The 72089-nt window shown below is 43.6% G+C and overlaps 2 protein-coding genes and 1 long non-coding RNA gene across 3 annotated transcripts in view; 2 read left to right on the plus strand and 1 right to left on the minus strand.

Annotated features, from left to right (window-relative positions):
• The window catches only part of LOC121726173, a 2469-nt gene extending 599 nt beyond the window's left edge, over positions 1-1870 (minus strand). The window contains exons 1-2 of the mRNA XM_042113406.1: positions 1807-1870; positions 1220-1410 (exon numbers count right to left, since the gene is read on the minus strand). Coding sequence (XP_041969340.1) covers positions 1220-1410; positions 1807-1870 — 255 coding nt within the window. The remainder of the gene's footprint in view (positions 1-1219; positions 1411-1806) is intronic.
• A 1093-nt stretch (positions 1871-2963) lies between these two features.
• LOC121726174 lies at positions 2964-3857 on the plus strand. Its single transcript, XM_042113407.1, has one exon. It carries the CDS (start codon positions 2964-2966, stop codon positions 3855-3857), a length of 894 nt encoding a protein of 297 aa, XP_041969341.1.
• A 22157-nt stretch (positions 3858-26014) lies between these two features.
• LOC121726187 lies at positions 26015-47173 on the plus strand. Its single transcript, XR_006035500.1, has 3 exons — positions 26015-26028; positions 36916-36923; positions 46970-47173. It is a non-coding gene; the product is annotated as an uncharacterized LOC121726187 (long non-coding RNA).
• Positions 47174-72089: the final 24916 nt, after the last annotated feature.

Consider the following 72089-nt stretch of genomic DNA (forward strand, 5'->3'; position numbering starts at 1 on the left):
GCGGGCGGACGCGGGGTGCGGGGCGAGGGGCGGGACGATCACTTCCAACTAATTTTATTACATTCGACACGCTTCAAATTGACTACCGATTGTAATTGAACCGCGGCATATCATGTACAGTTGTATCGGCTATGTACAGTTCGTTGTGGGAACAGCATCACAACGAATGAATCTGGAGGAATGGGAGTTAATAATTATTGTTCGGGTTTAATTTGTTGCAGCAACTCAAACAAAGTGGAGAACTGTGCCGGCGATCTAATTCTAGCGAACCTGCTCGTAAATTCCGGCTATCGATTTAATTTGTAAACCGTAACTAGTCGCCGCCAAACTTCGATCGACTGATAATAGGTGATGTATGGAGCGCTCAGTACCGAGGCGGCGGTAATTAATATTGTTGTTGCTTGTAATAATTGGTGGGACAGACTGGGGGATGGACGACGTCGTAAGTGGCACTAATGCTAGGACCGAACTGCGTCGTAGGCCCTACTACGTCGTAGTACTCCTAAATTACAAGAATATACGATTCAGAGTGGCGCCTATAAAGTACAAGCCGTGCAACAAGCAATGTCTCTATATCGTGGCGGTCCGCGTCTAATGAACGTTTTTCTCCACCCTTTATGGTATCGCAGAGGCCCGAGGCACATAAGTAAAGCATGTGATTAAATAACTTAGCGCCGTAATGTACGCCGGCCCGCGGCGGGGCGAGTTTTTGCAGCATTATGTTAATGGCCGCAGCTCGTCACCACTCGCGGCATCCCCGCGTGTCGCGGCACTTCCCGCGAGCTGCTCCGCCGCTCATTAGCGCGAGACGTCTTCATTACCGAGCTAATGAACCCTGCTCGAGGTGCCCGCGGGTGACGTATTTTATGCAGGACTAAGGTTGTACAACCTATATATAGCTAAGTTTGTTGTCGATCTAGCTTCCCTGCCGTACGTCATATTCAGGTATCGAGAGCAAAATGTTTACAAGGTGTGAGATTATCCCAAAATATGAGAGGTCCAGTCAGGAAGCCATGACAAAATGTACATGCTCAGACTTCCGGACCGTCTTGAGACCTGAAGAAACAATCCTTGCTACTACCGAATACTAACCAACTTTATTTAAAAAAATAAGGATCGAGAAGCCCGGAGGCTAGAACCTAACATATTCTTATAGCCGTAAACGTGATTTATACCTAGATCAAATACAACCATCTGTGAATGAAAATCAAAGTGGTACTCCCGAGGCGGCAGGCAGGCTGGAGCTCGACAGTCCTGCCGCGTGGCCCACAGCCGGCGGCAGGGGCGGATCTACCAGGTGCTGCCCCCGGGGCGCCACCTGCTCCGCGCCAGCCGCCGCCCCGTGCTGCCCCGCGGCGCCCGCCGGCTCCCGCGCTTGTTTATTTGCCCACGTTATCGGTAATCGCGGCACTTTATTTCCATTACCAGGTTGATAATGTCATAATATTGCGGTAGTCGTATCAGTTTTCTTGTGGCGTGTGAAGTAAATAAATATGTAGGTATTCGCAGTTTGTTTTTCATTTGCGCTTACGAAATTTGAGCTACTCTACATGGGCCTGTTGTGCTTCGGCAGAAGGGACCGCCGCGCCGCACCGTGGCCACGTATTCGCACCGCTGTGGTAATCACTACGTCGAGCGCGGAGATAACGATCTGTCGGTGCGGCTAAATTATATTTCGAGCTGTCCAGTGCGCCGATTGTCTAACGAAATTATTGGCCCATATTTTACAATTACGGTGACGTGTGGGGGTCACCCGTCACCGTCGGGCGACGGGCGGTGGTCGGGGTGGTCGGCGTGGTGCCCCACGGTTGGGCAAGCCGGTTCCCACGTCGTCGGCGGGTATGATGGATGCCGCGCCCCGGGCGACCATTACTGCCAATATTGTTTACGGCGTGATCGGTGAGCTTGCGCAAAATGTATTGTGTCCGGCGACAGTGTCCCTCGCGTCACCCGAAACTCCGCCGCCCGCCGACGCATACCTCATAAAATAAAATCCTCGTAGATCGATAATATGATAATAATATTATGATTACGAGTACGTCGGTTAGTTCGAGGCGTTCCGCGCCTATCGGGCGATCCGGGAGCAGGACGAAAGTATTTTTATGGCCTTTCGGGCCATCATTAGCGGGATAATTAAAGGTAAAGCGAGCGGCGCGGCGTGGGCGCGGAAGGACTGCAGACATTCCCGGAGTGGTCGTTTGCCCACAGCTGGGCCGGCGACGAGCACGATTACCGTCCCCTGTCAGCCGCCCACGCGCCGCGCTCGGCGCTAATGCTCACATTACTATTCAATATAGTCGTCTGCGAGCATCTGTCACCGTGCGAGTGTCGTCGGCCACACAATGGTATATTACCGCTGCTAATGTTCCCTATTATTGTCTGATGTGTGTGTACGTCGACGATATATTTAGTGCTGTCGTGAGAATAATGTTGTTTGTTTACAGGCGTCGATGGGACGGGTATTGTGATGAACGCGCGAGACTGTGTGTGTTGAGTGATGTATGTAGTCGCTACTCGCTACTCGCTAGGTATACACGGCGGAGTGTAACGGATCGGCAAATCTCTGTGTAATTGGCTCGCGCTTTGAGCCGCGCCGCTGCGGAGTGAGGCCGCCGATAGCCGCATAACACTACTCATAAACCGTCTAGAAACCCTCGTCGGTCAGATAATAAAAGAAGTAAAAATAAAGCCTAGACTTGCGATATCGGTTTGCCCACTGGCTGGTTTTTTAATACTTTACTATTGAAAGGAGTCAGACTAGTTTCTGAAAAGGCATTGTAGGGGTATTATATGTATATTGTATGAGTATTGTTCATGTATGTAAACGGCAGTACGGCCAGTCATCGGGTGTAAGTGCGCGCGATTAGTTGCGCCCAATAAATATTCAATATATTATCTCTGATTATCATTCCCGTTAGGGGTCTCCTAAATTGGTGACCCCGACGTGATCTTTGTGCAAAACAATGATGCACCCCGCTGTGGCTGGACAGTTTCCGCCGAACCCGGCACCCGCCAATCCGACGACTCAGGCAGTAATCAAGACAGAGGAATCCAATTTAGCCACAATTTCGGTGTCGACAAGAATTCCCGAATTTTGGGTGGAGCTACCAAGATTATGGTTCGCTCAGTTCGAGGCCACGATGAATCCTCAAAAACAAGGTGACGACTGCAAGTTCCAGTTGGTGATATCGAAACTCGGACGCGACGCACTCCAACAAGTGTCGGACATCGTGTACAAGCCGCCAGACAGTAATAAATACCAGGCACTGAAGGACAGGCTGCTTCAGGTATTTGAGGAATCACCAGAGAGACAGTTTCAAAGGCTTGTGAGTGAATTAGACCTCGGCTCGCAGAAGCCCTCGCAGCTCCTCAGAAAAATGCGAGAGCTCGCTCGAAATTGTCAAGCTAGTGAAGAGACGGTACAGAGCTTGTGGTTCTCGCGTCTACCTCCAGCGGTCAGAGCTGTATTAGCCGCTAGTGCAGACCAAAAACTGGACAACTTGTCGCCGATTGCGGATAAAGTGATGGAGAGTATGCACCAGACTTCCTTAACGGGCGAGCTGGCCAGTATGGGATGCCATTCCGCCCAGGTGTCTGTTGATAAGGAATTATGTACGCAGATGAACAACTTGATGCTGGAAGTAGCTGCTTTACGGAACGAGGTTCGAAGAAAACCGCGATTTAACTTCAGGGGACGCTCAAGATCAAGAAGCAGATCGAGGTATGGGTCTAACTCTGTGGCTAGGACCCCCGAGAGTCCTGACTGGTTGTGTCACTATCATTTCCGGTTTGGAGCCAGATCCAGAAGGTGCGAAGAGCCGTGCAATTTTAACAAGAGACCGTCAGCGGAAAACTAAATGAGGCGACCTCCGAGGAGACGGGAGATACATCCGCCGGTATGAAAAATTATCGTCTCAGTATTTATGACTGTAAAAATTCATTGAGTTTCCTTATTGATACAGGAGCTAATATTTCAGTTGTACCTGTGACTAAAGTTAGTAGATATTTTAAACGTAGAAATTTTCCATATAAATTGTACGCCGCTAATGGGTCAGAAATTCAAACTTTTGGTGTAATAAACTTAGAATTAAATTTAAACTTAAGAAGAGCCTATAAGTGGTCTTTTGTAATAGCTAACGTGAGTCAGCCCATTATCGGAGCTGATTTTTTGAATTATTACAAGTTGTTAGTCGATATTAGTTCAAAAAAACTTCTCGATAAAATTACTAATTTACATGTAACAGGGCCCTTGATCAATGGTACCGATTCCTTTTTAGTGAGCACTTTTAGTTTAGCTGACTCTTGTTCCGATATTTTATCAAAATATCCTAATATAACGAAACCTTATAATTTTAAAGAAATACCTAAACATAATGTCTATCACTACATAGAGACTACGGGGCCTCCGGTTCACGCCAAGGCCCGGCCGCTTCCGGCCCAGCGTTACGACAAGGTAAAGAGTGAATTTCAGCACATGCAGGAGGTTGGCATCTGTAGACCATCGATGAGCGAGTGGGCCAGCCCCCTTCATGTGGTGCCCAAGAAGAACGGAGACATCAGGCCGTGTGGTGACTACAGGCAGCTGAACTCCATCACCAAGCCCGACAGGTACCCGATTCCGCGGGTGCAGGACTTCACGTACGGACTGGCAGGTAAGTCTATATTTTCTAGGATAGATGTAAATAGGGCCTTTCATAATATTGCTATTAATCCCAGTGACATCCCTAAGACAGCGATCATCACCCCGTTCGGGCTGTTTGAGTTTGCTCGTATGACCTTTGGCCTATGTAACGCGGCCCAAACGTATCAGCGATTTATGGACAATGTGGTTATAAAAGGAATCGAGCAAATTTTATGCACCTCGGAAAACGGTAATAAAAGTAAAAAATCGCAACTCTTTTGTTATATCGATGACGTCATTGTGGCTAGTGACTCAGTCGAATTAAATAAAAAACATTTAGAATTATTGTTTGAACGTTTCGAAAAATTTGGTTTAACTATTAATGTATCAAAATGTGAATTTGCTAAGGATAGGATCGAATATTTAGGTTACGAGGTTTCAGCGAAGGGCATAAAACCTCTGAGTGAAAAAGTAAAGGCTATTATTGAAATGCCACGCCCTAAGACTATAGAACAGCTGAGAAGGTTTTTAGGAATGATAAATTTTTACAGGCTTCATATACCCCAGGCAGTTAAACATCAGAAGGAACTAAATAAATATTTAATTAATTGTAAGAAAAAAGATAAAACTGAAATTGTGTGGTCCACCTCCGCGATAGAATCGTTCGAAAATTGTAAAGTCAGCCTAAAAAATGCCGTTACCCTAGAGTACCCACTAGCGAGCGCACCCTTAGGTCTCATGACGGATGCATCGGATACTTGTGTAGGAGCAGTATTGCAGCAATGGAACGGAAAAGCGTGGGCTCCGCTAGGATTCTTTTCTAAAAAATTATCCGACACTCAGGTTAAGTACAGTACCTATGATAGGGAGCTACTCGCTATGTATATGGCCGTCCATTATTTCAGAAATCAGATCGAAGGTCGTGTGCTTTCAATATTTACGGACCATAAACCTTTAACTTTTGCATTTACTAGGGCTACGAGCGATAAAGAAACTCCGAGGAGAGTTAGACAACTATCGTACATAAGTGAATATACTACAGATATTAAACATATAACCGGTAGTCAAAACATCGTTGCAGATACATTATCACGTATAGAGAGTATAGGCAGCCCTACGACATTCGATTTCGACGAACTCGCCGATGCACAGAAACATGATACTCAGTTGACGTCCCTGCTATCGCGGTCAGATTGCAACGCGCACTTCAAACTGCAGTTATGCAACATTCCTAATTCTAATAATAAAATTTACTGTGAAACTTCATCCAATTGTAGACCGTACATTCCCGAACGTTTTCGAAAACTAGCCTTTGACTCTATTCATAATATAAGTCACCCGGGAATTCGCTTATCTCGAAAACTATTATCTGAAAAATATTTTTGGCCCGGCATAAATAAAGATGTAGGGGTGTGGGCTAAATCGTGTCTAGGGTGCCAACGTTCGAAAGTATCCCGTCACTCAAACTCTGAGCTAGGCGAGTTTCAAATTAGTGAAAAATTCGATCATATCCATATCGACATAGTAGGTCCCCTGCCTACAACTCGAGAAGGATTCAGGTATCTCATCACAGTCATAGATAGATTTACTAAATGGCCCGAGGCTTTTCCGGTAACGACTATCACGGCCGAGGTAGTCGCTAAAGTGTTATATGAGGGGTGGATTTGTCGCTTTGGTAGTCCTAAAAGGATAACAAGCGACCAAGGGCGGCAGTTTGAAAGTGATCTTTTTAATTCATTAATGAAATTTTTGGGCATTAAAAAATGTAGGACCACGCCGTACCACCCACAGAGTAACGGGATGATCGAACGGTGGCATCGTAGTTTAAAAGCGTCGATAATGACGCGGCTGAGTTCTGAATCATGGAGTGACGAGTTATCCACGGTTCTGTTAGGATTGCGGGCGGCAATACGAAGCGATACTAACATAAGCGCAGCACAGCTGGTCTACGGCCAAGGTATTAGATTGCCAGGAGAATTTTACACTGAGACGCCGCAGACAAACCAAGGTGTACATGTATACCTCGATAAGTTACGACACACGTTGAGTTCATTGAAACCTAAGGCGAGTCTACACTCGAGCGCAAAATCGTTTTTTGTCCATCCTGACTTAAAGACATGTACTCATGTCTTTATAAGAAATGACGCGGTACGGCAACCGCTGGTACCACCGTATGATGGTCCATACAGGGTATTACAAAAAAGTGGTAAAGTATACACCGTGCAGCTACCCCAAAGACAGACTCGAGTTTCAATAGATAGACTCAAACCAGCGTACCTGATGACACATCCGGTACCTGATCGCACTCCGAATGAGCAGGTAAGTTTAGCTAAGCAATTTACAAATAACGAGGGTCAAACTCCTAGTTCTGATTTTGCAAGTAAGTCATGTACGATGCAGCCCAAAATTTCCCGGCACGGTAGATTGATCAAACGGCCTGTTAGGTTTGACTTTGAGTAGGAATAAAAATAATTGTTATGATAGTGTGTACCTGCCCTTATGGTTTCTAAGGAGGCTAAACGTAAACGCTGATTCTAGTTCTAAAATTAATTAGCAAGTATTGTATTGTTGCGCAATAGAGTATATTGTCCAATTAATATAGTGTTATTTCAGAAATTGTTTCACATTTGTAATCTGTACTTTACGAGTTAAACATTGCTATATTCGCGAGCATAATGGGAAAGAACCAAAGTAAAGAGCAAGAGATCATAATTGCTCAAAACGGAGCGAACAGTGCATCCGCTCAACAAATTGCAATGGATAGTAAGATAAACCACGTGTACGTGATGTTGTTTTGTGTAATAGCAGCGGTGGTCATGCTGTACATCTATGTGCTGTACCAGCACTACAAGAAGCATACCATTAAGCTTTTTAATAAGCAAGTCGGATTATCGTCTCTTTCGTTTGGGCTGAGCCAAGGGGGAAATGCAAATCAGCGCCCATATACTGTGCAGCAAGTATAGTGAAAATACTGTGTTATATTGTGTCGCGCGTTTAGTGCTAGATAAGTATTAAATTGTAACTTGTACGTGTATAACATTTTATGTTGTGTCTCCTAGCAGTTGTAAACTGATCCCAAGACTTCGGTCGTAGGGCTAGGTAGTATGCATATGTGCATGATAATTTGATAAACGAACTTGCATTCCATTGTAATGCACACTTTGTAATCAGTTATTATGATATAAGTAATATGATATTTGTTTTGTTATAACTTTAAACGTATACTGCACTATAATATGCATGTAAGCTGTGTCTAAGTACACAATCATGTCATAATATATATATTTTTTTTCTTTCACTTGACTTTGTATGTATCTAATTTTTTTTTTTTTAAAAGGGGGGGAATATTGTAGGGGTATTATATGTATATTGTATGAGTATTGTTCATGTATGTAAACGGCAGTACGGCCAGTCATCGGGTGTAAGTGCGCGCGATTAGTTGCGCCCAATAAATATTCAATATATTATCTCTGATTATCATTCCCGTTAGGGGTCTCCTAAAGCATCGACAAATTGAGGTGTCTTGATAGGTCTTCACGTAACATGATGTACCCATCATGTACTGTGATGAGATTATACCGTGGATCACAAATTGGCTCTGAAACACGTGTTTCTACGTGGGAGAGCCATGCTTCGGCACGAATGGGCTGGCTCGACCGGATAAATACCACGTTCTCACAGAAAACCAGCGTGAAACTATGTAGCGCTGTGTTTCGCCGAGTGAGTGAGTTTACCGGAGGCCCAATCTCCTAACCTCTACCCTATTCCCTTACCTACCCTCAACTATTCCCTTCCCTTCCCTTCCCTTCCCTTCCCTTCCCTTCCCTACCCTCCCCTATTACCCTATTCCCTCTTAAAAGGCCGGCAACGCACTTGCAGCTCTTCTGATGCTGCGAGTGTCCATGGGCGACGGAAGTTGCTTTCCATCAGGTGACCCGTATGCTCGTTTGCCCCCTTATTTCATAAAAAAAAAAACAAGAGTAACTTTAAAGCGCGACGGGACTCGGCAGCGCTTTTAAAATGCAACACTGAAAGGTCACTTACTAGGTTACTAGTAAAAATATTTACACAAAAGATGCATTATAATTAACTGTTTTGTTATAATATGAAAAAGCCGATTGATAGGATCCTATTGTATAACTTTTTGTTAATTAGGTTTTAAATGTATAATTTCATTCGCACGCGTGAAAAAGCTCTCGCCTCGGTTTTCGGTCCGCCCGCCCACCGCGGGGTCCCGCGGGCGGTCGCCGATCGACAACACGTAATTCAATTTGTCACCGCCGACGGCCGTGACGGGCCGGCTCCGCGTGACGGACTACCGACCACGCCGACGACACAATTAGACACACAACCTGACTACTCATGTTTCGCGTCGACACTACTTGTATACTAGCCGCTAACACAAAAATAGACTACTGTGCTAGCCACAGTACTCCCACTCAGACACACCTATTAAATATAGGTTTTGACATTTATGTTACGATTTTAGTTGTATGTCGTCAGTCGGCACGAAGGCAGAGCGAGTATTACAAGGTACGTGACATTTTACTACGGTGCTACTGTGGTGCTACGGAGCGCGCGTTGTAGTCTTTTGTCCGGGCTACGCGCTGGGGTGCGGTGAGTGGCCGGTCGTAGCTGTTTTCACAGGGAGGATACCAAATAATTTGGGATTCTATGTATATTATATACTTATACTCTGCGTGTTAATTCAGAATTACTGATAGTATATTCTAATTAACATGATCATACAAAAATACAATAAGTGTACTACCTGCAGTGTTTTAATAACTGTGTGCTGCCCATTTTTTAAAGTTAGAATAATAATTATCTATGAAAGCATAGTATTATTATAATTATTATATCTCAAATTAAAATTTCACATCCTCTACTAGTCTGTTAATGTGATTGGTAACGTAATAACAACCTACAAGTGCCCTACGTCAGTCCGCAGCGACTGGCGAGCAACACGACTGCAGGCATTGGAGCGTGTGGGTCTAACAACAACAACAACAACAACATAACGACAACAACAGGCAACAACACAGCGACAACAACAGGCAACAACACTCGACACACAGACGTTGTGTGCGCCATGCACCGACCACTCGTACTGCATTAGTGTCTCAAAGTTGACGTTAAATAAACTTATGCTCACTTATTATATTATTATGTTATAATAATATTGTACTGGTATAGTTAATGTTATGGAATATAATAATATTTCATTCGCTTCAAATGCTATGAGTCATCAATGCATATGACAAAATGGCTGTTTTATTAGTTCATTTTAGGTACTGGATTTAGGTTGAGGCTGCATCTGAGTGTAAACATTATATATAGACAATGTAAGGTAACATACAGTAGGACAATGTCGATAGACAGTGTCGCTACAAGGCATTTTTTTTAATGAAATAAGGGGGCAAACGAGCAAAGGGTCACCTGATGGAAAGCAACTTCCGTCACCCATGGACACTCGCAGCATCAGAAGAGCTGCAGGTGCGTTGCCGGCCTTTTAAGAGCGAATTAATTGGTGGTGGCGGCCGATCGACACATAGCTCCTGTCCATCAATTAATATAATTGACAATCGGTATGTGTGTCTGTGTGTGTAAATCGTGCTCGTGAACGTGTAGCTAATAGGTACAGGAGAGCTTTAACAAGTCTGTTCCAGATGCTTTGTATAATATTCAGTTTTAATTCAATTGAATTATTGTACTCTATATTACATCCACACTAATACGAAAGCGTATCAGTTTGTCTGTCTTTCTGTCTATCTGTTACCTCTTCACGCCCAAACCGCTGAATCGATTTTCCTGAAATGTCCAAAGACCATACCAATGGACTATGGACATACTTTGAAGCTTGGAAAAGGACATAGGATACTTTTCTTCTTAGAAAAATTAGTTCCCGAATTTTGGCGTAGTGGAGTTGTCGCATCTAGTATTGAAATATTTTTTTAGTCACGATCATGTTGGTTAGATCGCAACAATTAAGCATAGTATTCTGAAAAAAAGTCCAACAACTGATTTTGGGAGTTTTGAATAATCTTGACTTTGGTTTATTTCGTAGTTTAATAGAAAACGGACTAGATCGACGAGGAACGAAGCTGTATTAATATTGCATCAAAATAATAAAACATGCTGCTAACGTCTAGTTAAATATTTCTTTGCTAATCTCTACCTAGAAACTGTAGGAGATCCTTTCGCCTAGCAAATGAAACATTGCTCGGACGCAGTTATAAGTCACGCGAATGCTAACGTTCGTCCCGGATGTGTAGACTGTAGAGGCCCGCCGTGGACCGCGCCGGGCTGACCGCGTACGATATCTATAATTAAATCAGCACCGGCCGGCACCAGAGCCTTGTACAGACATAATAGCTGGTAGGCACGAACATTCGACCTACTAGAATCGGGCCCAGAATAGTACAATTACCACAATTCAAAGTTATTTCTATTATAATCAGGTTCAGACAGGCAAGCAGGATCATTCCATAGCCGCGTAATCGTAAAGTTATTGATAGCGATTTGCGTGAAAATTACACGCCTTGTCGTTTGAAAAGGTTAATTCGTCCGAAGTACGTAGCTGCCAAATATTGCTGCTCACATCTCACAATTTGTATACGCAATTTATATGTTCAATTTAACCTCTACTGTGATACAACACATATTGTGGTCGTGATTTCAACCGGTAGGCCGATGCCGGCTAGCAGCAAACTAATAATATTTAATTGATAACTATTTGGAACATAAAATACGACTTCGACGGCGCGGTAAACCCGGGTTTAATGACGAATATATTTCCACAAACTCGTTCGGCGGCTCGTTATAATTGTTCCGTCCCAGTCGCGATTTCGCGGTGATATTTACGAGGTGCTCCGGCCGCGCCACTCCCCGCCAGCCCGCCAGCCCGCCGGCCCGCCGGCCCGCCGGCCCGTCGTCCTCCGGGACGCCGCCTCATTTATGTCCGACAGACACATCAAACTATTTTACGAGGGTGCTTGATGGCTACACGGGAGAGCAAAATTATTAGCCCACTGCCTAACCGTTTGTTACATAATATTGAAAAGTTGAATACAGACGAAGAGGAAGATAATTGATTTGTACTCTACACCAGCAAATAACAGGAGGAAGGTCAAAAAAAGGACACGAGTCACAAGAAAGAACATGGGGAACACTGAAGAATTACTGAAAGTAAAATTGTGTGTCCAGACCTCCTATATTATAGTCAGAGAGACTGTCAGTCTTCCGTAGTGTCTCTGGCTGTCTTCAAAATTCGTTGAAAACTAGTAAACTATGTATCTATGTATTAGTAGTAACTATGTATCGTCAAAACTAGTAAAACTATTAATAAAGATACATTCGGGGTATATACTATTATACACTCTACAGTCTACACTCCCTAGTCCTCAAGCGATCGAGGAGGTAAGTGTCCGTCCGTAATCCGTATGTAACTGTACACCCGGCGCCGGCGGCCGGCGGTACCGGCTCGTATCATTCGTATCGCGTTATTGTATACTTTATCTCCATATTGTGTAGTTTATCGCGGCGCATTCTTCACTCCGACTCGATTATAGTTTATCAAGTTTGGGATTTTGTTGTGGTCGAGCTGGCCGTAAATGTTATCTCGTATACGAGTTATTAATCAGTTCGGGTGTCATCGACGGGAACCATTTAGGAGTCTACCCTCAAAAGTTTAAACTATGGTTATTGCTAGCGTCGATCCTATCTACGGACTATAACACATCTCATAGGAATGTGAAAGTTTGTGAGGATTAACTGGATAATATGAAGGCTTGTAAAGTTCATTCGCGTAAAATCTTTTTAATTTTTTATTTGTATTGTATTTGTACGAAAAATGGGGAAACATAGGTGAATGAAATTTTTCACAGTTATAGTTTATATGATGAAGGAGTGCATCGAGCTAATATTATTTTGTAATTATGCTTTTATCATACATTTTTTTAACAAATAAAACCAACACACACACTAGGAAAAAGACAGATTGTTGAGTGACAAGCCTATACATACGAATTACACTGTTTTATTTATGGTTGAAGTCTGTTGACAACAAGGTGACAAATTGAAAATGGATTATAGTTTTTTTTATTGAATCTTAGCTACTATTAGACAACGCTTACACGGCCAGTCTGAGATCAGCTGAGTCCCAGTAACAAGAGTTGAAAATAATATGATAAAGTCATTTTTTTTTTTACAAAATATAGGTAGTAGTCCTAATGTCGTTGAAACTAAGGTTGAATTTCGACGGTTGATTGGGCTCTAGTAAATATTATTACTTCTACCATAGACAAAGAAAATATACTAGTATTTCTTTGTCTATGCTTCTATACAGAAATTAAGACGCTCCGTAGTTCCGTACAAAACACTCTTGCTTAAAGAGATCCAAACTGCTCCTTCACAATGAATATAATAATGATCGCCTTAAAGTACTAATAATACAATATGCCCATAGCTGTTGCTGATCATCAAGACTGACGACCAACCGACGAGCCTTTAGAGTTTAGACTCTAAACTCTAAAGTTTTCAAAAACACACTTACCGTGGAAGAGCCATGTTTCGGCACGAATGGGTCGGCTCGACCGGAGAAATACCACGGGCTCACAGAAAACCTGCGTGAAACAGCGCTTGCGCTGTGTTTCGCCGAGTGAGTGAGTTTACCGGAGGCCCAGTCCCGGGAATAAAGTAATAAGGGAGAAGGGGAGGCCGGGGATGCCTTCCCCTCCTCCCTTATTAAAAAGGCCAGCAACGCACCTGCAACTCCTCTGATGTTGCGAGTGTCCATGGGCGACGGATGTTGCTTTCCATCAGATGACCCGTTTGCTCGTTTGGCCCCTTTTTATAATAAAACTCAATTCTATTATGTTAATTACAACCTACACTGAACTCGATCCTCCTCCTAGTATAGTGAGGTAAACAAGTATTTCTTTTAATATTTTAGTCTCTACGACGTGTTCGTGGACGTTCTTTGCCAGAGGTAAAATACTTCGTTATCTTAATTCTTCACTACTTTCCATAATGGCCATCGACTATAAAATTAATAAGACGATAATACGGCGGTCCGCCGAAGTTACTAATGATAAGATTCAGATTTGGGCACATAATTACAAGTATTACAATGTTAAACGATGTTTTGGTATTTTGATTAGCCGCAGGGGCCGGTGCCGCTAATGCCGCCGATTGACATTCATCATTAATTAATACTTTACGGATCATAAGCATAATATGACACCAGATACCACTCTCCGTATCGCAAAAAATAGTTGGCCGACGGCGGCTGTGGGAACGGCGCGTTATCAGTTATTGACTTACAGTAGATGCCACCTAGTTAAATATACCTATTACTATCGAACTAGCATATTATTAAAATTGTAGACCTAAATTGACAAAAATGCCAATAGAAGTCGCTAACTGACCAAATTCTGTTTGGCATCTCTATTTCTTTATTAACTTAAGTTCAAACTATTTTATGAGTGTTGTTTCTCAATGATCCTCCCAAATTATAACGACTTGAAATTATTAAAACTATCCTTCGAGACTTCTATATGATGCAATTACAAGCCATTTTTGTTAGTTAATACTTACAAAAATGGCTTATAGTGGAAATTTACTTACTGTGACAATTAAACTTACCAGTGGTATATTTTTTAAAACTTAAATAAGTTACATCAATCAACGGAACAGTAAGACATCAGAGAGTCCACCTTAATACCACACTAAATACCAATTATTGTGAAATACCCCTACTCCCTACTCCCCAGCCTACGTAACTCCGCAAGTGATTGTGCCACAAATTGACAGTGTTTATGTGTTATTTACGGTCCGCTGTTGACGGCCGTGGCGACGTGTCACATGACAACATGCAGATTTACTCAAACGCAGGGAAATAGCTCCCGCTATCTGAGATCTCGGCTGTCCGTCAGCGGCCGGGGTTATAAAACACTCGTATTGCGCGGAACTGTCGCACCGTTACCAGTAAGGTAGAGCTTTGTGCGATTGGACGTTTGTGCAGCGACACCTGCAGCCTGCACCGAGCACCGACCGCATTTCAACAAGTTTATGAGACAAGCTGCCGGATTGTTTTGGTTAAATATAATTTGCGCTGAATACTACACGATAGCAGTGTTTCGTTTTCATTAATACGTGCACTGACTTTGGCTTGTACTACCATGTTTAAGCTTCCGGTGACTTTCCGGTACTTAAGATAGATGTTTTTGTCCAGGAACAACAGGTCTGGCTTTTCTGTAACCTTTGTCTACGTAATGCGATAATAAACACCGGTGGGTATGTGCGGCATGTGCCGGGCGACGGGCTGCAGGTGGCGGGCGGCGGGCTGGAGGTAAGGCACAGCCGCCAGCGACCACTCATTGGCGGCAGTCGCCGGTGTCCAATCGAGTATGCGGCAGAACGCACCGCCGCCAGCCACCTGTCGCGCATTCCCTGCATTGTTGTGTGATTGTCGCGTACGTCGTGACATGTTCACATATCAGCGCCGACATACGACGTCTATATCACTGGCAAAGGGCCCGGACAGCCAGCGACTAACGTTACAACAATTTTCTAAAACAGTTCCAACCATTATTTAAGTAACATTTTCCAATCAAGCTAAGTCTGTCGGTGCGCTAAACTGTGGTGTACTAAACACCGGAGATGTATTACCACATGCCGCAGTCCCAGCCACGTTGTGCCGCACCGAGCTGACACGCACTATGCGGAACCGCGCCGCGGCCGCCGCGCCGTCGCGACCATACCGCGGATTCTGCGCAGGCGCATACGGATTACGGTATGTTGCGCAGTAATGCGTGCTATTCATTTACAATGTAAATCGGTCGCAGGTTGGGGATTAATTTGTCGCGCGCCGCGCCCATTGTCTCGGTGTCGTTAATCTGAGGTATCCGATAAGCGATCGCAATTTTCTCACGACCTCCGTTCTGTGCGTGAAATTCTTGGATAATTCTCATGTTTATGTGATCAGTATCGACAGATATGCGGAAACCGGTAACACCTATTCTGTTATTAAGCTTTGAATCTCAATTCTAATACTTTCAAATTTAAAAATGATACGTACCTTAACCTTGACATCATAACGACCAAACGACGTAGGCCTGTCAACTGCCTAGGAATCGATTTCTTCGGGTATACATCGGCTTTGCAAGCTTGGCTAGAAAAAATGTCTACCTAGTCTACCTGGGTCACGAAGTGTTACTACAAACCTAATAACGAATTAATCTGGCCTGACCTTATGGCCTTATGGCCACACACAAAAGTTTAACAAAGTTAATGTAGTTTAAAAACTACACTAACAGAGTTTAGATTAAATTGACCCACAGTATCGCAATAAACGGGAAGTGATCTCAGCTAATGAGTGCGGCGAGAGCGCGTTACCGCGTAATTGGCCAGCAGTATACACTATACAGCGCGGCCGGCGCGCGGCGGTGTCACACGACAGGTAGTGTCACCGCGACATGCGCCCGGACACCCGACCCTTCACCCCGACGCGACGTACACGGGTCACGGGCCTTTGGTCCCAGCTAGCGCAGTGTAATGAGACAAATTAAGGCTCTGATTTCTGAAACTACTGAACCTACCTTGATGAACGGCCCCAATATACATAATATTAGGTTGGGGAAAAACTTTCAAAAAACACCACAAATTTTTTTCGCGACTTGTGTTGCACTTTTACCTGTTTTGTAATAAAATTTAAAAATTTATCGAATTTCTTCATTAGGGTGAATTTCAACAAATTATGACCTTTTTTATCATATCGGTGAACTTTTTTATTTATATATATATTTTATATACTTTTCAGGATTTATGTATTCTTTAGGACATAAAATGTTCCCAAATTTAATATCATTAACGTATCATTTAAGACTAAGGAGAAAATTCAGTTTGAATTCTGGTTTCCACCGATATGATAAGTTGTACCGAAATGACATACTAATCTAGCGATATGATAATAATATATTCATAATATTATATTTATGTAATTTTTTGACGTGAAAAAATCAATCACCGATATTATAAAATAATTGTCCGAGAGCATATTTAATGGCATACTTATGTTATTGGCTGGAATATGCATCGCTTTGACACAAATCTGTCTTGACTGCGTGGAAGCACTCACTAAGGAGTAAATTAAAACTCGGGTGGGGAGACTGTCAGACTCGTCGATGAAAAGTAATGCTTAATTTTCTTTTATCCAGCGATATGAGAAAAATTCTCAGGACAAGTACATTTGTGCCTCTAAGTAACTATAATCGTTAATTATATAATAAAATATGATATATAATAATAGATAAACTAATATTCTATGAAATAATATAAGTTATACCCTTAAATTATTCATATTAGCTAGTATGTAAGCGTTTTTGTTTGTAAAAAAGTAGAGGGACAGCACCGATTTGATAAAAATAGATCTTCAAGTTATTTATTTCTACCTTTGTAATAGTCCTAGGCATATTATATTTTTGCCAAAATCCTATAGCTTACCATGGAATACTAGAATAATTTACAACAATATTCCCTTTTTTTAATAGTAATTTCAACGAAGACAAAAAAAAGCCGTTTGGGAAATTCACCCATTAGAATCACTCATTTTAACAATAAGAAAAACAACTGAAAATCTCACATTTACCTAAGTTGAATTTAGAATTGTCTTAACTGTAAAATTAAAACTTTTTAATGATACTAAAATCTGCCAGATACAATTTGGTATAGCCCAAGATATTTTATGACAAGTAATACCTACATACTATAGTACGAAAAGACTTTTTCCCCAACCTATTATAATTAATAATACGTACCTGAATTAATTTATATAAAATTTGGTACGATAATAATATTAATAATAGATGAGAATATTGGCCACTTTTCATCCAGAACAAAAAAGTCTTTTCGTTAGTGTAAAAATGTGCACAGATGTCAGATGATGAATTTGTTTGAAGGAAGGGCTCGGGCTCTCACGCAGTCGTAGCTCGTACTAAGTTTCGAGTTGAAATTGGCGGATTGTTAGAAACCCTGACGGCTCATCGAAAATTGACGTTTTTGAGTACAGGTCTTTGAGTACTGAGCCAGTACATTTGCGATCGATCGAAACGATCTTAGCCGCGTGAAGGAGCTAAATCAAACGCGCGTGAAACGTTTATACACCTGCTCGAACTCACACGGCCGCGGCACACCTTTACAGCGTTTACGACAATGTACTCAAACTCATCGAGATAGGGCTGATATCCCTACGGCGGGCGCAGACCTAGATGGAGGCAGTGACAAGCAATTGATGGGAGGTGTTAGGCGGGCGCTCGCGGTAAATCCGCGCTGCCGGAACACTCGTGCTGGTAGCGGAGATTTACGCGGCCTCGCGCGGCGTACATCGGGCCGCGCCCGCCGCACATCGCCCTGCGCCCGCCAGGCGGAGGCGCGATTTAGTTTAATGGTGATAAACGGCCCTCGTGCTCCCCGCGGACGGCGGAGCGGCGAACGGCCGAGCGGAGCGGCCCCAGGAGCAGATAGATGGCGGAACTCGCGCCGCGCGACCGGGGCCGCCCCGCCGTGGTGTCGCTTTCTGCGTTCTTCATCTATAATACTCTTTGACCTGAAGTCGGCTAGAAGTAATCGCATAACAACGCAATATTGAAGTTATGAAGCAGTTCCCATTATCTAACCGCAGACGCCGACCGCCGCGCGCCGACGCGACGCGATCGCTCGCTAACTGAACCGTTTTATTGGGGCTGCGGTCGTTAGCGACGGTTTAATGTTATTCAGACCGCATTTTAAACTTAAACTGTGTTATTATTTACAAAAAATGCAGATCGGCGCGGCCGCTGCGGTCGCGGGTTCCCAGCGTCGCCGCTCGCGCTCCTCCCCGCTCTCGTAACGTTTAACTTTTGTTTAGTCATGGTTTTGTTAGAGCACTGCGGCCGCGCCGAGCGCTCGCGCCCGTAATGAAATGCCATTTACTGGTCGCAGCTAACCGCACTCACAAATTGCCGCCGCTCCGGCTGCTCTCGAAACCTGTCGCGGTGACGCTCTTAATATTACAGGACGTGTGATGGCCTACGCCATGCCACAATACGCAGACGCTGTTTTTCTCGAAACAACAATATGCCGTAGAACAGAATAAGAGCTAAAGATATTTACTATTTTTCTCTGTACAAAGTAAAATAATTTCGCATGTAGCTTTCAGCCGTGTCATGAGTGTGGAGCGATGTACGAGCCCATCCAGTCGCAAACACGACTCGGTACTTCTTCGAGCATGTCATGTATGAACATCGCGGCTTGTAATATTCCGCTATAAAGTTGTAGCTCTCGGAGCTAACTTGTAGTATTTAGCTTTACGGTCGTGTATGCGGCCGTTCGATGCCGGCGGGGCAGGGGGCTGCAGCTCGGGATGGGACCGTGGGGAAGTTCCGCTGTGAATTAGTCGACAAATCCCACGTAGGTACGGTGCTACTTCTGACCTCGGTCAGTTCCCGGAGCGAGGTCGGCTAATCTACTAATGAGCGTGTTAATTTCCTGTGAAACAGTTTTCGGGCGTCGCTGTAATGTCATTACGAGCTATTAAGCCGCGATATAGATCTCGGCAGTCGGCATGACGAGCCCTGTCACAACAAATGTTAGCGCAGTCACACGCACCGCCGCACACTCACACACCACACCACACGTACACACTACACGCTACAGACGGCTCGCGTCATAGCAACTGGGTCAGGTCATGTCACGTGGGCGGGCGGCATTATTCTAGACTAGATCTCGTTGCAATATCTCGGAGTCAGTTCTGTCATACAATTGTAAAGTGTAATCCTGTATGATGACGTATCTTCTATCCGCACGAGTCTCCTCCTACCACTCGGTGTATCAGTGTGAGCTGGCCGGCGTACCCGGGTCACCGGTGGCACGAGGCGTCAGGCGAATCAAACGTTAATCCTTCTATCGTGGATTCTTGGAAATCTCTTGTTATTCTATTGTGTCTCGCTCACCGGTGAGCTTATGGGGCTCGATGGGTTAATCAGTGTCTTCCTCGAGTATCGACTGTGATCATAAAAGTTAAAACAAATTACGAGCGAAACAGTAAAAGATACGCGAGTATAATATTAAAGTCTTTAACGACTCCGGTACGGACGGGACAAATTATTATGCAATAAAGATTAAATAAATGTAAACACATTACATTTTATGTGGCCATAAACGAGCTACATAATATTATGACGAACACGTGTGACGTGAAGCTCCGGCTATCGCGGACGCACCGGCGGGCGCGGGCGGCCGGCGCGGCCGACAGCTTTCCCAATAAATATAATTATCAGCCCAATTTGTCATCGTCCTGCATATCGCCATAAAATTGACGTTACTTCCGTTACTTACAAGATAAAAACTTTTAACTATCGTTAAAAAACTTACACTTCATATTAGTAAACCGTAATCTCACTTGAGTTATGACTCATGAATCATGAACTCATGAATGTTGACGTTGCTGCAACTTCGTTTGCGAAATAGGTATAGTATACCTGAGGAAATTGATTCCTAGGCAGTTGACGGAACTACGTCGTTTGGTTGGCTTATGTTAATTCAATGTTAGCTGTGATCGGTCGGATGAGTTCGACAACGCGACCAAATTACTTAGGTCCGCCATCTGCATAATATGAATCAACTTCTCTGATAGTACATTTCGCCGCAATTTAAACAATCTTCTTCCAATAGTTTACTGGTAGTCAAACTTCTAAGTATTTCTGAACCACATCCATAATCGGTTCAGCTCAGCACGAGGGTCGAGGAGGCAGCGAACAGACAAACGGACCCACTTCTCGATCGAATGTTCGTATTTATTAATTATTTATCATGTTGCTCTTTGTCGTTGAATGCGGAGTATAGGTAATAATTGTTATAAAGTCGGTGACGGCGAGTTTCGGCCTCTCCCTGGAATCTGGATGGACGTCGGGCGGCCGGATGTTGACGCTGTTATTACGAGCATCGGGTGCCGAGGCGATGCGCACGGGGGGCGTGGTTGAAGCAATCAATTTGATTATAACAGTGGGATGGTGGCGGTGCGAGGTCGGGGTGCGGGGCTGTGCGGGGCGGGGGGAGGCGCGCGGCGGTTCCCACGCGCGGGCAGCGGGCACGTGCTGCGTCATGCGCGCTAATGGGCACCGGGAGCGCCGGGAGCCCACGCGCGACCCGCCCGCCCTCGCCCGCCCGGCACGGTGACGGGCCCATTGTGCTCGACAAATTGCTGCACACCTAGTAGCCCATCGTGGAGCTCATTATAATCGGAGGTTTTCGACTCAACGTTTTTCCCGGCTCGGCCGCGGCCACCTCCGAACTCAATATTAATTGGACGATTTCGAAACCCCCAGTCATCGTGGTTGCGCATGAATTAACAAATGAAATCGAATTATAAGAGGTGCTATTATATTATCCCGTCGGGGCTGGCGGCCACGGATTACTGTCGACGGTTTTGAAATTCGTGCGTCGACCTCGAAAGTCGAACGATACCAGCCGATGAGCGTTCAAGTTTGAATTTGATTTAAGAATATTGTTTTAACTCCTTCGAATGTTGATAGAGTCCTCGACGTATTTTAGTCCTGTGTCCTCCTAGGACTAAAACGGAGTGCCCGGTGACTGAGGAGTTACAAGGGATACGGTTCATCAAAAAACTCATCCCACGAGCTTCACGGGATGAGTTTTTTGCACTTGCGATTTTCGAGGCCCTCTTCTATTCTTCTTCGGATTTCGGAAACGTCGCAACTCGCATCATATTCCGCATCATATTTAGTGCGACGCGACGTGCCAGACTTTGCGCTCGCGAAAAATAGCGGCCGTTTTATTCGACGCTTACAACTTTCAATCTTTGTAAGAAATTATGGAATAGTTGTACCCGTCGTAGTGATTATGGTCGGTATAACTTTCGATTTAATAGAAACATCTTCATTCGAAGCAGGTTATAAATTATAATAATGACTGTGTGCTTTGTTCTCGACGTGGCTTATGAAATTGAGAATAATAGCATCGCAGACCGTAACCAACCAACCATAACCAACATGAACGTAATTAGGCGAACAATCGTGACTATCACAAGCGGATCACGGCTGGCCGGGGGGCGGTGCGGGGCGGTGCGGGGCGGTGCGGGGCGGTGCGGGGCGGTGCGGGGCGGCGCGGGGCGGCGCGGGCGGGCGGGGGCTGCGGGTCGGATATAATGAGCGCGCGTGTTGTGTGTTATTACCGGCGCCCGCGCACTCGGCTATTACTGCGCCCGCCGGTGTGCTCCACTCGGGTCTCGGGCCCGGCAGCGCACCCAGTGGCCCGTGGGAGCACACATGACACAGCACTAGCTCTGCTCCTACTGGAACTTAGCTTCGAGCGAAACACGTCTCGCTTGCAAATTCAAAGGTACGCTCAGAGAAGGCGGTGGCCTCGGTTTACCTAGTTTGGTGGCCTCGGTTTACCTAGTATGGTGGCCTCGGTTTACCTAGTTTGGTATAGAAGTTTCCGAGTTATTATTATAAGAGTAGGTGCCAAGTGGAAAGTCCAAAATATAGAAGCGTGACGAGCGGCGGGCAGCGGGCAGCGGGCAGCGGGCAGCGGGCAGCGCGCTACCTGCCAATTACCGCCGCCTCACGTCGCGTGCAGTCGCGCGACCTGCTGCGGGCCGCTGCGGGCTGCTGCGAGCTAGTGCCGGCTGCCGAAACTCAATGTAACCGCTTAGTGCATACTGACGATGTCGAGACGGGCGCTGGTCCTTCGAGTGCCAGTGCTCACCTTCATTTGAACAGGCGGACGATACGAGTAAAATATTAATGACTCGTGCACATCATCGATTGTAAATATTGCAGGGGGCTCGAACAGTTCGTTTTATCGTTCGCGTCCTCCACGAGTGATGTACGACTGACACGCGGACGGGAGCGCGGACTAGTTAGTCCAGTAACCAGTTATATAATAAAATATAATATTATCACTTCCCAGTAGCATAACCGGCGCAAAAACGACGCGGGTACATCGACGGCGGCGGCGGCGGTTCTCACCGCGCGGGCAGGAAGCCGCCGCATTGCGCGGGGCCGGAGCGCACGAGGTTCAATAAACCAATCGATATTATGGAATCATTTCAGAGTTTTTTCTCGGGCCGGATCCCGGTATCGGCTGAATATCATCTCTCGCGGAGGAAACGCCTCGAGTGCTCCGGCCCCCGCCTAGCGCCGGCCGTTCCTCGAATACACGTCGCTAGCGGGATTTCTGCCGCGTCAGCCGCGATGTTGCCGACCGCCCGCGAATGTATTATATAGGCGCGGCGCTCGCTATCGGCGGCGATCTATATGCTGCGGAGCGGCGGCGTCATATTAATAAAACATCCCGGGTCGATCCCGGCGGAGATGCATCTGCTTCTTGCGGTGCGCGTCGTCCGTATGAATAATGTATGGTGTGATGTCGCTCCCTCTGAAAACATTGTATTCAAATGGGCGGGCGCGCCGATAGCGCTCATTAACCGGCGGTAACGAGCGCCGCCGCCGCCCGATGCGGTATCGGGGGTCGACGGCGAAGCCCCCGTCCGCGGCCCGGGTCGGTTCCCGGGCGACAGCAATAAATATTACCTCACCGGAACAATTAACGGGCGGCGCGGACCGTTACGACTTACGAAACCAAACTTCAAAGTGATCTACTCGTGAAGATCAATATTGGTGCCGCTCGTGGGAGCAGCGCTGGTGCCAAATGTCGCGTGTGCGCGCCGACTCGCCACTCGCCCGCCGCCGCCCGCCGCCGCCCGCCGCCCGCGCTCCACATGCATCACATTACCGACGGGGTGCGGTTCAGTATAAAGACTACGGAGAGCTACACGAGTTGAGACTTTTTGTCGGGACACAAATGATGACGGATCGACGGCCGCAGCCACTCGGCACTGAGATAAACACGTAATTTTTTATGTCGTGTAACGTGTTGTGTGTTGTTCGTTTGTGCCTTTGTTTCGCGTGAAAGAGCGGCCCGCCCTCCCCCGCCCCGCCCGCTCTCGCGGAGCGCCACGATCTAAAGTCACAGGCGGACGTTATTTGTCTAACGCATTGAGGCTTTCGAACTCTTTTGACGAGAGATTACGAGCCGTAAATAGAATAAACACTCGTCGTGTACCGAACGGTAAAACGAAATTATTCATCGCGGGCGCTTTGTGAGTTTAATGCTCACGATGGATCCGGCCCGGAGAATGTCGAGGAAAACAATGCGCATCGCCCGATCGGCGCGCGTTGCGGGCGGCGGGAGGGGGGGGGGGAGTAACCTATCACGAGGAGACTTCTAGCTTGAGGTAAAATAACTAGGTAGTGTATTAGAGCCCCGGCCTCCGTCACTCCAAAGATTACGAATACTCGAATACGACGACGAGTGTGTACCGATTAAACTGCGGATTAGTATAACTTTTAAGCAACCGCGACCCTCAAGTTCTGAGGACTCTTACACCTAGCCGGTCGCGGTACCGCGGCCGCGCTGCGATCACGCCGCGCGGTACTGTTGCATATCAAATTGCTCACATCCGCTAGATTTCAGAGTCGAAAGAATGAAAAGGAATTGGAAAGCAAGGTCTGTCAGTCGTCGTGACCGCCGCAGCCTCGCCCGGGCTAATTGATCGCCCGCGCGCTGCTGCGGCCTGCGCGCCCATCGGAAACCCATTACTGGTGCTCTGCATAATACATCAGCCGCCTTATCTGATGAGCCGCAGATACCATCGCTCCCACGTGCTCCCCGAACCTCTACGAACGATGCATAGTGATATGCATAATGCGATCGTTTACGATACACAAAATGTAAAGCTCTCAAAAATGTAAGTACAACAATCGGTCGGAGTGTTGGATCTACTACGTGTTCGCTAGTTTGACACGACTAACATGAGGTTGTGGCTGTACTAACGTGGATGTGGCTTCCGGGTTCAGTCGCAGTTCGGTGAGGTGGTACTGGCTGTATCGGCAGTTCCCCTCGTTGTAAACACGCGGCCCACTTAGCCGTTATCTCGCCATCGGCTATTGAGGCTTTTCAACGCTTTTAAGATGCTATCAGTGGTGGAGCAGCGCTTGTTAATAAGAGTCTCGTCGGCCGCCGGTACGGTGTCGGGGGACGCACGAGGTCGGACGACGGGACGGCATGGCCGGACGACGGGACGACATGGCTCGACAACGGGACGAAATGGCCGGACGTTTCGGCCTATTGCGCGGATCAAAGTTGTCACTGTCACTGTAATAAATGTCTCACTTAGGCGTCTGAGTAAAGTAATTAATTTAGCAGCTTATTACTCAAAACTAATACAAAACAAAGAGATAATGCTTTAGTGTGCATGTGTCCTTTCACTGTTAAAGTAGTAGCGCTGAAAGAGTACATTTTTACAAGCACCCCAGGCCCCAGCGTCATGAATTTGCCTATATAAAAATAAAAAAGCGATGCAATTTTCACAATTCACAGTGAATTCTATACAGGGGACTCATACGTCATATTGTTTTAACATTTAAAATTACCTTAAAGTATTATCACTTTCTTTTGTTACAGCCGCTAGTCACTAGTCACTAGTCACTAGTCACTACATAATATAGACACTTCACTTGTCTGTCTCTCTGTTTGTTCCACTTGGTTTCTAAAACCTTTTTTTTTATTTATTTTGCTTAAATTGTGTGTTACATTAATTAGGTCTTACAATATTATTTTGTGTTTTAAATTAGGTGGGCCCTATTTTATCAGGACAGACAGCTCTGAGCTCACAACTCCGAGCTCGCTATAAAAGTTTTTGCTCTACAATTATTTACTTATTCGTAGAGTACTACAATAGTCTACTTTCCCCTCTACGACATAAAATTATATGGCATTAAACGATATCATACTCTACGTGCAGGACATATTATCTACTGCTGCCTATAGATTTTTATTTGGAAAAAATGGGACCCAATCGAAACCCATATCGCTCATGTTTTGTTGTGACCGCAATGATAAAAATCGTTCGAACGCGTCTCCCCGACTCCCCGACTCACCAAGTCACCACTATTGAATCCCGGCGAGCGACGAGCGGCGAGCAACAACAATTCCAATTCAAAATATAATTAAACTCCGCTGGAATCTAATCGCCGATGAAAAATGATATCTTTTAGTGGTTATCCAGTTTAATTTGTAAACGTTAGAGATACGATCTCTCGAACGAGAGATCCGCTCGATACGGAGCCTCGAATATGATGTATAAATCAATGAGGCGGACGTGACGGGCCGAGTCGAGAAGCCCGGCGCGGCCGTTTGGCCGTCCGGCCACGGCGTCCGGCTGTGATGGATGAGCGGTCGCCGCTCCCGCCCCGCGCCCCGAGCCCCCGCTGAATCGTTAATCTCTACATCTCCAATGGGAGATTAATGAATTCCTCGATGTGCTCGATATAAACCATTTAAATGTTTGTGCATCGGCCTCGGCCCGGCGTCGAGTGCGGCTCGCGGCGGCGATCTCGCTCGGGAGAGATAAAGAGATTTAATTTATCACTTAATATTATGGAACGTGATCGGCGGGCCATGTGACAGCCCCGTGACAGCCCCGTGACAGCCCCGTGACGGCCGCTGCACGTCGCGAGCACCGAGCGGTCTACGGGCTTGCGGAGGACGGAGCGAGGGTGTGGGAGGGTGGGCGTCAGGAGCTAGCCCAGCCATAAATCCGTCAGATGTAATTGATGTATTTCTCCTTCCGGCCGACGGCGAATTATAATATTCGTGGCTCGTTACGTCGCTAACGATCTGCAGCATCGCGCCGCGCGCCGGCTGCGACCGCGACGCTCTCCGCTCCGCCTGCTCACACACCTCACTCATATCACCTCACTCATATCACCGGCCGTCTGGCTCCTTGTCGGGCGACGGTCGCGGGTCGAGGGCCGACGGTGATGCCGGGCGCGGTGGACTGCAGCGGAGCGTGTTATCGACGCTCATTACCGTTACCGCTTCGATCTAGTGTCGCAGCATTTCTAATGCATTTAATTCTAGACCCGAGGTAAAGGCGAGGTAACGACGGCGAACACGGGCACGAGCCGCTAGTAATGAATGGCAGTCATTAGACGGCGGTCGGCGGGCGGCGGGCGTGTCGGCGTGTCGGCGGCCGGAGTCGGCTCGTCGGTGTCGGCGTGTCGGCGGCCGGGGTCGGCTCGTCGGTGTCGGCGTGTCGGCGGCCGGGGTCGACTCGTCGGTGTCGGCGTGTCGCGCTAATGAGCGTGTCGTGTCGCGGCGTGACGTCACGCGACGCAGCGCCGCGTCACGAGTGCGGTAAACACCTCGTTAATTATGCGCCGGCCGGCATAAACCCGGTGTACTCCCGCGACGAGATAGCGACCCGCGCACGCGACGACTCCCGCGCCGCCCGGCCCCGGACTGAGAACGTTAAGAAAAATAAATAAAATATAAAAAGATATATCCACAGCCGAACATCCTATTATAAGCTCCTCCTGTTTATGGAAGTCGGTTTAAAATGTGTTAAAATCGATCAATCCTAGTGACATAATATCTGCTCAAAGCTCGCTAACTAGGTGTAACGTATTAGGTACGCAACATGTTTATTATGTTAAAAATTATCTATGTTACTCGCTTGTAACTCATGTGCGACGGTGATTGCTCTATCGTTATATCGCTATCGGCTATCTGACGACATAATAACATTACAATTAATGTGGTGACGGTGAGCGGGGCCGCGTTCTCTCGCCGCAGCGGAGGTGATGTGTGTGCTGTCTCATGTTCACTGTCCGCTGTCGCAGCACTGTCGCAACACTGTCGTAACTCGTAACCGTCACGCCGCAGTTTCGGGAACCGCTAATGTCCACTAAGCCCGGTGTGACGGCCGGCTCCGGAGTCCGGACTAATTAGCCGCCCACCGTTACTAAATGATACAACGCTGATGACTTCCGAGAACATAGATAACCATCTGACATCTCGCTGCAGCCGCTAGCTTTACATACAATACTATGCTGATCATTTGATAGTATCGCTTCTCTAAAGTTTTGAATCTACTATATTCTACGAGACTTTATAAACATAAAACTATTACAAATTAGGTACATACTTTATTCTTGACGAACATGCCGGGATTAATTTTACACAGTAGACCCGGGCCACAGATTACTAAATAACTAGGGCGGTGCATCTTCGTGATCGATGGAACCTCTCGAGCGCGTTAACCGTAATTAATAATAATCATTTTGGCACTAAGTGTCTAGGGCTAGCGATACAGCCATCCCGCATCGTCGTCAAATCGGGCGTTATCGGCTGCCGACGAAGCGGGAAATCGCCCGGCGCGACGACCAATGAGCGGCCGCCCCGCTCCGCTGCACACAATGCCCGAAATCCGAGTGCCCCCCGAGCCCCCGGTGCTGCGCCCTGACCGACCGGGGTACGCCTTTCGCCGCTGAAACAATACCGAAATACGACTCCGATCCCGACCGAGCGGAACCACCGCCGCGCCCCGGGCGGCTGCAGCGCCGACCAACCGGCTCCTCTCATCCACCTCCCCGATCGACCCGATCCCGCCTGTTTCCTATTATTTGTGCTAACTTACCGTGGGCTTCGATCTCCAGTTTCCATTCCCTGCGTCGATGTCTCTACATACTATGCTCTACATCGACGCAGGGAATGGAAACCGAAGATTGCCATTCCCTGCGTCAATTTTCGCATGTCATGTCATGATGTCGATGACTTTTAATGGTTTTTAGACATTTAACATATTGTATTCGAAAAAGTGTTACTAATTTTATTATGTACCATGGAAGTAATTAATTTACTTACCTATAGGCAGTTGACACTCGACAGACCTTTGTCATTTGGTCGGATCGTGTCAATTCAATGCTATTTGTGATATTATGATCTGTCGGCTGGGTTTAACATACATAATATTATTACATAACGCGACCAAATTACTGAGGCCTACGAATCGAATTCTCTGATAGTAGGTACATATGCCACCAAAAACATACGTCTGTTAAAAAGGGGGCCAAGTTTCTATCGACTAATAATAATTGTTCGCCTTAAAAAAAGAGTTGCCGGATGCTTCTGCCGGATGCCGGAGCTAGCCTCGTAGTCGCCTCATCATCACGTGGAGATTAAGCAGCGAACGGTCAGGTTTCTTATTTTTCCTACTCCCCTTTGCTTCGAACTGTGCTAAAACCGTATAACTTGTGTTTTGAGTGTCGTGTCTGCAAGCGGCCAAAAGCCACGCACGTCTTTTATATTACACGTGAGTAACCTACCTTGCCAAGGGTCAAGATGAGTGAGGAGTCTAAGCTAAATGTGCCACCCCGTTCTCCTACTAAAAGATCGAAAGATGATTATATTGTAGAGTTGAAACGTCAAAGGGGGAATTTAAAAGGGCGGTTAACGCAGTTTAAGAAATTTGTTGACTCTTTAGAAGTTGAAAGTGAAAAGTGTCTAACAAAGTTACAAATTTCCGAACTAAAATTAAGATTAGAATCAGCCAGTGACATATTTCAAAGATTTCACGTTATTGAAAACGAATTACAGTTACATTCTTTAGAGTCAGACCTTTCTAACAACTAACGGCCGTTAGAGTACACAGAAACATTTGAATCCTTATATTTTAAAACTGTGGCTAGCGCTAAGTGTCTTATTGAGTGTGCTGAGACTGAAGACAGCTCTGTAGGTGATGCAAAGTGTGGTGCAACAATAAAACCAACCCTTTCAAACATAAAATTACCTGAAATTAAATTACCTAACTTTGATGGTTCTTATGACCACTGGCTGGAAGTGAACTAGGATGGCTAATTTCAGGGCCAATTTATTCAAATAAAATACAAATAAAAGAAACTCAATGTAATTTTACACATGATTTAAACGTACAACTCCAAAGGTTCTGGGAACTTCAGGAGGTTTCTCATGCGTGTGCTGCCCCCTCACAAGATGAGCGATTTTGTGAGGAACTATTCGTTAATACTACTAAACGTGATAAAACTGGGAGATTCTCAGTTCGAATTCCGCTAAGAGAATCGGCTGACTCGTTAGGCGATTCTTATACGTTAGCGAAAAAGCAATTTTTTACTCTAGAACGAAAACTAGAAAGTAATCCTACTTTTAAACGTATGTATTGTGACTTCATGCGCGAATACATTGAGTTAGGTCACATGACTCGTTTAGATAATTACAGTGATCAGTGCAGTGAACCTAATTATTTTCTACCACATCAAGGAGTTTATAAAATAATTTGATGCAAGTGCGAAAACAATCACTCAAAAATCTTTAAACGATATTCAGTTATCTGGTCCTGCGTTACAAAATGATATTGTTTCTATTTTATTACGTTTTAGACAATATAAGTATGTGGCATCTGCAGATATTATGAAATTCTTTAGACAGGTCCTTATTCAGCCAGATCAACGATGTTTACAATTAATCGTTTGGAGAGATAATCCTACAGATTTATTAAACGTTTTTCAACTTAACACGGTCACATATGGAACCGCTTCGGCTCCCTACTTAAGTATGAGGTGCATATGACAATTAGCTCATGAGTGCAACGATGATGTCATCAAGCGCGTCATCACTGATGACCTTGATGATTGTTGATGACTTAATTACTGGTCATGATGATCATGAGATTTTAATATCAATTTGTAAAAGGGTTTCTAATATTTTAAAGTCTGGATGTTTTCCTTTGCACAAATGGACCTTTAATTTTGATAAAATTCAGGATACTTCAGGGATGTTTAAAATGATTTAACACAAAGTAAAACTCTTGGCCCAGGTTGGTTAAATGATAGTGATGAGTTCTATTTTGATATAAAAATAAGTAGTGAATTTGATTCATTCAATTTTACTAAACGTATGATACTTTCAATAGTTTCACAGATATATGACCCGTTAGGGCTTCTAGCACCGTCCAATATTATTGTTAAAATGTTGTTACAAAAGTTATGGCTTAGCAAATTGGACTGGGATACTCCGGTGTCCCAGGAGATAGTTGATATTTGGAAAAGTTTTCTTAAATCATTAGATAGCTTAAAACAATTAAAATTGCCTCGACATGTCAGAAGTTTTTATAATTTTACAGAATTGCATATTTTCACAGACGCATCACAGAATGCTTATGGAGCGTGTGCTTATATTCGAACATATGATAATAATTCTAAATTTAGTGTTAATTTGCTATGTGCCAAAAGTAAAGTAGCACCGTTGAAAACAATCACTATTCCCCGTCTAGAGCTTTGTGGAGCATTAGTGGGTGCTAAGCTTTACAAGAAAATTATAGACTCGCTGAGGCTTACATTTAATAAAGTAATTTTCTGGACAGACTCTACTATTGTTATGGGATGGATACGCATGGCACCTCATCTCCTAAAAACATTTGTTCAAAATCAGTTAGTCAGCCCCTGCCCGCCATGGAGGTGGAGCAATAGGCCCGCGGGCGGTTGATCGGGGGATCACCGCTCGCACCAAGGGCCCCGAGAAGAAAGCTCCCTAGATGCCCGGGAAGCTCTCGGTGATGGAATGCGGCGGCAGAACATCAGCCGCCGCGACGGAGATGTGCCGGACGCGGCTAGCACAGTGAGGACGCGGAGTTTGTAGAGTTCCCGTGTCCCACTGTAATGGTGCTGGAAGGAGGGCATGGGGGGGTTTAGTGGATAAACCTCGTAGAGGGAGTCCCTTCCCCCAAGTGGGTGGAGGATACTTAACGTATTTCCCCTCCTTAAAAAAAAAAAAGGCCGAAGCCCACGTGATACATTTCAGCTGTCGTAATATATATATATATATATAATACCGACGCGCTCTGAAAACTTCTATAGCGCGATGCAGGAATGTTAGGCGAATTGTGGGTACCGCCACAAAGTATTTCAACCTTATAATATCATGAGTAATCTGTAATACTCGCGTAAACTTAAGAAATCAATACTACGGTACGGTTCCTGTAAATAGTGCACGGCATGCGTGCGGCCTGTTGCTGGAACTCGACGCCCGCGGCTCGGCGCACTAGGTACCGTGCGCTTAGATTAAATCTATTTCTTACCCCATCGTCAACTGACAAAATGATAAAAAAAAAAAAATAGTAAGCATTATATCGAATCAGGGCTCGGCCGCTACGGTCGATTGCGAGTTGAGGCCTAATTCTATGTGGCGGTGACAGGGCGGTGTTTAAAGTCATCATCCTCATTTTTATAATCGGAAGTGTCACCGCTGTCATCGTGATAAATAAATATTAATTACATTTAAGCCGAATCGTCGGAGAACAAAGGACGCCGTAATGAAAGCTATTATGGCGTGTGCGACGCCGCACGTGCAGAAAATCCACTTGACCAAAAAAACGCAGACAATCGCGCGCGGACGATCCACGGCGGAGGGTGACAATGTCTCGTAATGAGGGGCTATTCATTACACCGCGCTTTGTCTCCGCGCAGCTGGAGGCCCCCCCCCCCCCTCTCACGTCGCCGCTGACCCTCCTGTACACGCATTAGCGTCACGTTGTCTCATATCTAAATCGTCAGTGTTGTTAGTTGTTGTAATGGGATAGCTTGCACTCGTCCCTACACCCTCTTACCCCCTCCGCGGCATCTGCGAGTCAAATGAGCGCTCTCTAACGACGTCGATTTAAATAATTAATTAATTAATTTAATCTACTTCTTAATTATTGAAGATGATTAGGATGATAGTTCCCTAGTTGTGTCAGACTCAGGCCCCATTAAATATTTTTTATGTAAAGTTAACGACGCTGGGTGTTCTCGAATGTTTACATAATGTTTGTGAGCACTGAGGTCTGAGCCTCTCCAAAAACTATTTTTTGTAGAGTCTCCATTCGTCAATAGGGAAAAAATTGGAATCTTGAAAAATACGACTAATACCGAGTAATAATAGACAAAATTCAAATTACATAAGTAAATATGTAATACTAACGTGTATGGTACTCCGGTGAGCCAGTTAGCCTTCACAGTTCACACTAGCTAGTATAAAGGTATAAAGACCTTTTCATTCCTAGGATCTACACTGCGATCCTAGGAATTAATAGGGACATGAAGGTTCGATCGAACATGATCGGCACCTCTGTCCAGTCTTCGGACTGTCCGTCAGTCGGCGTGTGATCGACTCACTCTTGCGGAGCAGGCAGCAGGCAGCAGCACGCGGAAGCCGATCGCCTGTCAGCGGCCGGCCATTCTGTGTCACTCCGCCCCACTGACCGACTCGCTATCTCCACTCAACGCTGGACATCCGGAGCTGCAGCTCGGGGACATTTTCTGACATTTCTAGAGCCCGCTTGTTTTGAAATAGTACTATCGAGTTAGAAGGGGACAGTAGGCCGAGCCGAGCATAGCTTTGACAGTGCTATTTCCATTTAAGCGGTTAGTGATAACTGACACTATACCGAAATCACATTGTGTAATACCATATTGTATTGCCAACGGTTAATTTAAAACCTTCCAAAAGAATTAGAAACTGTAGTTAGAAATGTTTTCGTTTCTTTAACGCGTACTTTAACGTAAATTTTACAGATGGCATGCGGCATGCCTTCGTATCAACATTCTTTGACCTGTGTTCAAAAACGCACACCGGCCAACCGAATTCGGCGTGCAAGCGGAGTTTCAAACGGGCGCTTTAAACTCGATAAACATTTGTAATAGTATTTCTAATATTTTGTTTAAAATGTGTTGTACTCCGGCAAATACATAATTATTATCTACACTTAGCTAATAGCTCAGATCGGATGACTTGAACCTGGACGATATGTAAATGCAGATTTATGTAAGTGTACTCCGGTCCCCCCCTCCCCGCCCCCGGCCGCGTCACCGGTAACGAGCGGCGTGTAATGTAGGGCCCGAGCTGTCAATTAAAATATATTTATACAGGCCGAGGCCGCGGCGCGGGATGAGATAGCGCCGGCCGCCGGGAACTGATAAAACACGACCGATTTACATACATCGTACACGACACACTCATCGCGACACATCACGCACACGACTCTCCCGAGCCTCGTCGATTATGTACGAGGAAAGATGACCGGAATTCGCAACGGGCTAACGAATCGAAGTAGTTTCTTCTGCGCAGGCAGTCAAAGTTCCGAATACCGTTTAGCCTCGGTAAAAATACATATTTTTAGTTTTTACCATGGTTTAGCGGGTTGGATTAGAACGGACCTGATTTGCGGACAGATGAATTCAAAAGATTTTGAGTCGGAATTATCCATTTGATCGGAATTACGTATAAACCTGCCGATAGATGCTTTTCATCAGTATTCCGGTGAACAGTTGCGTGTCACGAGCACTCGCGTGGCCGCCCGGTCGTGTCGTGTCATCGTCGCTATAATTGGTGTATTGTCCCCGGCCGGGTCCGCCCGCTATCGGCCGGCCGCTATCGGCGCATCGGCGTCGGCCAACAAATTGGTGCGCCGGCGCTGTCGCCGTATCGGTAATCGCCATCGGCCGCGCTGATCGATCGCCGCCCGACTCCGGCCCGAGCCACCTCCGCCGCACCGGCTCCAATTAATTACCGCCGCCTGCCTGCCGGAACTAAATTAATCACGACGATCGTACATTAAAACACGCAACACGAGCACCGTCCTCAGAGCTGGGCTCGATCGACGGACCGTTCGTTGTGCCCGTTCGTAGGCATCATAGTTTGTCAAATCGATGATTTTACATAATCTGTATTGTTGAATCATTCCATTAAAATTATGACGTCAAATAAAAAGTTTTATTAATAACTAAATTCCTTTATTTACTTGTAGTCAGACTTGTAAATAAAATGTTACTCGAAAATCGAAATTGTGGTTCGAAAGGTCGAGCGAAACCGCTCGCTCCACACTCCACAGCTGACAGCACCGACACTCGAGTTGACTCGGGGCGACCGCTTACGTACACGCTTACCGATTACCGTCACGCTTCACATTTTATGGTGATCGGTTAAATGCTCGACATCATCGTCCCTATGAGTCTCTACCTCGTCGCGTAACGCGAAGCCGCCGGCGGAGCGGGTGCAGCGTGTGGAGCCCCGAGCCGCACGCGCTGAGTCCGGCCTGCCGCTTGCTGCCTGAGCGATAGTGTAATGGAATAATAGCAGTAATAATAGGTGAGGGCAGCGGACCGCGGGCGGTAATTACTGCCCGAGCGCCGCCGCCTAATTGATGATCCCTGATGATACTAACGATCGCCCCGATCACAATTAATAGCTTTGTGTATATCTAATTACGCGGACAATGCGCCATCGTCGAACACCGCTGACGAATGATCCCCGATGATCATCCAGACCATCCGTCAATAGCGATCGCCGATTGAACCTAAGTACGTCGAGTTAATACAACGGAAACGGTCCGACCGACCGCCGACCGGTTTCGCCGCTCAAAAAAATAAACTGAATGTATCTCGTGTGCCAAACGTTTAAATAAAATAAATGTTCTTTCCTGATGTTTTTCATCCTCGACGACTAGACATCGATCTAGATATTATGAGATACGAACCGATATTGACGTCCGTGATCACTCTCCAGTCCCCACTCAGTGACTTTGTACATGTATATTGTACTCAGTGACTTTGTACATGTATATTGTAGACTGTAGAGTATATACTTTAGCAAAGTACAAAGTTCTACTATTTTTATGTACGGTACTTCGCAAATCAATTAAAGAAGTTAACCAAAAGCGAACATTTAAGTATTTTTTTTCTGTCTTATCTTAGTCTTACTATTCAGTGGTCTGCCGTTGAGGAGGTCGCTTTTATGAGATTTATATTTTCTTGTGTTCATGTTATGATATACAAGTGCACTTATTATTCTTAATAATGTTATCAATCATAACTCTCTCGTCTCCCCGAAGTGTCATCATACTATTAGCTAGTTATTGTGACACACGGTGAGTGGTGATGGTGACACACAAACTGAGCTACTCCGTACTCGCTCAGGATGACAGCGCATCGCACACGCTCGGCGGCACGGCTCGAATTCCGACGATTCTGATGTTTAGTTGTATACTTGTATCGAGTATGAGGCCACTGTTATTATTCTTTGCTGACTGCTCGAACTTCTCAGCCCCATTCTCTAATTGTCTGAATCGAAATAATTAGGGACCATTACGGACTCATCATTATTACAAGGGAGTAATTCTTCGAGTATCAATGTATTAATATTTCTTTGGGTGGAAATCTTCTGATAAACGAATTTCCTTGTCCAATGATAAGGAAGTTCGCTCCCGTGAAGCAGTCGTATTGCTATAAACATCAATATCCGACTATCAGCGACAAGCGGCGGCGCCACGAGGTGCAGAGGGCAGCACGAAGCGCGCTGCTGCGGTGGCGATGTGTGGGAGCGCCTCCAGGCTCCACCGCTAGCCCGCGCCGCGTCGCCACGACGTATGTATGGTTGTGAGGCGATCGATTTCCGGGGCGCGCGATCTAAATCACGCGCTATCGGCGATCGGCGTGCGGCGCGCATGTTCGTCGTGCGCCCTCTACATACATTAGCGTATCGGCGGGCACGGAGCGCGTCACCGCCGATGCGCCCGATATCGCCGATACCGCGATTTGCCATTCTCCCGCTGATTATTGCAGAGGTTACGGGATATCGCCTATCGGCGGGCGAGCATCTGCGATAGCGCTGAAATATCTCCACTATCTGTGAAAGTCGAGTGTCGGCCGGTAAATGTACGGCGCAGCGGCGCGGCGGCGCGGCGGCACTGCGGCACTGCGGCGCGGCGGCGCTGCGGCGTGTCGGCGCGAGAGTCGCGAGATATCAAACAACGCTGACGAGCGCCCGTCTTCTACTATAATTGAATTCATTGTAAATAATATTATGTTGTTGGTGTTTGTCATCTCGTGTAAAAGCTGGAACACGGGTGTAGGTGTATGTAGGCACTCTCGTTCTCAATTTTAAATAATTACCTTCCACAACGTTGTCCGAGTTCGGACTCTACATTATGATTTATGCGTCGTATATTAGGATTCCTAAAATTAAAAGTGTAATTTAAATTTTAATGAAGAAACATTAGTATTTACTAATTAGCACTAAATATTTGTATATGTAATAGATACTCAATGGATATCCGGAGAAAAGTTGAAATAGTCACGATTCGCTCGTGTGAGGAGCGTGTACTCTCTAGTCTCTACACCGTAGTCCGTACAGATTCGCGCGTAAAGGTCGGAGTAAATCGTATCGATTTATAACGAGCCGCGATCTGCTCATTACCGCGGGCCGCGCAGAGGCCACGCCGGCTAAATTCAAATACAAATACAAAAGTCTTTATTCACCATGATAATTTTACAAACATTTTAACAAATAACGGTCCCCCAAACTAGGCGAGGCCTCTCCTATGGAGGAGTTTAATTGAGTACAGTAAGTATTGCGGCTAGAACAACAGAAACATAAAGAAAACAAACAAAAAAACATCCATAACAACAAATCATCCTTATTCTTAAAAAATATATATATTTATAAATATTATAATATATATTATAAATGTGTAAAATGTGTGTGTATGTGTGTGTGTGTATGTGTGTGTGTGTGTGTGTGTGTTTGTGTGTGTGTGTGTGTGCGTGCGAGTGGTTATTAATTGTACACTTTTATTAGGTTTTCGGCTTCGGCGTATGACCAGGACAGCAGTGATTGGGTAAGAACATTTTTACCTTCATGTACAGAGTATAGTTTCAAATCAAACAGGTTTACAAGTCTATTATAGATGTATGGAGACAGAAAAATTCCAAAGTGGTAGGCGAAAGAAATGGATACAGGGACATTAGGTACTTTAAAAATTCTTTTTTTAAGCATTTCGTCGTAAGTATGTTGACATTTAACTATAGATTTATGTACTGCTTCAAACACTCTTACTAGATAAAGTTTTCTGACACTTAGGACCTTGGTATCATCGTATAGGCTTTTAGTAGGATATCTTAAGGGCTTCTCCAGTGCTACTTTTAGTACTCCTCTCTGCGCTCTTTCCAGTGGAAGAAGAGTAGAAGATGGACAGCCTCCCCAAGCCAGAATGCAATAAATAATAACCGATTGGCATAGAGCGAAGTAGATAGTTTTGAGGGTCTGACCATCGACCACACCTCGTAAGTTCCTCATGGCGGCCATTAATTTTCTAACACGCTTGGACGTTTCCGTTGTGTGCTGTTTAAAGGTCATTTGGTGGTCCAGGATAACACCAAGGTAGCGGATGGATTCACTGCGCTGGATAGCAGAACAATTATTGCAGTTGATGTTCTGAATGGGATAAGTACACATTGAGGAATGGATTTTTAACTCATTAAGCGAGGAAGGGGCGGAGGCAGCATTTTTGTGAAAACAAAGAAACTTGGTTTTGGAAGTATTAAGGGAGAGGAGATTAAAGTTTAACCAGTTAGATAGAGCAGCCATGCCATCTTCAGCTCTCTTGCGGACTTGCTCCCATGTTTCATCATAAAAAATAATGGCTGTGTCATCTGCGTAACATTGAAGTTTTGCGTTTTTAAGAGATAGGCTTGATATATCATTAATATAAAGAAGAAAAAGCGAGGGACCCAGGATGCTTCCTTGTGGTATGCCATATTGAACAGAACACATGTTACTTTTAACTCCGCTAATTTGAATGAGTTGACTTCTATTAGACAGATAACTTTCGAACCAATGTAATTGATTGCCTCTTATGCCGTGGCATTCTAGCTTTTTTAATAAAATAGGGATCGAAAGAGAGTCGAATGCCTTGGCAAGATCGAGGAAGACTCCAATGCATTTATGCCCATTATCGAGATTATTAACAACTGAGTAAGTAAAGTCACAGCATCTTCTGTGGATTTTCCCTGTCTGAAACCGAATGGATTATCCGAGATTATGTTATTCCTTTCTAGAAACGACACCAATATTTTGTTTATTATAGGTTCTAGGAGTTTGGATATATTGGACAAAAGAGAGATAGGGCGGTAATTGGAGGGGTTAGATTTTGTGCCGCTTTTATGTATAGGAAATACAGCCGCCACCTTCCATATTTTTTGGAAAAGTTCCTGTTTCTATACTTAAGTTAAATAAAATTGATAAGGGTTCGGCGATGTATTTGCATAAAACTTTTAGTATTTTGTTATCTATTTCATCGAAACCTGGAGAACTATTTGGTTTAAGGCTTTTTATAATGTCAATAATTTCATTTGGATCAGTTGGAGCTAAGAAAAATGAATTAGGGAATGATTTGTTTGAAAACCAACTGGATGCAATAGATTCCTGTGTTTTATTGAGGCTATTAAGTATATTTTCTGCTAAAGACTTTCCTACAGATGTAAAATGTGAGTTGAGTAACTCTAGCGATTCTTCACTAGTACCACTTATGTCTGTAATATCTAGCAGCGGGTTGCTAGTTTTTTTTTTATTTCGGTGGGAAACCTGATTTATAGCTTTCCACAAATTTTTAGGGTTACGTTGATTTTCAGCTATGTAATTTTTGTCATGTGAACTTTTCACATTACGTAATATTTTTGTGTAAAAATTCCTGTATCTTTTATATATAAGTTTTTTCATTTCATCATTAGGATGCCTTTTACTATCAAGATGTAATAATTACATCTTGATAGTAAAAGGCAAAGATAAATTATTTATCTTTATGTTTAGCACATCTAATTAGTCCGGGGGTCATCCAGGGCTTAATGGTATACATTTTATGGCTAAGTCGCTGTAAAGTTGAGCATTTAGATATAGCAGATTTCAAGGTGTTTGTAAATGTTTCAGCCATTTCATTAATAGAGTTACTGTTCAGTGTGTCAGTCCACGAGACTTCTTTAATTAAGTCTACAAATTTTTCGTAATCAATTCGAAGCTTAGTTATATTTTTAAATATCTTATTAGGCTTTGTTGTGTTTGCTCCGACCATAATAAGGTCGTGGTCTGTAAGGTCATTTGGGCATATTACAGATTCTACTTCTATAGTTGAAGATATAAATATATGGTCGATACATGAATGAGCATGGGTAGGAAGATTAATACAAGAAACAAGGCCATGCTCTGAGAGTAGAGTTAGGTAAGATGAAGAGTTATCACTGTTAATGTCTGTCTGTTAATGTCTGCTCTGAGAGTAGAGTTAGGTAAGATGAAGAGTTATCACTGTTAATGTCTGAACCTATAATATTAATATTTAAATCACCAACGATAAATAAAGAAGAAGGTCTATGAATAGTATCTAACATGTTATGAATTTCTGTGCGTTGGAAAAGGAGGGAGATCTGTATCTCTAAGAGAGTAATTTCGTTTTGGATGGTAATTTTTATGCCATTGGCTTCTTCAATATTTGGCTCCTCGGCATAAGCCGACCACTTAGAGCTAACATATGCGGCGGCGGCTCGGGCGTGCGGCGGTGCTCACCGCGGCGCACCCAATTTACCATACAGTTAATTAGCGCAACGGTTGTAGTCATTAATTGGGAGCTGCCGGACAGCGATCCGTCTCGAGTCCCGGGTGACGTAACCGTCGACGGACGCGAGAGATATTCATGGGAGTAATTGAATTAATTGTGGCGCGCAATTGGCGTGATGGACGGGCAGTGCGCGTGTGCGTGTGCGTGTGCCGTGCGGACTGCGGACCGTCCCACGGCAATTTGCGCGCGCGCCTCTTTACGACGATGCGGAGCGCGCTCTACCGTCTACGGCGGAGGGCGGGCGCGACGCGGGGACAGTCAATTATTAACATCTCGATATCTCGGGAGCTCCTCTCTGGCCGGTCGCGTTTTACTGCGGCCGACGACGACCGGTATCGCGGCCCGCCTCGGCCGCACCTCCGGTGTTTTACTGTGTCATTTATAGTCCGGGGACTCATTCCGAGCTAGTGATTAATTGATATTAGATCCGCGCAGGCGCCGGGCGGGGGATGCGGGGGGAGGAACGAGGATATTCAAATTAATTGGAGCCGTGAATCATGTGTATGATTGTGTTTCATTTGGGAGCGTTCTGTTAATTAATTCGAGTATTGCGAGCGCTGTAGTGCGGGCGCGGGGGGAGAGGGGGGGGGGTTGATTCACTGCGACAGGCAGCGACGCCAACGTTTATTGCTTTGCACGATCGTGAGCCACACTTAATACAATATCATCATCATCATACTTTGGATATCACAGTTTCTTCTTCATTCTGCCTTCTGGCTCTGCGCGGTGTGGATCCTATGTTCTGAAGTGTATCGAGAGAGAAGACCTGGAACTCCTGGAAGCATCTCATCGTATCTCGTTTCCTACGGCCGTTCAGATTTTAAGGTACTTTCGAAATTTCTAAATCCACGTCGGCGTCAGCTGATATTGTCTGCTCACTAAATGTTACAACTTACATCTACTAAAAGTGTCTGCCCAAAAAAAGATCAGCTGACGACGTCAGTACTCGCTGCTTTTAATTGTTCACTATAAATCTCGGTGTGGTGGTCTCGGGGGAGGGGTCTCGGGGGAGGGGTACCGGGTTGAGTCAGGGTCCGGGGTATTTTAACGAGTGTGTCGCGGCCGGCGCGGCGTGGGAACGGCGACCCTCGCCAAATATTTGCCAACGTGTTTTTTGTGACCGCGCGGCCGGTCGCGCCGGCGAGCGAGCTGCCCGGAGCTTCGGAGTTCGAACGGCGACAACCGCACTCACTCTCTCTCTCAGAGGGGTTAGTGCGAGTTTTTTTCGATCATACGCATCGAGCACGTTAACGCGAATTTATATGGAATCAATTTTGTCATTTATTTCACTATCTCGGTACGAAATATAATAAATAATAATATAAGATGTACGGTGTACGGGATTTGATAATTGATATAAGGTCACGCAAGTTGGCGTATTATTATAGTTGGGAAGGGTTTTTTTAAATATTGAAATGTCGTCGGATCTGTCAGATTAAGATAGGGGATGTTTAGTATACCCCAAAGAAGCTTCCATATATAGCACTGACGATTCAAAGGTTATTTTAAAAGCCTGTAGGGACATTTTAAAATATAAAAAAATAAAGCTTCATATTTTCTTAACTAAGCTTCGCAGATATTTTATTTTGCTCTAAACTAAATGATTTAGTCCTTGTTGTCTAAAATATATTTATAATTTATCTAAATAAGCAATTATCTGAATATATTTTCTGTTTCAAAACTTTAAAATGGCTGCAGTTTCTAAACCCACCGCTAAAATAAAAAAAACGCTCTTATTTTTTTTTATTAACTTTACCTAATGTGCCTCGAGTGACTACAAAAATAGCACCCTCCCCCCCTCTACTATTATGTTTTAGCCATGTCTTGTGTCAAATGTCAATTACACGAACGATTGTGATTTTTTTTTATGAAAGAAGGGGGCAAACGAGCAAACGGGTCACCTGATGGAAAGCAATTTCCGTCGCCCATGGACACTCGCAGCATCAGAAGAGCTGCAGGTGCGTTGCCGGCCTTTTAAGAGGGAATAGGGTAATAGGGGAGGTAGGGATGGGAAGGGAAGGGAATAGGGGAGGATAGGGAAAGGAATTGGGCCTCCGGTAAACTGACTCACTCGGCGAAACACAACGCAAGCGCTGTTTCACGCTGGTTTTCTGTGAGAACGTGGTATTTCTCCGGTCGAGCCGGCCCATTCGTGCCGAAGCATGGCTCTCCCACGTATAAAAATTACACGAAGTACATCTTGTCATAGTTTCTCAGGTTTGAGAAATAAGAATAGTTACAATACACAACAGAAGAGCATGATTACAATATTACCCACTTCAAAATAATGTATGTAGTAACACTAGTAACTAGTAAAATTATTGTTGTATTAATAATAATGATGTCTTCGTTTTGTAAACAGCTCTTAACAGCTAATCTCCCATACAAATGAAAATATAACATGTCAGAATTGTCAGGCAGGTACGGCCGTCGGCCGGAGCTCGACAGAGCACGGTGGAACTTTACCGGCCGGTTATTATCGGCGCGTTTTAATCTGGAGCTTTTAATTCCATTAGGAGGAATGCGTCCCCCTCTCTCCTCCCCTACCCCTCCGTCTCCCCCGCCCCGCACCGCTCCACGTACGTTAATTAGCTGACCGGGTCGCCGCTCGCCGGCCGCCGCGCTGGCCACGAGAACTCCTAGAAGTCCTAAGAGAATTTCGAAAGTCAGTTTCGAGATATTTAATTGTCCTGCGCTAGGCCAGTAGCTGCTAGCACGATCGGTGATAATGTGTCATAATATTATGATATTATTTGAACACATGAATGGATGGAGTGGGTAACAATTCAAAAACAGACGTTTTTTTGCGTGAATAAAACGAAAAAGGCTTTTAGACCGGGAAAATGCTTTGAAATAAAAAATGTGGATTCTATGCTGCTGCTGTATAGCTGCTGAATGCTGATGATGAACAATTAACAAGGCATTATAATTATAAGGGAAAAAAATTGTTATCGCTCTTATGCCAACTTCATCCACTTCTGCCTTCAGTTATATTTTTTACCTTGGGTTTGTATTTAGTACCAAGACATCGCCTTGGAACTAGAAGTTCTGTTAGTAAGTTCTATTTAAGGATCTAAAAATCCTGCAAATGTTTCGTTCGACAAGGAGATTTGTCATTTTGCGACAGCATTGCTACCTGCTGTCGCATGTTCGTATGTTGCTATCATAATCATTTATTTGCCTTGAATGTAGGTTACAAAAAGTTTTCAAATTATGTACAGCATACAAATACATGCGACAGCATTGCTACCTGCTGTCGCATGTTCGTATGTTGCTATCATAATCATTTATTTGCCTTGAATGTAGGTTACAAAAAGTTTTCAAATTATGTACAGCATACAAATACATGCGACAGCATTGCTACCTGCTGTCGCATGTTCGTATGTTGCTATCATAATCATTTATTTGCCTTGAATGTAGGTTACAAAAAGTTTTCAAATTATGTACAGCATACAAATACATGCGACAGCATTGCTACCTGCTGTCGCATGTTCGTATGTTGCTATCATAATCATTTATTTGCCTTGAATGTAGGTTACAAAAAGTTTTCAAATTATGTACAGCATACAAATACATGCGACAGCATTGCTACCTGCTGTCGCATGTTCGTATGTTGCTATCATAATCATTTATTTGCCTTGAATGTAGGTTACAAAAAGTTTTCAAATTATGTACAGCATACAAATACATGCGACAGCATTGCTACCTGCTGTCGCATGTTCGTATGTTGCTATCATAATCATTTATTTGCCTTGAATGTAGGTTACAAAAAGTTTTCAAATTATGTACAGCATACAAATACATGCGACAGCATTGCTACCTGCTGTCGCATGTTCGTATGTTGCTATCATAATCATTTATTTGCCTTGAATGTAGGTTACAAAAAGTTTTCAAATTATGTACAGCATACAAATACATGCGACAGCATTGCTACCTGCTGTCGCATGTTCGTATGTTGCTATCATAATCATTTATTTGCCTTGAATGTAGGTTACAAAAAGTTTTCAAATTATGTACAGCATACAAATACATGCGACAGCATTGCTACCTGCTGTCGCATGTTCGTATGTTGCTATCATAATCATTTATTTGCCTTGAATGTAGGTTACAAAAAGTTTTCAAATTATGTACAGCATACAAATACATGCGACAGCATTGCTACCTGCTGTCGCATGTTCGTATGTTGCTATCATAATCATTTATTTGCCTTGAATGTAGGTTACAAAAAGTTTTCAAATTATGTACAGCATACAAATACATGCGACAGCATTGCTACCTGCTGTCGCATGTTCGTATGTTGCTATCATAATCATTTATTTGCCTTGAATGTAGGTTACAAAAAGTTTTCAAATTATGTACAGCATACAAATACATGCGACAGCATTGCTACCTGCTGTCGCATGTTCGTATGTTGCTATCATAATCATTTATTTGCCTTGAATGTAGGTTACAAAAAGTTTTCAAATTATGTACAGCATACAAATACATGCGACAGCATTGCTACCTGCTGTCGCATGTTCGTATGTTGCTATCATAATCATTTATTTGCCTTGAATGTAGGTTACAAAAAGTTTTCAAATTATGTACAGCATACAAATACATACGACAGCATTGCTACCTGCTGTCGCATGTTCGTATGTTGCTATCATAATCATTTATTTGCCTTGAATGTAGGTTACAAAAAGTTTTCAAATTATGTACAGCATACAAATACATGCGACAGCATTGCTACCTGCTGTCGCATGTTCGTATGTTGCTATCATAATCATTTATTTGCCTTGAATGTAGGTTACAAAAAGTTTTCAAATTATGTACAGCATACAAATACATGCGACAGCATTGCTACCTGCTGTCGCATGTTCGTATGTTGCTATCATAATCATTTATTTGCCTTGAATGTAGGTTACAAAAAGTTTTCAAATTATGTACAGCATACAAATACATGCGACAGCATTGCTACCTGCTGTCGCATGTTCGTATGTTGCTATCATAATCATTTATTTGCCTTGAATGTAGGTTACAAAAAGTTTTCAAATTATGTACAGCATACAAATACATACGACAGCATTGCTACCTGCTGTCGCATGTTCGTATGTTGCTATCATAATCATTTATTTGCCTTGAATGTAGGTTACAAAAAGTTTTCAAATTATGTACAGCATACAAATACATGCGACAGCATTGCTACCTGCTGTCGCATGTTCGTATGTTGCTATCATAATCATTTATTTGCCTTGAATGTAGGTTACAAAAAGTTTTCAAATTATGTACAGCATACAAATACATGCGACAGCATTGCTACCTGCTGTCGCATGTTCGTATGTTGCTATCATAATCATTTATTTGCCTTGAATGTAGGTTACAAAAAGTTTTCAAATTATGTACAGCATACAAATACATACGACAGCATTGCTACCTGCTGTCGCATGTTCGTATGTTGCTATCATAATCATTTATTTGCCTTGAATGTAAGTTAGAAAAAGTTTTTAAATTACAAATGCTTGTACATATATTATGTATACAGCATACAAACCCACCAGACACACATGCTTACTGCTTAGTGCACTCTCTAGCCTCAATCGGAACTAGTAAATAGAGTCTAATACCATTCGTGTAAGTTGTCTACTGTCTCCGTGTCAGTCTGTAATCCTCTGGTGCAGATTCGTGTACCCGGGACTAACTGTACCGCGTCCGTAACTCTGCGACGTACATACTATACTTATAATTGGATGCTGTTAAGCATTGGTGTGTCATCCCACATCGGACTAGTTTTGAGTAATCGGCGTTTTAAGTTTTTTTTGGATAATCTTTATTATCTGCTTATTTTTAACAAAAAAATGTTATTTTGCGGTATCATTTTTTTTGTTGAAATGCGTAGATTATGATTATGAAAAAAGAAATTTATTTTACATTCGGTTTTAAGAGAAAAAGTATAAAAATGGTTAATGCTATATTGCTATAGGGCTTTTTACATATGTATAACATTAATGCCCTATTGTATAAAATTACCTCGTCACGCCCACACCGCTGAACCGATTTTTCCGAAATTCGCTATGGATATACTTTGAGTCTCTGAAAAGGACATAGGATCCTTTTTATTCCGAAGAAATGTACGGTTCCCAGGCATTCAATAAAAATGATTTCTGCTTATACCGCTACATGGATTTCAATTATATTTGGTACTTATGTAGTTACGTTATGTGTCGGGAAAGGACATTGGATACTTTACATACGGGAAAAAGGTACGGTACCCGTATGATAACCAAAAATGATTTGCGCCTAAACCGGTGAACCGATTTTGATGAAAATTGTTGTGCACATACTTTGACTCTCGTGAAAGGACATAAAATAATTATTGTCTTCAAAAATGTACGGTTACCGCGTTATAAAGTTTCCTATTATGCGCCTAAACTGCTGAACAGATTTTGATGAAACTTGGTATGGAGATACTTTGAGTCCCGGAAAAGTCCATAGGATCCTTTTTATCTCGGAAAAATGTACGGTTCCCAGGCGTTAAATAAAATGATTTCTGCTTATACCGCTACAATGGATTTTGATGATATTTGGTATGCAGATACGTTATGTCTCGGGAAAGGACAGAGAGTTCCCGCTTCTTCCTCCCTTCCCGCACTCCCCGCAGAGTACTCTTGTGTATTGCGCACACACTTGGGCACTATAAAATTACTCCTACATAACTGGCCTGTTTTCATTGAAACCAGAGTGCTCTTGTGTATTGCACACACACTTGGGCACTATAAAATTACTCCTGCGTAGCTGGCCTGGTTTCATTGAACCCAGAGTGCTCTTGTGTATTGCGCACACACTTGGGCACAATGATATTACTCCTGCGTAACTGGCCTGGTTTTATTGAAACTGGCCAGCGCCACCGGAACCGGTGTGGGAGTTTTTTTTATTTATTTTAATTACCAGCATTGGACATTGGGCATAATTATTGAAATACTCGTTAGCCTAATTAAATTATTAATCTAATTGCAAACTAAAATTAGAATACATTTTATCAACGATGTCAATACTGGATATGGCATACGCCATCAAAACTGTAGCAATGTTTTTGCATGCAAAATGTGTATCGAGAAAATATTGTCGTCCTTTTTATCTTACAGTAATAGCATATACTACTTTCTCTTTCACTCATTTTACGCTTTCAATGCATATCAATGCATTAAACACGTCCGACTGTCACCGCGTCCTATGGCATACTGCTCTCAGATGAGTGAGCTCCATTTTATACATATTATTAATTAATCAACTTACGGGTAATTTCAGATGCACAATAATTACTTCATCAATCTAATTAATTTGTAATATGATTAAAATTACTAATTACTTTTTACCCAACTCTGCACGTGATAAACTAATTATTTCTACATTAACTAAATTTAATTAAAATCGGTTCAGCAGCTTAAACGCAAATTAATAAAGTTTATTGCGTAAAAACCGAACATTTTCCATGATAAAAAATATTATCCTACTAGATGACGCCCGCAACTCCGTTGCGCCAAAACTTGTTTATCGCGCGGGGACCGTGCATTTTTCTGGGATGAAAAGTATCCTATGTTCTTTCCCAGGACTCAAAGTATCTCCATGCCAAATTTCAGCCAAATCGGTTCAGTGGCTTGAGCGTGAAGAGGTAACAGACAGACAGACAGACAGACGGACAGACAGACAGACACACTTTCGCATTTATAATATTAGCATTTATGGAAGTATGGATATCCTTATCCAAAACCTTACGTAATATCTACATGTACTCAGTATCGATATCATAAGCCAAATTCATTTTTGTTGACTGCGCGGGAACCGTACATTTTCCGGGACAAAAAGTATCTAATGTAATTTTAATTGATTCAAAGTACTTATCTGCATACAAAATTTTATCAAAATCGGTTCAGCGGTTTAAGCGCAAATCATTTTAGAAACATAGTACATAAATGCTATATACAAAACCTCACTTACAGGAATAAGCATTAATCATTTTTGTACTCTAGATTATGCTACAGTTGGTTTTCAAATAAATGGATTTCACTGTCGTTAACCTTATGTTATAAAGAACAAAACTGCATTATTAACTCAAAATCCATTTTATTTGGGATGAAACACTAATGCTTAACAGCAGCCATATGACAAAGGTTTGCTCACAATACACTCCATACTCCATAATTACGTTATTCAATAGTCAATAGGTAGACTATTGAATCGGACAGAACCTACTTTTACAGCCAACTGTAATAAGAAGTAATTGATGAGACTCACAAAGTCACAACATGTAAGCCACGAGCCACAACGACGACTGCGTCCTAACTCCCTCCTAGGTAACGTGTCGATTCAATTAGATTTCGACCTTTAGGTCTGGAGTGATTGCTAGCCGTATATTGTGTGTATCAGAAATCAGAATTACTAATTAGTGTTAAACGTGCTACAGCCTAGGACACCATGTTTTATATTGTAGAGTAGAGACAATATGTTATATTTTACACTTGTAGAGATACTATGTTTTATATTGGTGTGAATAAATAAATGCACAAGACGTCTACTTGCTGTTCTATTCAATAATATTAAATAAAACAGCACTTGCTGTTTTTAACCGACTTCCAAAAAGGAGGAGGTTATACGTTCGGCTGTGGATATTTTTTTACGTATGTTCAACGATTACTCCCCCGGTTTTAAACCGATTTTTAAAATTTTTCTTTTGTTGTGTAGGGTATTGTTCCGAATTGGTACCATATTCACAAAAGTGGTGGTCTGATGATGGGAACCATGAGGAACCGAGGGACTCCTTGAAAATCAAATGGGAACATATATTATTTTGGTTTTATGTGATGTATCTTGATCATAATATGCTACCAAAAAGTAAGATTTGGCACCATAGTATACCACGGTTCCAAATAAGATTACAGAACTCCTGATTCCTTTTAGATACATGTTTGGGAGTGTCAGTGTTGTTTAAAGGATCAAAAGCATACTCTACTATGCTGACTACATTAATCATCATCATCACTACACCATGCATCGTCACGTCATTCTGACCTTATTATTAGTACTTTTCATAGCCTTATAAATCGAGATTTTGTTTTTGATCATCATTCTGGTAGTTTGTCTATTGATTTTAATTTTATTTTGTTTTTTTAAAGTATAATATTATTATTCGAATTTGATGTAATTAATATGGCTACCAAGGTAGAAATTTGATCACGGAGCTTATGAGGTATGTAGAGACAATGATTGATAAAGTAAAAAACGCAAAACCTTTAGAATAACTAAAAAGAGTAAAATTATTATTTTTAAACAAAAAATTAAAACTGACTTCCAAGGTAAAAACAATAATATTTTTCTAAAATGAACTAAAAAGTTCTCAATTTTCATAATTTTGAAGTCGGTAGCAGTCGAGTCCTATAAGTTGCAGTTAAATTCTGTCACAGACCTGGCGATTAGGTTAGTTGGTGCCTGGTACCGACTTCAAAATAATGAAGACTGGAACAGAAATACTGAGTACAGAATAAGAATTATTTAATACTTTTTAGTTCATTTTAGAAAATTATTAGTGTTACCTTGCAAGTCGGTTTTAATTTTTTGTTTAATATTCAACGCTTTTGCCCCGGAGAAACCCGAGAATCGGCAACTCGCAGCTGGCAACTCACACCGCCCACCGGTATGAGTCCAATTTGAAACGTGCAAAAAGTTGCATCTTACTGTCGAGTCGGGAGCACGACTTTCGTTCGCGACTGATATTCCTAGCTATGATTTAGCGAGCCAAACTACAGCTGTCGGAGACGATGTACGGCTGCGCTAATATCACCGCAGCGCTGCGGGTGAGTAATGGACGTCGAGTGGTCACGAGCGGAGCGGGAGCGGGAGCGCCGTTGGCGGCGGCAGCGGCGGCGGCAGCGGCAGCGGCGGGCGTCGCGGGCCACGGCGCAGCAGCACTCGCGGAGATCTATGTTACCGTTGCACAGTGTTCGTTTTCCAGGGGAAATATTCCACTGACGGATGGTGCTCGCGCGGGACTCGTGTAAAGTCGGGCGCACACTACCACAAGGTGGGAGCCAGTTCCAGCAATAAATATTTTATTACTCGCTTCTTATCGATGTCGTCGCACAAGGATGGGCATCTTAGCTTCTGAGGCATCACAGCACCGGTGCCGTGGCCAATGAACGGGCCACGCGGCCCCGACAGCTTCGGCATTCGGCGGACTGCGACTTAAATATTTGTATTTACAGAGTGAAAGTGGCATTACACAGAGAGATCGATACGACGGCCCGTCAAAACTGTACATTAGCGTCTCTTATCTCGCGTCAATCTGTCGGCCGCGCACACGAACACACACACACACACACACACACACACACACACGTCGCCGACAGTGTAGCCCCGGCCGAGGATTATTTCTTGCCATTACCTCATCTCAGCCTCGTTCTTTATCCGGCGGACAGTTATTTATTCGGAGTATTTGCAGGAGAATTGAGATCATCTATCAGAGCGGCGGCGCGCTCGTACATCATGTACCATCGCATTATAATAACGACAACGGCTATCGATAACGCTCTACTCGCTAAAGCGACTGTTTATAATTATTTACAAAGTGAAATTACGTTACCTTTGATCATCGCTCGGTCCGAGTTCGTTTCTTTTATAAAGAGAGGTCGTGCTGTGTTTAAAAACATGTTAAAAATTCTTGTGTATTGGTAAAATTCAACATAATAATTGGTAACACTCGAGCCTGGGTTTGACACACGAGAGAACCACGGTCGCCAGTTACGTTACGTTCGTCGGAGCATCTAATTAGCTAATCTTTAATTATGAGCCCATTCCGAGTGGAATATTAATGGCATCTTGTCCTCCCTTCATTAGCGAAAGCAGACCTGCGAGTCGCGGCTGATTGTACCTAATGGCGACCCGGCCGTGTGTTACGGGCTACGGCCGCGGCGACCCGACTTTATTCGGTTTTAATGACTTCATTTTCGTTAATAACATCAGTATTATTTGCTCCTGACTAAGTTATCGAGGGGATCCTTTTCAGTTTTCTATTCTACGACGCTGAACTTGGAACATTTTACTACCATTTACGTTTGTGTTCATATTATATTATTATTACTTCGACTTAAGTAAATCTGACACTCGCAGTATTCCACCAATAAAACGTTTATGACTGTCGAGTCTCTACTTTCGTCTTCGTTTTGAAAATATGCGTTGCGGACGGATCCCGGCCACATAATTTTGTATTATCTTCTTTACTTGCTACTTCTATAGGCAAATAAATTTAGTCCTAAATTTATGAGTATCGTCGATATTGGATACTGCTCTTATAGACTACAAGCCCATGAAGATAATTGACGGCTAAAATAAACCAACGTCAATATCGTTTAGAAGGCTATTGCTATGTCTGAAAAGAACTCTGAGCACTATGTCGTCATATCTGAGCGGTGCAGGGCCTGTAGACAAGTGGCAAAGCGCTAACGCTAACGCTAGCGCACAAAATGTATGCGATTTGACATAAGTCATCGCTTCGCTAGCGAATACTAATGTCAAATCCATACATTTTGTAGCGCTAGCGTTAGCGTTAGCGCTTTGCCACTTGTCTACGGGGGCTGGTGAGTAAGGTTATAAGGGTTGCGACTTGCGAGTTGCGACCGCTTTGTTATTGGGATCAGGATTTCTTATCGCTGGAGTTTGGACTTTGGACTAATTATAGTAATATTATTATTATTGATTTGGATCTTTAAAATTTTCGTGTGGTCATTATGATCGCTGTCGTGAGTCGTGACAAACTGACAAACGATTCACTTTACATAGTTTATTGGTCCCGCACTGCTACGCCGCTGCCGCTACGGGCTACGAGCGAGCGGTGTCCGGTTGTCGACAGTCGACGCGTACTATCATATCGACGATATTAAAACACGGCACCTCATTATCTCCGCAATTAATTGAACACTCCGCGATTGTGCCCGGATAACGAGTAGCGACACATCGTGAACGATAGCGACGCCGTACAGATGTTGACATCGAGCTACATCGCGGGCAAACGGGGCAAAAACTAGAGAGGACGAGAAGCGGACGCTGCCCCGGCCGCCGGGGGTGAGCCGGAGACGCCGGGAATCACCGATGCTGGGCGCGCTCCGCCCCGCACAAAAACTGCGGCGGCCACCGCGCGCTGTGTTCTTCTTTTTTTTTAATTAAAGGTTCACAAAACTAGCCTAACACTTAAAATTTAACAAAATATTTGCTTATAGGTACTATATAATATAACAATTGTGTAAGACCTTCTTGATGTGAACACAGCATGCTAATATAAAATAATATTAAAATAGAATTGGCCACAATACCGACAGAGTTCCTGTCGACCTGCACCAAGTACCTAGTCGATCAAGAACTCTGTCGATAGTACATCGCTATCATTGCTTTAAACAAAAAATATATACATAATTATAATAACATTACCCATTCTGCAATAGGTGTAACTTTAAACAACGAAGTGATGCGCTAAATATACTCGTATCTATATCATTGCTGACTCTGTTATAAGCTGAACACATACGGTACAGTGGTGACTGGTGAGTGCTGACAGTAGTTGGTCCGAGATAAGGACAAACTAAAAGTTTTCATATTGTGCAGACGACTCTGTTCGTGGGACAGCAAATTGCAATTTGTTCGTAAGGGAAGGGGCATCTAGCTTACCATTGACTAGTTTGGATAAGTAGACTATATCAGCAATTAGTCGTCTATTTTCTAATGTCGTAAGTTTGAAATAAATGTTGTAAGTTCTTGTCGGAACATACGCAGGCGCAATTACCCGCGATCGATGGACGCGTAAGTTTTTGCTTCGCGACCTCCAACATTGTTCACCAAAATGTAATTATGAATTTAAGATCGAGCGCACACTCGAAGTTTTTATTGCGAAAATTCGCGGCATTCTTTATAGTGTTTCGATTCCGTTGAGCCGACGATCTCGCGAATGTTACATCGGCCTGTACCTCGATCGCGCATTACTGCGAAAGTCGTAAAAGTCTTGAAATTAATGTTTTTCCGACGTCGACCGCCCCCCGCGCGGCGCCCGCGCTGCTGCCGATGAGCTGCCTGCTGTTACGTGCTGGTACGATAGTTCTGATCATCTCACGTAGGTAACCGACGGTGGCGCTGGATGGTGAAGACTGGCGACTGGCGAACACTCTAGACGCCGCCGTACGGCGTACCGTCTCTGTGGCAAATGTGAAATGACAATACTAATTGCTCATTAAACCAACAAGATCCAATTTCCACTATTTTTGTTTTAATTATATTTTATATTTTACTAGTAACTAGCTGTTGCCCGCGACTTCGTCCGCGTCCACGTCGACATTCTTTTTTCGTAAAAAATATTTTTTTAAAATAAAAAGTATCCTATGTTACCTCTGATACCTCCAAGAGTATGTGTAGGTACAAAGTTCCATGATCATCCATCAAGTAGTTTTTACGTGAAAGCATAACAAACATCCACGCTTTGAGATTTATAAATTATAATATTAATATCATGACGTCAGGATTTTCAATTTTTTAGCTGATTTAATAGATAATAATAATTATTTGAACACTGAAAAAATATATCTATTACGGCAACGATAAATTACATCTTCAATTAATTAATATCAAAGAGTGTTTACGCCACTTACGCAATTTTAGATCAGATCAAACTAAGGAATTGTGTTGTCCAATACAACTCTATTCACCCTCTTAGGAGTCAAATTTCTAAAAATCCCTTAAGTACGTCGTTTAAGAATACACACCCCTTTCAAGTCTCTACGATGATAATATAGGATAGGAGTAAGGAGTTAGATATTAAATGCTTTGCAGCAATTTACACATTGACGTGTAAATAGCTATAAGTACCAAAGGAAGTCAGTACCTCTGCTCACTTCTATCGTCTTGTATATAGCAGGTCCTCGTCCCTCGGTAGAGGTAATAATTATGCACTCGGATTGAAGTTCTTAAGTTCTTAAGCTGTACAAATACTAACATAATGTTCTGGGCTGGAGATGGCGGGTGATACACCGTGTGTTCACCCCGGCCGGCCACAACCGGTCCGCGCCCGCCGCCGCGCGCCGCATTCGCCGCACGCCGAACTCCGAACTAATTAAAAGATACGGTCTTCAATTTTCAAACCTCCTCTATACATCTAGCTGTGTGAGTTACTGGGGGCGCGGCGAGGCCTGGCCGCCTGGTAGATACGGCTCGATCATGCGTGATTAAAGCGAGCACGCATCGTAGCGAATCCTTCAGTTTTGCATGAGTCCTCTTTTCAGCAGTTGACCTCATAACATTACACTATACAGTCAGAGGCCAAAGCTGTAGGACAGTTCTAAATGCAGCTAGGTCCATGCTTCTTTGCATTCGGTGACTATGCCTCGTGGTTTTGACCCTAACTGAATGAACTGAATCCTTCGTCCACCCTAGGACTGATTCAGTTACGAAATACTACGATAGTTTAGACAAGTATAATATTATGAGATATTATATAACCACGTTTTAGGCGCGGCGCGGCATTGTGGTGATGGGTCCCTGAACTGGCGCAAAAGCCACCATTTTGGTGCACAATGGGAGCTGCGCACTTAATCAACGGTTGGGAGATGGTTCGAGCTCCGCACCTAATAACAGGCGCAGGAAAAATAAAACCGACTCGAATACGCTCTACGGCCCTCACCCGGCCCCCGCCCCGCGCCGGCCCCCGGTAACCGGTCCGGCGGCTCGCTGATCCGGAGTCCGAACAAAAAGAGAAATGTTATAATTTCGGTAAGTCATAATCGGTGGCCGGTTCTTCGCGCATAAAAACTGAGGGCCGGCCGCGGCAGCGAGCGCCGAGCTCGCCTGCGCTCGACTGGCGACTTCTAGCGTCCATCACTCGCCGCCGCTGTCTGCTTTCTTCAGACTTTATCAACGACTTTGCACTGGCTTTAGAGCAGATACGTCATGTAAATATGACTCGTGACATAATTCGTTGACATGGCCTTCACATTACGTCGCAAGCAGTGCGGTAGCAGCGCTGAAGCCGCGCGACTTTTATACAAATGAGTTTAAATGACAGTCGCGCGGCAGAGTATTTAAAATATCAATATTAAGTATCTACTTATCTTCTTTTCTAACTGTCGTATATCGCAAAAGACCTACTGTATAGTCCTCCGTCCTGTGACACCTGTGAGTTGTGACCTGTCACCCGACTCTAGAGCGAGTTCGCCGTCGGTGCCACTTCCGCAGTGCACAGTTTACATTCGCTAAATTATATCAAGTGGAGCAGAATGAAACAAACATGAAGTACTTAGTTTAATGCAAGTTTCGAACAGGATCTGTACGTGTAGCGGTCTAGCGAGCGGGCGGCGGGCTGTGGCGGGGCGGGGGGGGGACGCAGGTCGGTCGGGAACAAATCTGTGCAAGTCGGGGGTGGTGCGGGGCGCGGGGGGCGGCACCTGCTCCCGCGGGAGGCCGTCGACCCCGCGCCCTGCCGGCCACCCCCCGCCCCGCCATTCCCCGCCTCCCCGTCAGGACCTCCGGCCCAGACCGAGCCCTGCGGCCGCGCACACCTCGACTGATCAATTTTGTTTCATCATTTGGGTTACTCGTTTAATGATCGCGTCTCGCCGATAATCTCGTTTGGTGGCTTTCGTTAAATCTTTTACGGGGCCAAAGAGTTATCTTTTTATTAACGGCCCCTAATTTCGAGACGCTCCTGTCTTCGTTTGCCATCGAACAATCGTGAACGTGTCGAGGGTCAATTTTTTTAGACGCACAGACTACGTCCGCGTCATTGAGCGTCACAGACAAATTGACTCCTCGACTTTGACCGTGCATCGCTCGTTCATCGTTGTAATCGTACACTTCGCGAGTTGGAAGCTGCGATTTGTTTACAAAGTACGTTCTGTAGAAGTTTCGTAAATCGTAGACCATATTAAAGAGTATCGCCTACCCGCGCCGCGCGCCACCAGGTTCCCACTTCGGTTTACGTCGGTGCCTCTGGCTCGATACAAAAGTGCAATTCGTCAGGGCCGAGGGCATGGCTGCGCGGCGGGCCGAGGGCGGCCGTCGAGCGGCGGCGGGCCGAGGGCGGCCGTCGAGCGGCGTCAGGCGTGTAATCGAATTGATTACCGGCGTCGAGCGAGGCGAATGAACCGCGACACCGCCGACGTCGACTCGAGAGGACCGTGGTGGCGTTCAATTCAACGCTAGGAGTTACGACAATGGCTCACATTATTCGTTTGTAACGATTATTTAATCGTGGTTTAAAATTTAAGGTGTCTGGGATGACATAGCCCGTCCTTTCGCTACCTGCACGCTTAGCTCGGTAGCTCGAGTTTGTGTTGGTACTTAAACTCCAGCGTCATCGTTTTAATTAGCCCCTACAATGACGCGGCGACGTGCCGGCAGCCCGCGCCGACGTGACGAGACCGAGTTTTTGCCCTCGCCGGGAGCTCGCCTATTCTATGCTCTTTAGTATTCATTAATTTTTAATTTAATCAATATTCCTAGACTATTAGCGCGGACGACCCGCTTTTTGTGTAGCTGACGATCGCCGATCGCGTAATTGGATCGGGATCGCTCACGAGTCGCGACTCACAGTCCACGGATCGCTCGACGCGGGAGGCGACGGAGCGACTCCTCGTTCTTTCGGTTACGAGACTCGCTAGTTTTTGTCGGCACAGCACTCGGATAAGGATCTAGATCATATTGGCTTCCTATAGGTAACGTTCGATTCAGTCGTCCGGCTCTCGCCGATGCTATCTTATCTCGCTCCGTATTTACATGTAAATGAGCGCTGTACTGACAGCCCCGGGACCCGAGTACCGAGCCACCTGCGCCCGCTCCCCACCTCCTCCCGCCCCGGCAGTGATCGCCCCGGCTCCTTCTCCGGCGGCGACCGACGGCCCGACTCCTGCGTCGAAGATGTTATCTGCAGCCTGCACTGAAGTGTCTATCGGCGTCCGCTCGAAAGTGTCGATTGTAAAGTCGCAATATTTATCGCGAGCTACATCATCGCGCTTATAACGAGGGCCCGATGCTAATTTATGTAAAATTCAGATTTTCGATTCCAATTTATTTAAGCCTCCGGTACTTAAATAAATTGGAATCGAAACGCATTTCGAGCTCCCCAAGGGCGAATCGGCCGTCGCCGGGACGTTTCCTAGAACTCATGTAATGTCACGGCAGTCGGCACACGGTGTCGCCGTCACTCAAACGACACGCCGTAAACCCTATACCGAGCGCGTAATGGTCGGTCGAGGCCCGGTACTGAACTACGAGCAAAAATGAAATCCGCAATCGTGTTCTATTGAATCATAATATGGATTCAATGGAACTCGATTGCGATATCGGCTCTATTGCCGTAATCTATTCAATGAGGCTCGTGCAGAGATAGTTCGTACCGTTTATCTTAGCTTTTAGTTTGATGGCTAAGAACTGGCTAAACTCTAGTCTAAGTATAAGGCTGAAAAGGGGGTGTGTGTGTGTGTGTGTGTTTAAAAATCGGCCAAGTGCGAGTCGGACTCGCGCACGAAGGGTTCCGTACCGTTCTAGAGCAAAATTAAGCCAAAAATTGTGTTTTTTTTGTATGGGATTTTTATTTTATTTTAATATTATTATTAATTATTAAAGTGCATAATTATATAATTATTAAGGACTCTGTGAAAATTTCATGTCCCTACTTGTTGCCATTATTGATATCGAGCAAAAAAGAAAACGTTTGTTGTACGAGAGCTAAAATATTAATTTTATTTTGTTTTTAACCCCCAACAAAAAAGAGGGGGTGTTATAAGTTTGACATGTCTGTCTGTCGGTCTCTCTGTCTGTCTGTGGCATCGCAGCATCCAAACGGGTGGACCGATTTTGATCTAGTTTTTTTTTGTTTGAAAGCTGACTTAATCGAGAGTGTTCTTAGCTATAGTTCATCATCATCAGCCTGTTCTATTCTGGAAAATCGCGGTTCATCAGGTTCGTGAAGAAAAAACTCGTTCGTGAAAAATAAACTATTTGCAATACAAAACACTACTTGAATTCGTAAAAAAATCTTCGAACAAAGCACAAGTGATACCTTGACACATAGGAAATAGAGCACAATTTTGAATAGCCGAAATAATACTTGTCGCCCACAGACTGTGTAATATTTTTATTTCAGAATGTGGTCAATGTATCAAAGGTTATTACTTATAACTAACCAAACTTCTTCATACAAAAGTATTCTATATATAGCGATACTGCAGGTCACGCGGCTGCCCGCGGCCGCGAATCTTTCCAAGTTTCTCAAGCGATACTATAGTATTATAATATATATAGCTCCCACACCGGTTTCGGTGACGGTGGCCGGTTTCATTGAACCCAGGCCAGCTACGCAGGAGTAATTTATAGTTTCCAAGTGTGTGCGCAGTACACAAGAGCACTCTCTATTCCTTTACTCTCATAACCCAATGGGACGGACGACCGACGCGACTGGCGAGAGATCAGGCGCAGGACCGACTTTTTACATGCCCATCCGACGCATGGATCATCTTACTTGTCAGACAATCAGGTGATCAGCCTGCATTGTCCTAACCAAACTTGGAAATAACATGTTTCCAACGCGGGAATCGAACCCACGACCTCCGAGTCAAGAGCCGCGCTCTGTACCACTACACCACGGAGGCGTTACTATAGTATTACAATAATGAAGATAAAGTTTAAAATCATATGACACTGAAAATGGTCGCCGCTGCGCTGCCATTTCGGTGTGATTTGAGCCTAAGAGCGATAAGATGAAAGAGAAAAAGAAGAAAAAAATGACAGTGTCATCTTTACAAATCTGTGCTTAAAAGGATGTTATAAAATATGGCCTATTACGTGGCACTGCATGATATCTCCAAAACAATACTTGATACGTAATACTTAATATAATACCTACAATGAAACTGAACAAAAACAGAACTTAGTACACAGTAACTATATAGCACCCAAAAACCATAGATGAGCTATGTAACTTTCACCAAAAAACCTTGTGTGTGACCCTATACGTGGTGCAGACTATACACTCCCTTTTTAGGGTTCCGTAGCCAAATGGCAAAAAACGGAACCCTTATAGATTCGTCATGTCTGTGTGTCTGTCTGTCTGTCTGTCTGTCTGTCCGTCCGTCCGTAAGTAAGTAATCGGTCAAGCGTGAGTCGGTTCATCTATGAACTTCAGAGGCCACTTCCAATTATTGTCTTAGCGTTATGAAATTTGGCATACAGGTCGTGTGTTATGTGTAGATTAACAAAAAATTGAGAAATTTAAGAAATCGGTTAAGCGTGAGTCAGTTCTTCTACGAACTTCAGAGGCTACTTCCAATCGTCCTAGCGTTATGAAATTTGGCACACAGGTTGTGTGTTATAATTATGTAGATTAACAAAAAAATAAGAAATTAAAGTAATCAGTCAAGCGTGAGTCAGTTCATCTACGAAATTTAGATAAAAAATCTTATGTACCAGTGATACAAGGAGAATACGATGAGCAGGGTGGAAGGAGAGGGAGTATAAAATATTATCCTGTATAATTCACGCTGTATATAAAATAAAATAAATAAAAATAGCCTTTATTCTATTACCAGTAATTGTTACAATTTTTTTTTATTAAGATTACATGCATACATTAGTTATTATTGATACTATTCGGATTAAAATATATTACATTATAATTTATTGGTTACATTAAAAACATTTCATTTTAAATAAAATATTTAAAAAAAATTATAAGTAATTAAAATAACTATAAGTATATCATTTGTTTCTATATATTCTATATATAGCATTTTTCAAAATAATTTAATTTATTGTAAAGATATTATTTTCATAAGATAACATAATTTTTAATTTTATTATTATTAAAATACTATTCGGTTTAAATTACATTAAATTGATTTCATTAAAAATATTTCATTATAAATTAATTTAAGCATCATTTATTAAATATTTAATTTAACTATAGCAATTGTTTTACAAACACAGTTTAACAAATACCACTAGCACCATATTCTATCAAAAGTATTGTTGATATCGGGCGTGGCACAAGAAGAAAAAAATAAGTATGATTTCTTGAAAAAAAGTATTGAAATCCCACCAAAAAACATACCAGTTAAAATGCGGCCAAGTTCCAATCGGCAAATTTTTTACCTAAAAAAGAAGTTGAAATCCAATCCAATGCCAAGCAGGTTTTTGTGCTATACGTAACACTTGATTAATTGTATAATAAGATAATATTTTAAATATAATTAAATTAACCTGCCAAGTCAAATTAGAAGCATTATGGATCAGGCTGTTGATGAAGATGATTACGATTGATGAAGTGCATCTAAACTTGGCATTGGATTGGATTTCAACTTCTTTTTTAGGCCAAAAATTTGCCGATAGGAACTTGGCCCCATTTTAACAGGCATGTTTTTGGTGGGATACGGACTACGTCACAGTATAGCAATATATGTCATATTGCTATACTGTGACTACGTTAAAAGATTTCAGAGATGAGTCTAAACTCTCATGAATAAGAATACTTTTATTTCCAGCATCACACGAAACATCATAATAATTAAACAGTATTCAGTGGTACAGTTATTATGATCTAGTCCCAAACAGTATATATAAGATCTATAAATATTATTACAATGCTGTGTGATGCCAAAAATTGGCCCCAGCTCAGCGAACGCAGCAAGCGAGCCCGCTGCACTGATATTCTGCGGGGGCCAAGCTCATGCAGACCAGTACTTAAAGTGTAATCATTAACATGACTGTCATCACTGGAACTCTTATCTGAAGATGAACACGTGACAAACTCATCATATATACGGATACTTAGTTGAGAGGCATTGGTCAAAATCTTCTTCTTTGATTTGAAAATCTTCTTCTTTGTCGTTTTCTTCATTACTGAAGGTCGCGCCTGGAAAAGTTCTCCTCTACTTTGGTTGTTAAGCTCTTCCATTTTGTTTGGTCTTCTGCTTCTCTAAGGGCGGCTGTTATTTTCAGTCCAGTGAGTGTCGTAATTTGGTCACACCATCGGGTAGGTGATCGACCCCTGGGTCGCTTACTTTCAACTTTACCCGTAACTATTAGCTTTTCGAGGTTGTCTCGTTGCCGGCGAAATGCGCAAATGAAAATAAGGGTCCGAGAAAAAATTGAAATGGCTGCCATTTTAAGACCGCGAGAGAAAGAGAAAAAAAGAGCCAATTCGTAGATAAATAATACTATATCTCATACCATAAAAGGATCTGACACCGGTATAGGCAATAGGCATATACATTATACATTCTATACGAGGCGTACTAATGCAAATTGTGAGAAAACAACTTTTACAACTTTTCGAGTGAAAAACGGTGACTGGTATGAAAAAAGTAACAATATATTTTTGTAGACAATTTTATGGCCATAAATTTTTAACCGACTTCCAAAAAACGAGGAGGTTATATATTCGGCTGTGAATACTTTTTTTTTTTTTTATTCAGGGTCAAAGGACCAAAAATTAGTTTTTCACATTTTTTGGCGAAACCATAAGTTTTTTCATAAAAATACCTAAGATAAAAATTTTGGTCCTTTGACCCTGAATAAAAAAATTAGCACACATGGGAATTATGGAGAACTTTCTTAGCAATATTACCGATTTTCAGCTTATGCCAGGTTACAGGGGTATTTTGGTCTAAGTTGACGGGCTCTCGCTATGAGCTTCTAAAAGTGATCGATTTCCAAATATGTAAAAGCTCACATTGATGGATGATTGGACTTCAGGATTCAGGACTTTTAGTACCTTTGTTTCCATCTTAACTAGTCCAAACAAAGTCCGTAATTAAGGTTTATTCGTCGACTAGGCAATCTGGGAACAGAGGTCGCCGTGGAAAATATATTTGAAACCACAATGGCAGATTGTTTATTGTCAAAGTATGAGTGCCGGTATAAAATAAGACGCATAAGGAGTGAGCACACTGAGACGGGCCGTGCCGGGGCTCAGCGTGCCGGGTGGCATGGAAGCGGATGCGCATCACACTGTGTCGGGGCGCAGCGGATTTCCGCTTCCATACAAATTGTATGGAGGCGGATTTTTGTGATGAGCCCCGGCACGGCCCGTCTCAGTGTGCTCACTCCTTTATATCGCTTACTTATGCTTTCCTGAACTTATGATATCAAGATCCGGGTCTGGGCAGTTTTTGTTTTGCAATTAACTAAACACACGGCTACATTACTTAGTTTTGGGTCGCATTTTTGCCGAATCGGCCGCCCAATAAATCTTTTTCGCGGACGCGCGAGGCGAGAGGGGGATGCGTCGGAGCTCATTAAAATACCTGCGGAGGGCCGCGGCCGGTCGGAGCGAGCGGCGACAGCTCGTGAGAAATCAGCGCTAATTAAGCCGATACTCCGTGATGTACAACCGTCGACGCCGGCTCCTGGAACCTGCGAGTCCTGCGACTCATAAGAAGCGTCTCTGATGCGGGAGATTTCGAGGTTCCTCTTTTAATAGATCTACTCTCCTCGACTATTTTTTTATCATGCTAATTCGGGGGGTTTTCACAAATTTTCCACTATAATAACAGTACGCCGCCGCTCACTCGTACCAACTTCTTCGGTGAAATAATCGGAAATTGCATATTCTCGTTGATTGGTTTTGCTTTCAATTTCCGTCGAAGCGCAGGGCCACCGGGCGTCATTACCGGCGGCATCCTGCCGGCCACGCCGGTGCAGGTGGCCGACTCTCGGCAGTGGCGGTCGCCCGGTGTAGTCGGGGCTCGTAACCCACTGGCGAGGCCGCGGTATCGCGCCACCGGACCGCGACCGGACGGACGTCGATAGCCGCGTCCGTCCGCTGCGCCGCGTCACGCTGCGTCACGACGCGCTATCAATTTCATGTCGACTTTTAGTTTGCAAATTATTCTTACAGCATCTGTTTTGTAGCGATATTAGCGTATGACGGGTGAATTCAGAACGCTACGCGATGCGTAGATGGGTAGGATTTCTTTTGTATCGATTTGACAAACTTCAATTGCGTGAGAAGTCATGCAAAACTTTCAATTCAATGCAAATTTATAAATGCATCTGCGCGTCGCGTTGCAGTCTGAATTGACCTGACTCGCTAGTTAAATAGTATACTCACTCGGACCCTATTAAAATTACGATAGATTCGTTACTCCCTGTCGACTGTAAAGGAGCAGCTGCTTAATCATCGTCAATACGAGAGTATACAAAACAAACAGCGCGAGGTGGCGGCCGGTGGTGGTCGGCGGCGGGCCGCGACTTCCGGCGGATGTCGCACCACCGCGGTGTGTATAACGGGCCGGTATCGATCGGATATGACAGACGATACTCGATATTCGATATCGACCTGCCACCCGCAGGCCGCAAACCGCAGCCCGCGGCCAGCGCGTGCGCTGCGGCGCCCCGTCGGCTGCGGCGCCCCGTCGGCTGCCGGTGCTCACGTTGGTGGTACATAATAATATCATAATATTATTATCGATGTTGTAGTGTGTCGTACAGCGTACTGTTACGACATCGGGAGTCGGGCAGGCGCGTGCGGGCGGCGCGGCGATATCACTTATCGGTGCGGCGCGCGCGGCTCATCCGTCGTCCGCCCACATCGCGGACGTAATGCTGCTGTTTTCCTCGTAAGTATATAAATAAACTATTTTGGATTATTGTGATACCGAAGTAGGCACGTTTCGTAGCAAATGTTATGTAGATTGTAGACGATGGAAGTAGCGAGAAGTTAACGTGTCCGACTGACGAAGATACATCATACAGCCGTCGCTGTGGCCGGTCGAAGCGGAAGATTCATTTTTAGGGTTCAGTACCCAAAGGGAAAAACGAGACCCTATTACCACAGTCGAAGTCTCAGTAATAGCACATGCTCTGGCATGTGCTATTACTGAGACTTCGATGTCTGTCCGTTTGTCCGTCTGCCTGTCCGTCTGTCTGTCTGTCTTTTTTTTTTTTTTATGAAATAAGGGGGCAAACGAGCAAACGGGTCACCTGATGGAAAGCAACTTCCGTCGCCCATGGACACTCGCAGCATCAGAAGAGCTGCAAGTGCGTTGCCGGCCTTTTAAGAGGGAATAGGGTAATAGGGGAGGGTAGGGAAGGGAAGGGAATAGTTGAGGGTAGGGAAGGGAATAGGGTAGGGGTTAGGGGATTGGGCCTCCGGTAAACTCACTCACTCGGCGAAACACAGCGCAAGCGCTGTTTCACGCCGGTTTTCTGTGAGAACGTGGTATTTATCCGGTCGAGCCGGCCCATTCGTGCCGAAGCATGGCTCTCCCACGTCTCCAGGCTGTATCTCAAGAACTATTATAGCTAGACTTCTGAAACTTTCACAGATCGTGTATTGATGTTGCGGCTATAACAACAAGTACTAAAAATAAAATAAAAATATATTTACATTGGGCATAATTTAAATTTAATATTTAAATTATGCTCCCCTTAATTTAAATTAATTAAAAATAATTTTATTCCCATACAACAAACGTGATTTTTTTGGCCTTTTTTGCTCGTAATCAATAATGGCAACATAAAGGCACTTTTAATATTCACAAAATTCTTTATTATATTTGTACTTTAACCCTCGGTTGGTCGCGTGGGGTCTTTAAAAGCCCGGAGTTTGCGAAAACGAGAAAAAAACATATTTAAATTAATCGCAGCAACTCCGATCTTTATGTAGCTTCCTAAAAAGAATTAGGTATATTTCGATATAATTGCCACTCATCTGAGCTCGTGTGCATGTATTGTGTGTTACAGATGTGTTTATTCACGCTGGGGTCTTTGAAGACCCCAGGTGACCAACCGCATAACTAAATACGATTTGATATTTTCATACAATTTTCAGACCGAAATGGATTTCTTTTGTGATTTTCATTGTATTTTAATAATAAAACAAATTTAAATGCTCGTGTGTTGGTTCTTAATGTTTTATGTCGCTTATAAGAAGTTTTAGACGCACTTTTCCAGAAATGCATATTTTGCTACGTAGTCCAAAATGATGATGATTATTTTTTGGTGATGATTAGAAACTAATTGTCGGTATATTTACCATGCGTTTAAAATATTAGCACAGGAAAATTTATAAAATTTAGTAGGTTTTGGTGCTGAAAATTTGTCAATGTTTAACATTCAATAGTTTATATATTATTTCAATTTGGCTTTTAAAATTTCAATCCAAGTTATAGGAAATTTAACTGTTATTTTAGTTATCTACAAGTTTTACCACAATTTTCAAATTATGTTGATATTTTTTTATTTTACTATCTGACGGTATCCACTTGAAATTTTTTGACTTCTATTTTTAAAATGTTTTTGTAATAAATATTGTAAAAAAGTTTTGGTAATAAATATTCAAAATATTATTATTTTTGGTATTAAATCTAATTAATATTAAATTAAATAACAATAATATATAGAAAAAAGTTAAGAAATATGTACATTTATGCCATTTTTATGTCATTTAATTTTCAGGCTTTCAAAGACCCCAGGTGACCAACGGCATTATTTTAAAAGCGCGACCAACCGAGGGTTAATAATTAATAATAATATTAAAATAAAATAAATATTTAAGGGAGGCTGCCATACAAAAATACATTTTTTTGCCAACTTTCGCTCTATACTTAACGGTACGGAACCCTTCGAGCGCGAGTTCGACTCGCACTTGACCGATTGTTTCCAAGATATTATGTTCTAGATTAGCTCGAGCGAGCGCCGTATTTAAGGATCCGGAGCCGGGGGTTTGCCGGAGCTTGTAGGACGCAGGAGTCCATCGCATTGTCATACTACAGTCTACACAACAGTCAAGAACTGACGTAGCGACCGCGTCACATGAGTCACATCACACGCTACTGCACGCGCCTCGCGCCGGCTCCGGCGCGGGCGTCGCGGCGTCAGCGGTTGGAGCGGGCCGGGCCGCTCGGGTACGGTACAGTCTGCAGACGACAGTAATGCGCAATTCGCCGCAAACCTGTCCGCTGCTCCGAGAGCCGAGAGTTTCCGCGATTTTAATTTGCCTATTACCGGCCGGAGCCCATCTCGCAGACCGCTAGCTCATCTGCCGGCCGATTAGCCGGCGATCCCCGCACCGCCCGCGCCCGCCCGCGCCCGCTCGACCCCGATAAGTGTGCACATTACTGCACACGATCACATCGCAATTCGCAGCAGCGCTACGCTCCGAATCCTCTCATGTTAATTCCGCGGAGAGGTTTCTCCTAGGGCACATAATATTATAATAATATGTAAGCACTGGTACGTCTACGGACTACGACTACGCAAAAGGATAATAAATAATAATTATTATTGAAACATTAAAAAAAGCTCAAAAAGTATCGTTTTGCATTTTGCATCAGCCATACTCCATGTTATTATCACATAATATAGATTACTTACCTAAGATGGATAAAATATTAACACAAAATACCACCACTCGTCTCGATTCTATATTGTATTATCTATGGTCGCGATAGTAGAGGATGGTACGCGGGAGGACGAGGTCGAGGGGGGGAGTGGGGACTCATTTGCAGCGGACGGTTAATAAATAAGCGGGCGAACTGGGCCCATGAGTAATGTGCGCGGAATGTGCGCAGGTCTCTGCGACCTCGCGCCGCGCTGCGGGTCGTCGAGACGCGGCCCGGACGGCTAGCCCATATTTAATTGTACTGCCTGTTTTACTTTGTTTTAAGACTTTAAAAAAATCAAGATTCACTGACATGCTAGCTTTTAACATAATAGTTACCAACAGCTAATATGAATATTCTTTACACAATATGTACACAATACTTTACATACTTATTTTTATTTTATTTTATTTTATTCGGAAAACTTACAGCATACTAACAATAACATTAATTATTTAAATAAGAATTTTGAATGCCAATTACAATTTACAAGTTTCTACTCATGAATAGTAATTTAAAGAAGCTAGATGTGAAACAGCAATTACAATAATACAATATACCTACCTATTTCTATAATTATTATAACAACACCAAAAATATTAGATGTTGAAATTTTTAATTTAGTCATAAAGTAGAAAGTAATATTCAATAATATGCCACCGCAAATACAAACCCACTCTGTAATATGTAACTGAATTAAAAATTAAATACGAATTAAATATTAAATAACAGATGATAGAATTACCTATGATCCGATCCATGATTAGTATCATTAATATTCTATAACATTTTCTATTTAGAGGTGAAATATGCTTTAGTTAGAATATTTCATATTTTCTTAGGCTTTAATGAAAATACATCCTCATGTTGATTTTAACTTAAAAATTTATTAAATTGAATGCTTGATCTACATATAAACGAGTTACGACGATAGTATGTATTGTAGGATTGCACATGAAATGGTACATGGTTACGGAGGAATCTAGACGGAACGTTAAAGTCATATATATTTACTCAGTAGCTCAGGGATATCTACAGTACTATTAATTACTTTACAAGAGAATGCAATGTCAGAGATTCTTCTACGATAGTATAATGGGAGGAAATGAAACTTTTTGCACCTTAATTCATAGTCTGGAAGGATAATATTGCATTTAAATTGTAGAAATTTCAAGATACGTTTTTGCACAGATTCGATCCTAGTTTTGTAAATATCATAGGTGGGATTCCAAGCCTCGGAACAGTATTCCAGAAGACTGCGCACATATTATGAGCAGTATAGAATTTTTCGGGTTATAATAGATTTAAAATTCTTGCTTGATCTTATGATGAATACCAAAGCCTTAGATGCCTTGCTCACGATGTGATCTATGTGCTGGTCAAAAATTAATTTATTATCACTGATTACTCCAAGGTCCTTAATTTCATTTTTTAAGACTAAAACCTCATTATTGAGTTGATATGGAAAATGAAGCAATTTTGTTTTTCGACTAAAGTTCAGGGTATAGCATTTCGAGACATTAAGATTCAATTTATTAACCGCACAGTAATTAGTAAATCTATTAAGATCCTCCTGTAAAAGATGACAATCATCAATCGAGGATATTTGTTTAAGGATTTTGGTATCATCGGCGTACAAAAGTAGCTGCGAATGATGGAAACAATTGGAAATATCAGTCAGGAAAATTGTAAAGAGTAGAGGTCCCAATAGTGAACCTTGAGGGACACCAGAGGGTACTGCCATCCATCTAGATATAAACCCATTGAGTTCTACCGCTTGTAACCTATTACTGACATACGATGAAAACCAGCGATAAATATTTCCATGTATGCCTGCAGTCAGGAGTTTTTGTAGTAAAATGCAGTGGTTAATACGGTCGAAAGCTTTACAAAAATCTGTAAATATGGCATCAACTTGCAAACCCTTGTCCATATATGCCGTAACGTAATTATACGCGAGTAGAAGATTCGATGTAGTAGACCGACCTTTCAGGAAGCCATGCTGCTCTGGGATAAACCAATTCTTAATCGATGCGTAAACTTAATTATAAACCAATCTTTCAAATATTTTAGCGAAGGTACATAGTTTGGATATAGGTCTGTAGTTCTTTACATTAACTTTATCACCTCCCTTATATACTGGGGTTATAAAAGCAGAGCAGGGATGTCGTCAGGACCGGGACCTTTATTAACATCAATAGAGTTTAAGAGTTTTAATACTTCATCAGAGGTGACTTGAATGTCTCAAATAGTATTGTGATTAATATTTTTAGGTTCAAAATCAACATAAATAGGGGTACTATTAGAATTGAGAAAAGAATTTTGAAAATAGGTAGCAAACAGGTCACATATTTTATCGCCTGTGGTGGCGGTTTCCTTCCTTCCTTCCTATTGAATATTATTATGTAGTTGAAAATTCAGAGGTACAGAAATTGTGACCGAGCGGAGTTTATATTGACAAACATTAATCGAATGCAAACGAACAGTAAATAAGTAAAATATAACCGGAGCGGCCTCCATTGCACGTTTCAATTTATTTCATTTGCAAATTTCCCAATCGGTCTCGCAGCGGGCGCTCCGGCGCGTCGCGCGATAGTGTCGTCGGTGCCGGGCACCGCACGTCACACCGTCCGGTCTGTCGCGCCACAGCGAGCCCTCCGCCCGGGCACGAGGGTGCACATCAGCGCGGCGGCGCGGCGGCGGCGGCGGGCGACCCGACATGCTAATACCGCAGTCTATTTTGACAAATACGAGCGGTCCAGCCCCCCGCCGCGAGCTGCGCCATAATGAGCAACCTCAGAGGGCCGGCCGCCGCCTGCCCTCTCCCGTTGTAGCCCGGCCGCTTCACCTTCCCGAGACCGACCGTTTTAACGAAACTTAAACAAACTGCGAACGTCCGTAACCTCCACGTACCGGGTCAGGTAAAGTGGAGCGTCGGGCCGGAGCGAGACCCTCGTAACGGTGAGCGATGCGGGCGGCGCGGGCGGGCAGGTGTAATGATGCGCGTGACGCCGCGCGCGCCGTTAGCCGGGACCCGCTCGGTGCTAATCGTGTAATTTGACACGTAATGTATTACACGGTACATCGTACACGACACAAACCGCTACGATGAGTCCTGCGAGATTTCGAGACTCGCGCACCGAACACGTGTACACTGTACAGGTTCACGGCTACGTTTCTGGCTGCGAATACACGACACGCACTGCGGTATATACTGTAAGAATTAAGATACGACATAAGAGCAAGTTATAGATATAACTAGCGAGTAGACTAAAATTATTATGATTCAGCCAATTATTCCGGAGCATTGATTAACAATAACGAGCGCACAATTCACCGAGTAGGGCTCCGAAGCGTTTACAAAAAACCACAATAGGTACAATAGCAATCATAATTGTATGTGGTATAAATAATAGTGTGGGGCTGGTGTGCCGTACCGAGTACCGACCATACCGAGCTGCGAGGGTTGTGCGTTGTGTCTATGTGATGTGTCAAGTGCGGGGAGCAGCGGGGGCGGCGGGCGGCGGGGCGGCGGAGCGGGCGCACCAAATGTCGCCACATCTGCGATGTTATCTTTGCGCGAAACAATAACCACTCGCCAATATGCTCTCAATAAATATGATATGTGAGCCGCTCGCCGTCGCTACTGCCTGCTGTTACTATTTCATGATTAATTTTTCTAACCCCGATCTATCCTCGTTATATTCTGTATTGTATGATCTCGTTATCCGAATGAAAAAAGTCCAATATAAAACATTCGTAGCAACTAGCAGTAACAGTAGCTGACGCCTGAGGAACTCTATTCTAGACCTCAGCTCCGAATGCTCTATGTCGGCTCTAATAGCTCTCTGTGTGTACTCTTATGAACATCGTTAAGAGGTGTAACAACTTTTAAAATCGTAACGAATAATTAATAATATTATGTGCCTTAGCTGATTTGTAACGTAATACCACTGTTGTCCCTTCTTTCCGACTCCTTGCCCGGCTTACGTAGATTGTAGAGAGTAGCTGAATAATCTGAATGCACTAATAAATAAATCTAAGTTTAGTATACAACCAACAAAAAAATTAATAAACTTATAATTTTCGCCCCTCATCCCCTAAATTGGGAGAGTGGAAGTTCATACGAGACTTTTACCAATTTTATGAATTAGTACATGAAAGTTTACAGGGACTGTAGACAGTACCTACAAACTCTATAAATAAATACTTACAAGAACTCTCATATAGAGCCAAGCTTCTGAATCTACACGGCCTAACCATAACTACATGTTTAGTAATCTATGGCCTAACTCTACCGACCCTAACTTCAACAATTAATGCTATCAGTAAATATATATGGCTTGGCTGTTTCGTTACTTACTTTAGAATTTAGATCAGAAACTAAATATTCAAATAATAGCGAAACTGCGAAGCCATACATTTTCTGATATGTAGAATTTAAGTTCAAGTTAGAGTCGGTAGAGTTAAGCCGTGTAGATTCAGAAGCTTGGCTCTACATGAAGTCTCATAACTTTTTCTTTAGGCAAACCTTATGTGGTAGTGTTGGCAACATTTTGTATGAATTATTGTTTTTGGTGGGATAGAATTAATCGAAAAAATATTACGGTCGTCTAGTGTAATATAATTACTGTACAGAAAACCATTTATATTTCAACCGTTTACATCTCGTACAAATAAAGTCGGAAAGTAAAAATATAAAGATTAGTATGTAAGAAGTACAAACCTGCTCACTAATTAAAATACCACATACCTACTCGTTATTTCAATTTAAAAAATATGTACCGACATAACAGAAATAACTCAGTCGGGCTCGGGCGTGTTGTCAGCTCAAATGCTCATACATACGTAACACATACATTATACATACATACATCATACATGCAGCATTTTAGTGCGCACGATAAAAAATAATAAGGACACGTCTCACGCGCAGAACAGGCCGTGCAGTGCGGACTGCGGAGCAGTGTCAGGCGCACAGTGCCCTCGCAGCGTGCAGTGCGGACTGCGGAGCAGTGTCAGGCGCACAGTGCCCTCGCAGCGTGCAGTGCGGACTGCGGAGCAGTGTCATGCGCACAGTGCCCTCGCAGCGTGCAGTGCGGACTGCGGAGCAGTGTCAGGCGCACAGTGCCCTCGCAGCGTGCAGTGCGGACTGCGGAGCAGTGTCAGGCGCACAGTGCCCTCGCAGCGTGCAGTGCGGACTGCGGAGAAGTGTCATGCGCACAGTGCCCTCGCAGCGTGCAGTGTGCACATTCCCGCGTAATGGCCGCTGGTTATGCTCATTGCTAGTCATTAGGCAGCGATATAAAATACTGTTTACCCGCTTCTACGTTTCCTCGTTCTATAGTAAATAATTCACAATACTTACTAATAATCCATCGAACGCCGACGTCCGGCCTTAAGTCCTGGCTCCTGACGCAGGGCGCCTCCGCCGACTGTATAATACTCGTATATTGCTAAATAAATAGCACAAGTTGTAATCAGTACTTCCAGGTACTTCCCACTTAGACCTACTCCGTTAATTTTAACTACTATCCTGTGGACAGTTATGTCCTGCGGACAATTATGCTGTATTTTAATAAATAAAACGATAAACTACTTTTTTTTTAAAGGAAGCCTGTCAGGCGATTTGAGGGTTAATTATATTATATAATATATTATTATATTGTAATTTGTAGAGGACTAGAGGTATGTACATGTCGAGATATGCTGATGTCATAAAATATGCCACTCCCGGGGT

The sequence above is a fragment of the Aricia agestis genome, chromosome 4 (genome assembly GCF_905147365.1).
Source record: "Aricia agestis chromosome 4, ilAriAges1.1, whole genome shotgun sequence".
Classification (NCBI taxonomy): Eukaryota; Metazoa; Arthropoda; class Insecta; order Lepidoptera; family Lycaenidae; genus Aricia; species Aricia agestis.

Excerpts from the sequence above, each read along its gene's own strand:
- LOC121726174 (XM_042113407.1), top strand. The coding sequence starts at position 2,964 with ATGATGCACCCCGCTGTGGCTGGACAGTTTCCGCCGAACCCGGCACCC.